This window comes from Corvus moneduloides, chromosome 1 (assembly GCF_009650955.1).
Source record: "Corvus moneduloides isolate bCorMon1 chromosome 1, bCorMon1.pri, whole genome shotgun sequence".
NCBI classification, from domain to species: domain Eukaryota; kingdom Metazoa; phylum Chordata; class Aves; order Passeriformes; family Corvidae; genus Corvus; species Corvus moneduloides.
In genome coordinates this window covers 147,845,563-147,906,510 of record NC_045476.1, presented here as the reverse complement: position 1 = coordinate 147,906,510, position 60,948 = coordinate 147,845,563, and the positions used below count along the sequence as shown (strand labels likewise).

Genomic DNA, 60,948 nt, shown 5'->3' with positions numbered 1-60,948 from the left:
ATAAAGTTAATATTCTTCATAGTAGCTATTATGGGGCTGTGTTTTTGATTTATGCTCAAAACAGTGTTAAGATATTTTATTATTGCTGAGTGGTGTTTACACAGCATCAAGGCCTCTTCTTCTTCTCACCCCACCCCACCAGTGAGGGAACTGGGGGTGCACAAGGAGTTGGGAGGAGACCTACCCAGGAACAGCTGACCCTGGTGACATACGGTGACATGCTCAGCTCATAAAGCTGAGGCAAGAAGGAAAGCGGGGAGATATTTGGAGTGGTTGCATTTGTCTTCCATAGTAACTTATGCAGAATGGAGCCCTGCTTTCCTGGAAGCATCTGAATACCTGCCTGCCAGTGGGAAGTGGTGAATGAATTCCTTGTTTTGCTTTGCTTGTGTGCATGGCTTTTGCCTCACCTATTAGACTGTGTTTATTTCAATGCATGAGTTTTCTAACTTTTACTCTTCCGATTCTCTCCCCCATTCCACTGGGTGGGTGTTGGGGGAGAGTGAGCGAGCAGCTGTGGGGGGCTGAGTTGCCAGCTGGGTTTGATCCATGGTACATACTGAATGCAAAAACACATCTTAAAAAACAAGATGGATCTTTAAGTGAAATAAAAGAATTTTCTTCTTTCCGACCTCCACCATTATTTTACAGCACAGAGGCAATGACATACAGCAAATATGCTCAAACTAACATGAAGATAGATTTAAAACAGCACAGGCAAGGCCCTCAGGAGGAGTATCTGCAGCAGATCCACGATCCTGGCTCCAGTTACAGTCTTAGCAGGGACTTGGTCTTTGTAGACAAAAGATTTCATGACCAGTTACATCTTGTCCCGTTGATGCTGGTATGGCCCTGTTTATACCAGCTCCTGTCTACTGCCAAACTTCACCTTTAGCTGTTGCCAGACTTCTCTCAGACCTGTTCCCCCGTCTGCCCAGCCCCCGGAGCCCTCTCAGGCCGGCGCTGTCGCTGCCGTTCTGCCCAGCCCCGCGCAGGGCTGAGCGCAGCCTGTCCCAGCGAGCAGGCAGCGAGGGGAGCGCTCACTGTGCTCTGCGCCACAGCACCGCAATTCCCTCCTCGAAGACCAAGGGACTGGGCAGCAGCAGAGGGGCTGCAGAGTGGAACGGGAGCCGCCACCACCGTCCCCATGCACGGAGCGTGGGTGCCCCCGGGCGGCTCCTCAGCTGAAAACTCGCAGCAACAGCACAACCCACTGGCACAGGAATGACTTTCTAAGTGAGAGTTTTTACAGTATTCTTCCAATTAGGCGTATGAATATTATGTTGACTCAGTAATTTTTCACAGTAGCCACCGAGTCACAACAGTATCCGACTGCTCGTTCAGTTTCTGCTTATGCTTCACCTCCACTTTACAGCCTATTCAACATCACAAAGAGAAGCTGGGAAAAATTAAACATTCTCACTTCAAAGCCCCTTTCCTGATCCTCTCTATTAATGGAATTTATTTTTGCAGCTATTTATAGACCTGGCTGATGTTACAGTTCCAGATACAAGAATTTAAAATGCATCATGTTATGAGACTTAGGGTGGCAAATTATTGAATTATACTTCAATTTCAAAAGGCCCCAAAGATCCACATTAAAAAAAATAACCAGTAATATGGGCAAAGCTAGAAAACAGTAGTTGTTCAGAATTAGAATAGCAACTCAAAGTAAATGTGAAAAGAATTGCTGAGGAAAGATACAACTCCCTTTTTCTTGAAGAATTGAACCTCTTATGAATTGCTGAGTAAATACTTCCAACCCACATCAGAGACTTCAAACAACTCATTTGCTAGAAAAGAAGTACCAAAGGAATGTCACCAACAGTTTCATGTAGTCTTAACTTTCTCCTGCTTACTCTGGGAAAATCAGAAAGGATATGCTCAGCAGTACATCATATCCCATTTTCCACATTTTTTTAAATTGTTTTCTGCATTTCTGGTCAACACACTTGTTAATTGTACTTCTTTTCTGAAAACCTTTGCAAGGTTTCACAGTTGTATAAAGTTATGGATTATTAAAAACTGGAACAGGTGACACCACATTACAGTCCACTGAGAGATAGAAGCACCTTAGAACCATGAGTCCACAAAATTTTTTATTAAAATAACACCAAGTTTAAGAAATCAATGCAGTGCAAAGAAAAAGTAATGATTTTCCATCCTTAAGTATGTAAACTGCATTCCAATCCTGACATGACTGATGTAATGCAGAAACACTGTACCCCAGATGAATGTCAAAGTTAAAGACTGGCATGCTGAGCAAGGAAGGTTCTTATTCTTTGCAAGAGTTCTTTCTTTACACTGTCTGGTACCAAAGCTGAAACACAAATAAGAAAGTAAGAAGTAAAAAAAGACAAAACAAGAAGTATGCTAATACCATACTTTTACAACAGCTACTTCTATTCTTTCATTGTTGCAATTCCGTTAATACCTAAAATAACTGAAAATACTTAATTTTCCTATAGCACATCTATACTTTTCCCATTTAAAATAGACTAAAATTGGGATCTATTGAGAACAATGTTGTTATTGGTAGGTTTTTTTGCCTATTCATCCAGAAAATTGGAAAGTTTGAGGAAAAGGATTATTCAACAGGAAACAGGATATAATCACCAGAAGAAGTGTGATTATCCTACCTTTTTTCTTCGCAAATTTAAGACAAAAAAAAAATCTCAACCCTGGCCTCTAAGTAAGGGTCTCCAGCAAGCTATTTTGAAGGCCTATTTTTATTTAGAACTTAATGAAGTTACTACCACTAACATCAAAGCCTGCTAGAGAGCCCAAGAGGAACAATATAAAGAGGACTGCAGTTTCCTTAAGTGATTCAATTTTTTTTGTATCTGTATGCTATGTCCTTTACTCTTCCCATTCCCATTACACTGTTAGTTCTGATTTTCCATCTTAAAAGATTTTGAATTTTAAAACATCTGTGTTGCACACACAACTTGGGACCATTAAGTCAATTATAAAAATGAATATAGACATGACTAAATAATGTAATCTGCAAAAATACTCTGAAGGCTGCTACGCAATACAAATTTGCATGTTTTATTTGTAGTTTATATCAAGCTATTAACATTTTATTTGTAGTTAATATCAAGCTATTAACATGTTTCCTTGAATCCAACATAGGCAAGTTCATGATGCTGCTTTCAAAATATTAATGAAATAGAGGTAGGTATGTTTATAGATGTAGTATTACATCCACACTTGTATTTTCTTACCTCTGCCTTTGGGAGTGATTTCTGCCACCAAATCATCAACAGTAACATGTTCTAATCCTTTTTCTTTAATGACATCTGGGGAAGACCAAGACCGATATTTTAAGTCTTTTAATCCATTCATAAGATGACGAAACCTGTGCTGGTGATTAAGAGACAAAACCTGCCTACATAGTCATGGGAGAACATGAAGAGCATGGGACCTAAATACAGGTTATTAGCTCAGTACCTACTGCATTGTACAGTGGATTTTAGTCTCTCACTCATGCCATAGGTTTAAGGATGGGAACTTGTCACTGCTGATGCATCTTGATCAGCTTATATTTTAAAAACAAACATGAAAATGTTTTATCTCATCTGAGCATTACCAGATGTGCCTATTACTGGAGTGTTGGAGCAGTTCACAATTGGCTCACTTCTCTCTTAAAATACATTATTTACACAGTCCTAAGAAAGGTGCAACTGGGAAAAAACTTTGGAACATACAACAAGGAAGAGCACAGTAAATCCTTACTCTTCTTCCAATTGGTTTAAACAAGATTTCTGTACATATTTCAGCCAAGTCAAAAAGTATGTCAGAAAGAAAGGAATACACATTAAAAAAAATAACCAGTAATATAGCAAAATAAAGGTTATTTTTAATACACATCAGTATTTAAACAATTGTTCACTTATTGTGCCTTGCACACTACTGAAAAGTGCAAAGTCAAAGCTGAGAAGTAATCTCAATACAGTAGAGCATGAACTTAAAATATTGTTTAAACATAAATGTTTTTAACTGTATGTCAGTACCTAGGATTGATTGTCTCCAAGACACTAAATATGTTTTCTGAACTGACATCACATGAACTATTTGTAGAAACAAACAAACAAAAAAAAACCCCAAACGCCCACCCCACTCCCCAGATCACAGAATGCATCAGGTTGGAAGGGAGCACAGTGGCTCATCTGGTCCAACTTCCCTGCTCAAGTAGGGTCATCCCAGAGCACATGGCACAGGATTGCATCCAGATAGTTCTTGACTATCTCCAGTGAAGGAGACTCCACAACCTCTGGGCAATCTGTTCTAGTTCATGGTCACTGCACAGTAAAGAAGTTCTTCCTCATGTTCAAGAGAAACTTCCTGAGTTTCTGCCCGTTGCCTCTTGTCCTATTGCTTGGCACCACCAAGAAGAGCCTGGATCCATCCTCTGACACCCTCCCTTCAGATACTGATAGACATTGACGAGGCCCCCCTCAGTCATCTCTTCTCAAGGCTGAACAGGCCCAGCTCCCTCTGTCTTTCCTCGTTAAGAGGAGATGCTCCAATCCCTTATGCATCTTTGTCACCCTCTGCTGGACCTGTTCTAGGAGCTGCATGTCTCTCTGTCCTTCCTTTTGGAGGTTATTATGCTCTTAACACAGACAAATAAACTTATTTTTCAGAGTATTTTTCAGTCTCAGCAACTGCAGTTACAGTCCAAAGTACTAATGTAAACCAAATAATTTTCCGTAACTTTACTATAGCAGAGTATGAAGTGTGTGGTTAAGAAGGCAGATAAACACCCCTCTTGTTTTCTGTAGTACTGAAACGGGTGATCTCTGGCAGTGCCATTAGGTGTACAATGGCAAACATTAATCTTTTCAGGCTTCTTTGCAAATCAAGCTATGAAAACAATTTAACACACTCAGCCCTACACTTGTAGTGGAATACACACTTGTAGTGTAGTTCCCTACACACTTGTAGTGGAATATTGAATTTCCAGGCACAACAGACAAAAGCAGAATTTAAGCAAAAGCTCAAGGGATTTGTTACTTGCTTTAAGGAAATTTCATCATGCAGCAATATTTCTGGATGCTTAAGTACTATTCATAACAGTTTCATACAATTTATAAGTCATTAAATTCCAGCAATGCCAAACACTTAACTCAACGCTAAAGATTTGGGTATTCAGATGTTCATCTGCTTGTTTTCTCTCCTCTAAGGAGATGACCTTAATTTCAAGAACTGTATTCAGAAAGAGTACAAAGGCACTTCTTTCTCTCCCATATGCAGATAACAAAGTTCTCCAAGTTTAAAGGTTTTAAGTTGCACACCACTGTATTTGTTCAATTCTCCTTTGTCTTTTTTCTTCTCCTGTAGCAACAGTCATCACTCTCAAAACAAAAAGCTGTTATCATCATAAATATTTAGGGAATCAATTCCTATACTTGTCTGAGAAGCTTAATAAGGTTCAGATCAGAGTTCTTTAAAGATTTTTTTTGCCAAGACAGCAAGATGCTTCCTTGCACGCAAACCCAGTTGCCAGGGATACTTTCCACTTGCCTGCGTCTTGTTTAAACTGGCAGTAAAGCCTTCATCTGGGACTTTTATTTGGCCAGAGTCTCAGCTGACTACAAAGGATATTAATTAATTGACCACTGTTACCTTTGCAATGTGCCTTCAACTGATCCTTCCAGCCACATTCAATTAACTTGGCTCTCAGCAACTCTTTAAGGCTGTTAAGACAATATACAACTTGTTAGAACAGCAAACATTCCTGACAGCTTAAATATGCTCCAGTGTGAAAGTTAAACCTATAATTACTACCCAAGAGCTCCCAGACCAGCAGCAGAAATGGCTGAACATCAGGTGAATCCAAACCCAAATGAGTTCCAATTTCAGTTCACCATATTGGACTATGAGGATTTGGTGCCTCTGGAGCTAACCCACAGAATTGCTCAGGCAGTGTTGATGCTGCAGCCACCGAAAAAAGGTAGAAGCCCTTGAATTACTCGACCTGACTGAGTCTATTCTGGTAGCAGATGTATGCAAACTTTCTAAGTTGGAGTATTTCACCTGATACCAGGTCTTCAAAATAAGTAAAACCTTCCCGCTCACCTTTCAGAAACATGAATTTTGCACTACTCAACTGCAGGTTTATCTTCCCAGTTACATGTTACCTTGTTTTGGGTGAAAATGAAGGGATCCTATATCTTATCTTCCTAAGCATGGTTAGCTATGTAAGCTTAAGCAACAAGGATTCAGGCATTAATGGAGAAGACAAAATCTGCCATAATGAAGCATCTACTCCATATATCAAAATAGAATATTGAAAGTTAGCTAAAAAAATGAAAATTAGTACTAAAAAACAGAAGAAGGGAAAATGAAAGTAAAAATATGATAAATAACTTTAATATTTTTACTGTTTTCTCCTGCCTATACTGTACTATCCTAAATAACTCTAGCAAAACCCTGTTTTTATGAATGAAATGACTGCAGCAAGAGGCTGAACTGTGCAGGTCTAATCCCTTTTACTCAGTGAATTGTGTAGAGGGCAGATGAACTGATGACAAAAAGCAGAGTAAGAATACAGGTGACATTGGCTGCTTCTAGATATTTCTCAATTCAAGAAATCCAAGTGCTCTGCCTCTGATCATAGTACAGCTCTGATAAAGCTTGTTTGTAAGAGAGCTTTTGACATCCTGATAAAACCCCTCCAACTCTTAAATTAGGATAAAATAGATCTCAATACCATTTCAAGAAATTGCTTGCTTTGCTGAAGCTCTGTGCAATCTCCAAGGGGATGGTCACAGCCAGGAAAGATGTAGAGCAGAGATACCACATCAGGCTACAAAAGGTTACACCAGGTACAAGGCTATGACCCAGGAAAAAAAATTGCCATACAGGCCTTTAAAAATGAAGCTTCTGGTGCATGGTGTTACAAGCACAGTGAAACAATGATGAGGGAAATGGCACAAGCACTCTAGTGATATGTGAATACAATGTCAATAAAACAGACTAAAGAGACACCAAAAGGCCAAAAATATTCTGCAATTTACTTGTTTGCCTGTATTGGGATCTCTACAATGACTTGTACAAGTGCTGTTTTATGTATTCTACTGTGTGTTGCTTTACCTAACAAGCGAAGAGCTAGAAACACAAGAAAAACTTAAAAGCAGAAAGGAAAGTTTTGTTTCATTCTCCTTATCAGGAAATAACAAGACTTAACTGCAACAAACTGCATGGAATGATGATTCTTACATGAACCTAGGGCATTTCAACACAAAATACCTGAATAAGAGAAAGTTTTAGAGTTCATAAGCCAATCACTCCCCACCATCTCTTTTCAGTTGTAAAACTAAAACAAAACTGTTCAAAAGGCATTTTTAAAAATAGTTTTGTATAACACTCAAGACTTTCATGTGCAAGCATTTAAAGAATTTAGAGTTGAGTTTACTTTACTTCTAGTGATGCCTTTTCTTGGTCTTAAAATCAAGAGTCAAACACGGTTAGAAGGGGAAAAGGGATTTTACCTTGGTATTTATTTTAAGGATCTTTAGGTGCACACGCCTAGGTCATATGCATCGAAATGCACCCTGCCAAAATGCTTACCCCAAAAGATCTGGTATAACATTATAGGTTTTACTAATTAGCACATCTATCAAAGATTCCCCAGTGAGAGGCTCAAGTGAGCCCCCCTCCCCAAGGAGCCTTCTCCTGGATGGTTCTATCTTGGTTTACAGAATATGTTCTGGAGAGGACCTTGGGGTCTGGGGCACACTGATCCCTAGCTACGAAGCTTCTAAAATGTTTAGCCTCTTAGCTTGACAAACAAGTCCAAGAATGTAGGCAAAAAGCACTAAGAATACAGAAGTTGTAAAAAGGTATAACAGGGGTATAAAAGAAAAGGCAAAAAATCTTCATGGCATCACTAGGTGTAGTGCAGTTTTGATGTATTTAAAGCCTCTCACCGGGATGGAGTAGGAAGTCAACTTACCGTTCTCGCTCTCCTGTTTCTATTAGCTTTTGGTTAATGGTTGCTCTCATCTGGGCATCTTTATTCATGTTGGAAATCTAGGTTTTCCACAAACCTACCCAGAGCAGAAGAGAGTTTCGACAAGTGCTGGTATCATTCGCACAACAAAAAAAAAGTCACCAAAACAGAATGACATGCAGTGTTCTGTTCGCTGACACATGCCCGTGGTTAATGACCGGAGCACCACTGTGTGACCGGTTCAGGGGACGAGCTCGGTACAGCACCCGCCCGGCTGCTCGAGTGCCGGAGCACCGGCAGTTCGCCGGGCCGCCTGCGCGGGCGCGGCCCACCCTCGCCGGGCGCGGCCTCTCCGCAGCCCGGCCCTCCCGCCCGGCGCCTCCGGCTCTCGGCCCGTCCAGCGGCGCCCCTGAAGCGAGGGAGCGGCGCGGGGAAAGGAAGGGAAAGTCCGACCTGGTTCGCTCCCGGCTCGCTCCCGGCTCACCGCCCGCCGCAGCGCCGCCGGTCCGTGCAGCAGGAGGCGGAGCCGCCGGCAAGACGCGCCACGCGCCGCCCGCCCCACCGCTCCTGCGCGCGGGCTCCGCCGGGAATCGTAGTCCGGGCTCGGCGACTACAGCTCCCGGCGCGCCCCGGTCCCACGGCTGCCTCCGGGCCCGGACTACAACTCCCACCACGTACTCCGGCGGCCGGGCGCCCGCGCACCCTCTTCCCTTGGTGCTCCGCGGCCGCTGCCGCGCGTTCCCCGAGGGCCCGTGGAGTTGCCGGCGGTTCCCGAAGTTTTCCCGGAGCTGTGGGATGGCGGGCGCCGCCCACTGCTCCCTGCAGGCCAAGCGCCTGCTCCTGGACCCCAAGTTCGAGGGATACAAGCTGTCTCTGGAGCCGCTGGCCTGCTACCAGCTGGGGCTGGACGCGGGTGAGGAGCGGGCGCGGCGCGGGGCTGATCCCGCCGGGCATCCCTTGGGCAGCGCGGGGGGGACGCATCCCCCAGCGTTTCCCTTCGTCCCTTCGCGGTGCTCCGCGGCCGGGCAGCGGCCCTCGGTGCAGGGTGCCCCGAGCTGGGGACAGCCCGGCCCGCAGCAGCGGAAGTCCCGCGCCTCTCGAGCGGCGGGCGTTTCAGAGACCGAGCGCTTCGTCTCGGCTTTTCTCATTATGATTGCTGCAGTTGGCCAGGGACGTCCGTCGTCCTCCCCCCCAGGTGGCTTCATGGTGGACAGAGGTCTCCGACTTGTCAGACCTCTGCCTTGTAGCTGTCTGCCCCTGGTGCGCTTAGTTCCCAAATGAGTAAGGAAACCTGTGTCCTAAATCTGTGTCCTAAATCGCCTGCTTGTGCAGGCGAGGTGAGGCCAGGTTACCAGCTGAGGTAGTCCAAAGCGGAGTGTGAAGGGAGCACATGCGATTTAGAGAAATACATATTAAATCAACATCTTATACAAACTTCAGCAAATCAGCTGTTTTTCTTTCTTACTCTGCCCACAGTTCAGAGGTGGATCTTCAGGCCATGCATTCCATGCCCTGCTTTCTCTGCCAAGCATCATTAGTGTTTGAGATGCTGCTCCATTAACAGGCTAATTAATGTACATGAGGAGTACATTAGCACAAAGTCCTGTTGGATATGTGCCTACAGTCTTAGCCATGCCCTGAAATCTCTCAGTACCCTACGTTTACCGATTTGTGAAATTCAGGTCTTTTTGTAAGGTGGATGAATTAGTTTGGGGTTTTTTTGTAAAGCTGAGACAGTAAATACAGTTTGTAATTACACAATTTGTGTAATCTCTGTCTCGGTATATGTACTGAACGATATACCTGTCTACAAAGTTACCCATTATATGTTACTTTAGTTTTGTGTACAATACATTGTATTTGTAGTGGATCAGAAAGGTATGTTTGCCATGCTGAATTGTCAGCAGTAAGAAGGAAGTTTTTCGATAAATTTTGTATTGAAGGTCAAATGAATTAGACTGTCAGTGTATCTATGGCAGGACTGGAAAATTTAACAAGAATAACATTTTTACTGTAAGACTGCTTTAGGTGTCACCTTTCAAAAGACAGTCCAAGTGCAGGTGAGTGGGTGCGTGTTACGAGAGTGCTACAGTTGTGTCAGAGATGTACAGAGATGTGTAGCATAGGTGCAGTGCCTTAATTACTGCCTTATTTCCTGTTCTGCCTATGGTCAAGCTACCTCTGTGGTTCCCGGATAGTCAGTTGTGCGCCTGTTCTAAGTAGGTGAGGAGTGCAGATTTTCATTAGAGTACATGAACAGTGGAGTTGCTAATGGAGAGATGGATCTTCTCAGTTCTTGTCCATTCACATATTTTACATAACAATTACAGGAACTTGTGTTCTCTTGGTTTGAAAGACAGGTGTCTGCTAAGGAAGGCAGAAGCCTCCCTTGGAATGGCAGATGCAACCCCTCTTCCCTCCGAGTTATTATAATTTTGAAATCAAGGGGCTTTTAGGCAAAGATGTGGGAAATAGGAATAACAGTTCTTTACTATTATATATATACCAGTCAAACAAACAGCAATAACTGTGGCAGTAACAGCAATCACAAACCCAGTGCCAGCCTTCTCGGCTGTCAGGCCCTTTCCCCTCGGGTGCAGTTCCGCTCGCAGCCGGCAGGGGCGCTGGCGGCTCCCGGTGAGCAGGGCAGGTGCGATGGTTCCCCCGCGGCTGCAGGGGGCGCTCCGGAGCGAGCTCGGGGAGCACGCGGCACCGGTGCGATGGGATCCCAGGAGGGATGGAACAAAGGCTTCACAAACCCCTGGGCAGCCGATCCTGGTGTCCGGCCGGACCCTTGGGAACAGCAGGCTGGAAGGGCAGGCTGGAGCGGCAGGCTGGAGCGGCAGGGACGAGCACAAATCCCAGATGGCAGAGGAGATGTATCCAAACGGGGAACCCCCCCCGGAGGTCTGGGCAGGCAGGGTTAGCAGGGCTACAACGCAGCGAAGGCTCAAAGCAGCGGCAGGGCAGGGCGGCCACGGCCGGGGTCCCGGTGGGGAAGGCAGGCTTGGGATCCTGGTGTTTTCTCCAGCAGAAAGAAAAGCGGCAGTAGGAAAAACAGCTTCCTCTCTCTCTGAACTCGGAGACCCAACTGCCCACACCCCCAGGTGAAACAAAAAGAGCAGCCAGGTCCTTTGTTTTCCTTATGTACTCAGCCATTTGTTCCCCTAGCAACATGTATAGGGGAAAATTCCTTTAACAGAAAAAAAAATAGGACGAAACTAAAACCCCAACACGTGTGATACAGGATTGGTATGTGTGACTGTGTTCTTTTCTTTCCCCACTTCTCACAATGCAAAGACCCTGACTCATTTCAGTCTAACCACTCAACTGTCCTACAGAGTCGCTACTGCTAACTCACTTGTTCTGTTCTGTGTGCGCATACAAATACTGGTCCTCTGGAGAGTGGAAAGCTTTTATTGTTGTTACTGTGTTTTGGAATTAATAACAGGAAACATATCAGGCCTTAGATCTGTCTTCCAGACATTTTATTTTCAGGCTGCTCTTAGGCTGTACAGCTGCCTCTTTCGCCTTGCTGGTTTTCTTTTGCTTCCTTCAAGGCAGTTTCCTCACAGTGCAGAGGTGTTCTGTACCTGACTTTTTGTATTTCTCAGTGTCAGTACTCTACATGTGTGTTAGATTTAGGGTATCCTTCCAAAACTTGATTTCTGTTTTGTACAGGAATAATGAGGTGAGTCGTAGAGACTGTGGATGGGTGTGAAGGCTGGGGCTTTTTCAAATTACTGCATGGGAGAAGAAACCAATATTTTGTGGGAAGGCCAAGAACTTCTGCTTTTCAGCACACTTGTGTGCACATTCAAAGCCTCTGCAACATAATGAAGAGCTTGGTAGTTTTTTGATTATTAAAATAATATTTGTCACTGTGTGAAGAATTTGATTTGATTTCGTCAAAGTGGGACTGAGTGCAATAGCTGAAAAAATGTCAAATGTTTAGGAACACTGTCAGCATAATTATTTCTGATTTTTTTCACAATTGCTTGCAAAAATATCATAGTAGAATCTGGAAGATTAATGTAAAAAGGCTGTTGAATTTGTTGAAAATGAGTGTTGAAAATGAGTGTTTGTTTCAAATGACCTGAGATTTATAGTTCTGCCTGTTTGGCATCCCAAATTTGGTGGCAGTTAAGATAAATATGTGAGTTTTAGAGTACTTGGAATACATGACAATAAAAATAAATAGGTGCTTATTCCTAAGTAGAACTGAGTTTTAGCTCAGCTGTAGTTGAAGTATTTATGCAGTGTTATTACAAACTTGCATAGTGAACTTTAGAGTATCAGTCTTGTCTCAATATTTTTATCTCTGTTTTTATATTTATCTATTTTTATGAATTTCACTGCTAACTATAAAATAAAATGACCAGAAAAATTGCCCTGTGGAATTGATGCAGTCTTCTGCCACTGAAGCAGGCGGATAGCAGCACATGGTGTTGTGTGACAATGTGTGGTGGTTGTCATGCTCCTGAGGACTACAGCGAGCTTCATTTTCTGACCATCGTGTAAAACTTAGTGTTCAGTTCTAATATGCTTCAACTGCTTGACTGTGGTTGCCAGGAATTTGCTGTGGTCAGATGTGCAACTGACAAAGAAATAATTTTTCAAAAAATATTTATTAGATCTGTGATAGAAGGTGATTTCCTTGTAAATTGCTTAAAATGTATGGTCACAGTGAAGAAGAATGGGGGAAATATGATACCTTCCCTTTTCTTTTAAATACTATGATTTGCATGTTCTTCTTTTATTTCTTTCTTATTCCAACGCATTCTGTCCTAGTTAATGCTAAACTCTCACAGTCATTTGTTTTCTCATCTCTCATCCTGGTAATATATTTCAACTAGTAATGAGTCCTACATTATTATGCCTTTAGTTCTTTAGTTCCTAGCTCTTCATCATAAATTTTGCCCTTCTCCTTACGTTTTTTAGTTTCTTTCCATAACTTATTTTCAAATGTTTCCCTTGCACTGAGTTTTGTTTTGTTTTTGTTTTTTTTTTTTTTTTTTTTTTTTTTTGTTTTTGTTTTTTTTTTTTTGATCACTGAACCTTTAGGAGGGGCAAAAGAGCATTTTGTTTATGGTTGTCTTTTCTGCCCATATCTGATCTCAGGAGAGTCCAAAACAGAGATTGTGGGGCAAATCCTTGTCTCCAACAATGAACATGTCCAAGTTGCACAACATTTTTAAAGGATTGAGACCTTTGCTGTTTACCGGTCAGATGTCTCTTAATTCCTTTTTCTTTCCAGAGGCTTAGAATTTATTCAGATACAGATGTCCCTGATCCCTTTCCTCTCTACCTTGTCTATATGGCAGGACCACTGTATCTATGATGTAGTAGTGGATGTTTTCAATATAGCTACAGCTGGAAGGCAGACTAGACATTTGCTCAGACATGAGCTGCTGTTGCAAGCCAGGGCAATATGCAGAGAATGCATTCCTTTGATCATGAGCATTTATGAGTTTTATCACTTTATTTGAAAAATGGTGGTAATGCATCCTGTTTAGAAGGTCTGTACTTCAGTGAAAAGTTGCCCATTAGTAGTGGTACATGGAAAAAAAACATGTTTGTGACTCTTTATGGAGCAAAAGGCACTAGTGTTTCAAACTTTTACAGAGATTTTCATTTACATTTTCCATTTGCATTTGAAAAATTAAATATAAAAAGAAATTTAAAGTAATGTATGGGAAATAGTAAGAAATTGTGAGCTTTTAGAGACATTTGCAGCTGTAGTTCATAAAAGTTTAGGTCTCAGGCATATGTTAACAACAACAAGATGATGCTGCCTTTAAAAATAAGAACATATTTTTTATAATTAGAAGAAAAAGCATTAATGCAGGGTTAGAAGGATCTTTGAATGCTGATACTAGAATATAAATTATCTCTTCCACTAGTAGATCAGTGTATCTGAAATACAAAATTGCTTCCACTGGGTGGCACTACAAAACAAGGCATGACATACAAGCATATAGTATTTGATGCCACAAAATATGCTGGTGTAATTACTTTGCATATTTTGCAGTTTTTTAAAGTTGCTTTGGAGTATTCAGGAAAACATCTAAAAATGGAGGGGCTTTTTGAGGGTTGTTCCTCACCCTTTTTTTCTCTTTCTTTTTTTTTTTCACCCCGGTTCTGCTTCGTAGTGTTTGATGGCAGATGTAAGACTTCTCTATTCATTTAAAGTATAAGTTCCTTGATAGTGTTCTTTATTCAGAGGAGATTTTTTTTTTTTTTTGCACTGGAGACTAATAATTGTAATAATAATCAGCTAGGGATCTTATTGTAACAGTTAACTATCTTCTGTTGATTATTATGGATTACTTTGTATTTAGTGCTTTTGCTTTCAAGTAAAGCATTGTGAGGAAAAATCTTTAACTATGTTTAAATTATTTTGAGTCAAATTACTCTTTGTAAGCATGGAACTAGTAGAGATAAATACAATTCTAGAAAAGTAGTACAGTTTTCTTTGTACTAGTCCAAAATATCCCACCTAACTAGGGTTGTTGGGAAATAATATTGAAAACTGAGATTTAATTTATGCATTCTGTATATTTGCTTTCTTTTCTGGTATGAATGACAGTGTATGAATCCATGTTTCTGAGTTTTCTTGATGCAGGTGTATTTATCAGAAATTTGATAAAGACCACATTGTTCTGTTGAATAGCTGCCATTAACTGCTGCTTCTTAATTGAACCCAAACAGACTAGTGAACCCATTGAGACTTGTGAATTAGTCTGACTCTCAAAAATCACATAAACAAAATAAAAAACCACCAAAACCCTCCAAATAAAAACCTTGAAACAAAACAAACCCAAACCAAACAACAACAAATCAGAAAAAAATCCTGACTGAACAACAAAATAAAAACGCATAAGAGTGTGTAACTGTGAGACTGAATAAGGTGATGATCTGATTGAAGTATTTCTTCTCCATTTATAGTAAGTTATCTTTCTCTGAATTTACTTTATTAAAAGTCTCCACTTCTTTTCTCTTTTGTCCTTTATTTTTTAGCACTCAGCTCTATTGGTTTTCTCTTTTTTTTTGAAGGACCATCAAGAAACCTTGAATCTTGAAGGCTGTAGAAGGGAAGGAATGAATTTCACCCTAGTATAGAATCTTCTATAAACTATCTAAGCACATGGTATGTCATAGCAGATGGCAACTGTGCACAGATTTCACTTGATCACAGTATGGGTTTCAATTAATGGAGAATAGAATGGGTTCTATAATTGCTTCATCTTGGCAGGGCTACACATATGTATGATACATTCTGAAAGCCATTGGTTCCCTCATTTGAAGTGTTTCATGACAAGACAGTACACATTTGTTAGATTTCCTGGTTTAAAATCACCTATGAATTGTATAGTTTCTGACTTCTGTTTATGTGGAATTAATTACATATTCCAATAACACAAGGGATTTGGATCTCCTATTCCTGACTCCCTGTATTATTCAGGGCTTATCAGAACTACAGTCTAGAAAAATCAAGGATAGAGAATTCATGTTCTTCCAGATTTTATAAAGCTTATCACCTTACAATCAGCTAATCAATAGTTTATTGTTCCAAGAATTTTCTTGAAAAGTTATATACCTTTACTTTAGGAATAATCTGGTTTGGAGTATTTTTCCTGTTTGTTTAGTTACAGTTCTGACAGGAGCAACATAACTAGGGGAATGGGGAGGAAGAAGTGGAGAAAGGAAGCCTTACCATTTTAGGGTTTTTGTGCTAAAAAATCTTTACATGTTTCTACATGTATATTCTAATTTCATAAGATCAGCTATACAGGAAGTAGATGGTAAGTGCTTGGTTTCACTGAAAATAATTATCTTGGATTATATTTGGTTTGGTCTTTAATTGTTTAGAAAATATTCATGTCATCTCTTGTTGTGTTGGGAAAAAATACCTCTGTGATAAAGCTTGGTTACACAAACAGCTTTAAAATGCATTTTCACAATATATTCTATTTTTTTTACAGTGTTATTTATGGTAAAATATTCTAATTAATTAAAGTAGGAATTGGAATGGGTAGCAGTCCTTGCCATTAAGACAGGTGTATATTCTTCTCACTCCTTTGTTGATATTCTAGCTTTTTTTGAAGGGCCATAGCTTGTGGAACAGTAATTTATTAATTGCAGAGGTATGGAAATCTCTCCTGTGTGGTGAATATGAATAATGATTTGATCTGGGTGGAATTAAAACTGCTGGTTTGCAAATATCAACAGTGATTAGGAGACTAATTGCTAATTATGCTGTCATTTTGCAAGTGTTTTGTATAGTATGACTGGATTTTTTATTAATCAGGCACTATAGTCTTGCATAGTTTCCTAAAGCCACTTTTATGATAATGGCCAGTGTCTCTAATGGGGTCTGCTCTGAGCCATATAGTGACTCTCTGGTTGTTGAGTCTGTGATAGCTGTGCAGAGGCACTGATGGCACTCCCAAGTGAACTGGTTTTTGCAGAATTGGTGTTCTGACAGAGTAAATGACTTCTGCTGCAGTAGGGTTTAAGTAGATGCTAAAGAAGAGTAAGAAATTTGAGTGCTGCTGCACAGAGTTTTGAATGGCCCCTGTTTGGGGAGGGATGGAAGTGAAATACTGGAAATAGATTTGCTCTGTTTCTGAGCAGAAAAGGGGAGAAAGTAGAAGTTGAAAGATTAGGGACTAAAATAACTGTGAACTGCTGCTATGAGAAGGATTAGCCTTGAGGTGCTTTTCCCATACTCTGGGCTTGAGTGCTAATCATCATGAACTGACAGAGTTTACTTGTAACTTTCTAAAGGATTTTTCTTGTGTGAAGTTCAAGGTAAGTTCCCTGTAGGAAAGCTAAGAATCCTGGGTTGCCTGTACTGGAGAATGAAATGGAATTCTGGTCTATCTGAGACTATGTACAGAAGGATGGATGAGACCTCTGCTAATGTATTTTGAGATGTTTGGTCTACAGCTGCTTCATCTCTGTATAAATACGGAATAGAAGAAAAAAGCTGTGCCTAATTTAAGTAAAAACCTGGTTAGTCTTTGACCGATAATCCAGTTCTGATTACTGGTAGCTGAGTAGATGTCTTCTATTTGGAAAAATCTTGCTCAAGTGGATGAGTGTAGGTAGTATGCTTCTTGCCTTGAAGAAGGTACTATTCAACTGAACAGCCATTCTTTGCAGCCTCTTTCAATTAGAAAAACTTAGTCTGAAATTTTGATGATATCTTGGACATTTCTGAAAATTTCAGCCTTAATGAGAGTGCTAAAATCATGGCGGGGGGTTGTTGTTTGTTTGCTTTTGATTTTTGTTGTTGTTTTGTTTTTTGCTTTTGTTTCTGGTTTGTTTTTTTTTTTTGTAATTATTGTGAACTAATTCTGCTTTGTAGTGTTTTAATCTTTTGCCTTTCAAGTGTTGATAGATTAGTTAAAAATTTAAGACTATGAAATCCATGTAGTTATATGGAGTATTTCTTTTGGCTGCTGTTTTCCTAGAGTTACTACAGAGCAGACTTTTTTCCCCTTACTGTAATGCAAAGTAGGTTTGATATTGCTGTTGCATGTGTGTAGATGCGTGTTTCATCTTGTGAGGGTTATTGGTAAGTTGGACCTCAGCTCATGCTGGTGAGAGACAGGGTGGAGGTGTATTGGGTTTGCATGGCAGGATTTTGGTGGCAGGGGGCTACAAGGGGTGGCTTCTGTGGGAAGCTGCTGGAAGCTTCCCCCATGTCTGACAGAGCCAATCCCAGCTGGCTCCGAGATGGACCAGACGCTGGCCGAGGCTGAGCCCATCAGCCATGGAGGTAGCATCTCTGGGGTAATATATTGGAGAACGGTAAAAAGTTGCTGTACCAGAACTGCAGCCAGAGAGAGGAGTGAGACTGTGTGAGAGAAACCACTCTGCAGACACCAAGGTCAGTGAGGAAGGAGCGGAAGGAGGTGCTCCTGGTGCCAGAGCAGAGAGTCCCCTGCAGCCTGTGGTGAAGAGCATGGTGAGACAGGTTGTTCCCCTGCAGCCCATGGAGGTCCATGGGGGAGCAGAGATCCACCTGCAGCCTGTGAAGGACCCCATGCCGGAGCAGGTGGATGCACCTGACTGAAGCTGTGATGGCATGGAAAGCCCAGGCTGGAGCAGGTTCCTGGTAGGACCTGTGAATTCCTGGGGAGAGGAGTCCACACCGGAACAGGTTTGCTGGCAAGACTTGTGACCGCGTTGGGCACCCCCCCCGTGCAGTCTTTCCTGAAGGACTGTGACCTGTGGGAGGGAGCCACTCTGGAGCAGTTTGTGAAGAACTGCAGCCTGTGGGAAGGACTTATCTTAGAGAAGCTCGTGAAGGATTGTCTCCTGTGGAAAGAACTCCATACTGGAGCAGGGGAAGAGAATGAGGAGGAAGGAGAAGCAGAGCAGTGTGATGAACTGATCTCAACTCCATTCCTGTCTCCTGTGCCACTGGAAGGGGGAGGAGGGAGAGACCAGTGGGAGTGAAGTTGAACCCAGGAAGAAGGGAGGGTTGGAGGGGAATGTGTTTTAAGATTTGGTTTTACTTCTCATTACCCTAGTCTGATTGGCAGTAAATTAAACTAATTTCCCCAGGTTGAGTCTGCTTTGCCTGTGACAGTAATCAGTGAGCGATGTCTCCCTGTGCTCATCTTCCCTCATGAGCCTTATGTTTTCTCTCCCCTGTCCAGCTGAGGAGGGAAGTGATAGAGTAGCTTTAGTGAGCATCTGGCATTCAGCCAAGGCAAACCACTGCAATAGGCCACTGTAAATGGTAATAGTGATGTCATAATCAAAGCAAATGGCTGCAGTGGCCTTTAGGGCAGATGACTTGCTTTCCAAGCTTATAGTGAAATTTTAAACTATGTATACATAATATATTTTTCTTCAAATAAAGCATACCTATGGAATGAAAATGGAAGAAATGTTTTTATATTATTAGTTTGAATTTTAAATTATTAAATTGTAAATACATAATTGTTAAAATAGTCTTTTTCTTCTCCCTCCAGCTGTAGCAGAAGTGCAGCTTCGTGATGATCAATATACCCTTGACCACATGCGTGCTTTTGGCATGTATAATTATCTTCACCTTGACTCCTGGTACCAGGATAATGTCTACTATGTTGATCAGTTTGGAAGGATTATGAATCTGTCAGTGACTCTGGTAAGAATAAATTTTTTTTTTTAAAACATTGAATTTGAAAAGATAGGGGCAGATGAGATAGAAAATATTGCAAGTAGGATCCAAATGCAAAAACTGAGGGAAGCTATTGCCAGGAAGACAGGTTGGTCAACAAAAATGCATTTCACCAGGAAGAATGAAGGGATTTCAAGTGAGGTTTCTGACTTCTTTGTGTTAATAATATTGATTAGTGTTGCAGTAGTGTGTGGCATCCACCCTTAAGGGGACAGGAGTACCCAGGATTTGAAGATGCTCGTGGTCAAAAGGAGCAACAAAAGCCAGAGGGTTCACAAAAGCTTTCAGAGTTTTTTAGTGAGTTACACACTTGGCATGGAAATTGGAATGTTAGTCCCTGACCTCCTAGTATAAACACACAGCAGTGGGCTGATGGGATGTCCAGGGTCCTGGAGATGCTGCCTGGGCTTGGTGGGAGTACCTGTTTATGGGTCGGTTTCTCCACTTGGAAAATAGGTGACTCCCTTTCTATACAGGTTAGTTATCATGTGCAGTTTGTTCTTCCAGACCTTTCTGGAAATGGGTTGGAGGGCTTAGAGGGGTCTCTGGTGGTCTTGATCTCCCTGCTGCAGTCCATGTCCACATGCACTTCTCCACATTATTTCTACATGTGTGCTGGACTGTGCTGTGCTTATCTCTAGGAGCCAGAACAAGGGTGTTTGTCCCAGAAAAGTGCTGTCCTACCTCTGTATGGCCGCCATCTCCAGCCACATCCTGTTCTTTCTCACAGTGTGTTATTACCAACAATCCTTGGTTGAGTCCACAACCTATGGCTATCACTGTTGGAGACATACTCATTAGCTCCTTTTCTTTTAGGCTTCTATATAGTGTTACATCTGCTTCTATTCTGGGGAAGATGGACATGATGACAAGCTGAGGAAAAGGGAAGATGCTTTTCTAGTTGCTGTCTCTTTCTCCCTGACATTCTTGATGTTTGTTTGCTACCTTGAGAACCCAATCATTGTATATATGTTAGAATTAGAAATGCTTAATCTAGACATCATTTGTTGGATGCAAAAAGATGCTGGTGGCCCTGAGGAAACTCAAAATAGTGTAAGCAAGCTAGGCCAAGTCAGAAATTTCTGCTTTTATACTGGTGGTCCTAAGTAGTCAAAATTTGTATTTCTTTTGAGCCATTTTAGTGCATGGATGCTTTAGTTTCCTTTACAAAACTATACTTCATTTCAGAGGGGAAAGGACACCCCTATGGACACCATGTTTCTAGCACATACAATTGTAGTGCTTGGGCATTAATGAAGAAAAGACTGTGTGGAAAGGAATGCCCATTGTCATGCTACCAGAGAATTTGACTTGTAACCCTGTGAAAACACAGGGCAATGTGTGAGTTTGTGAGAGCATGTGGCTTAGTCTGTGCAAGGGGACAGAAATTACTAGGTCAGGACAAAACTAAGAAAAATTCTGAAGTTGTGGTTTTAGATTTTCAGGAAATAATAGGTTTCCAGAGGATGATAGGCTGAGAAGTGAAGCTGCAAAATAGTTCATTTGCTATTCATAGTATATAGCAGTTAGAGCCTTTGGCAGACTCTTAATGTGACAAAATAATCTTCTAGGACTTTTTCCAAAACTTCTGAGATCATCTGGATTCCTAGTAGAAACATCTAAAAGAAAGCCTTCTGTTAATAGTGGCTTGTCACAATCTCATTTTTTGTTTTATCCTTGAGGTTGATTAACTTTGGCTTGCTGCTGGATGCCCACCCAGACACTCTCTCACTCCCCGTATTCAACAAGATGGGGAGAAGAGAAGAGAAAAGCTTGTGGATGAGGCTAAAACCAGGGAGATCACTTACCAATTACCATGATGGGCAAAGCAGACTTGACTTTGGGGAAAGTTATTTAATTTACTGCCAGTTAGAACTAGTGTAGGATGGTAAGACAGAAGGTCACACGAAGCTTGTACCAGGAACTTGCTCCATTGTGTGCTTTTGCATGGCCAAAGGTGTGGATATCTGTCCTCTGTGGGTTTCAGGGGGATAACCTGCTTTTCCATGGTCTTCTCCAAGGGCTGCAGGCAAGCTTCTGTTCCACACTGCTGTCTTAGCTGACAAGCTCAACTATCTCTGATGGCAAGCCAGTGGAGCTGGCTGGAAATGGCTGTATGTGCACAGGGCAGCCCTCACTGAGGCCAACCCTGCAGGTCCCTTCTGCCTGCACAACACAGACACTCAACAATAAAGGGATACCCTGCCTTTATTAGGAGGGCACTATGTGTGTAAATTTATTTCTTAGCAGATACAGGATTTTACAACAGGCCATAAATTGACCTAAGAAATATTCTTCCCTAGGACCTATTTCAAGATAATGGCACTTGATTAATATCTGGTCACAACTTTCGGTTCCACCTGAAGTGGGAAATAAAACTGATTGTACTGGGAAATAAATAGGCACCATCTTGTGTCCTAATACATGATACTGTGCTGTTATACAAAGGAAACGTGCTTGCATATGTATAAAAAGCGTGTTCAGAAACATCAACAAGGTGTCTCATTACAAATGTGCCTGGCCATATATTAGTCAAATGTATATTAAAAATAGGATTGTTTTTGGCTAAGTACAGCTTACAATTAAAATTAATGTCAGTCTTCTTTAAAACAGAAGATGGAACAGGTTAATGTGTTCATCCTAAATTCAGAGTGAAAGAACACAGGCTTTCTAACACATCATTATTTCTAGTTCTGTTTCTTATTTTGGTTGCAACTTTGATTCTAATATGACAGTGTGTTGGTTATCCAAATATCATGAATTATCCCTGCAACTTAGATGTTTAAAAAGATGCCATCTGTGGAGGAAAAGAAGTGCATATAACACCTTTCCACTTGCTCAAAATCACACATAATTGAAAAAAGAAAACTGATCAACACAAGCAGTTCTTCTGTATTGAGGGATGAGTATTGAGGTGGGCTTTTTATACCAGGTTGAGGAAATTGTTACTATATCTTGGCTAAAAATACTGTATAATAGCTTTAACATTCTCCTATTACAGCTGTTGGACATTTTCATTCAATATGTCAGCAGCAATCGATACTTTGCTTTGAACACCCAATGGGTAGAGTAGTGACGGGATTACCAAGTTGGGGTTTTTTAGGTCATTTTTTTGCATCTGACTCAACTTTGTTGATTGCTTGGTGTTTGTAGTATTCAAATATAGCTGGAAAACATTCAAAGTTTTCTCCTTTAGCAGTTGGACTTGGTTTCTTGACCTTAAGCTCTTCTTGCAAAGACAACTTTGTTTCTTTTTATGCTCAAATAATCAAATTGAAAAATTGTGCCAATAGGAACTCTTCTGACATGTAATTAAAATCCTTAATGGTGTATATATTTTCATATTTTTAATTTCCAGTAAGAATTATCTATGGAATACCGTTTCTGTAACTTGGTTAACTTCAATTCAGAATAACTGTTAGTGGCACCAGACACAAAGTGGGAATTGTATTTGAAACAAGTCAGAATAAGGAAGCAGATAGAGAACAACAAAATCTTTCAGTGTTCTGTTTCAGGGTTTAAAATACTTGTCTCTTTGTTATTCAGAATGCTGGGTAAGGACTTTTTTTGCAGTTAGAGAGATGTGTCAAATGCCTAGGTATTTTGATTTTTCATAAAAACAAAATCTTGTATTTGTTACTGCTACTTTGTGGGAATTGCCTGCCATATGACTTGCAACTTCATTTTTTCCTTTCTTTTTTTATTCCTTTATTCCTTTCTCATTCCCTGTTACTTCCTTGAAAAATTAATTTTTATTTTAAATTTTTTATAAAATATCTCATGTTTGTACAGTATTGTTGTTTAACCCCAGCTGACAACTTAAGTACAATGCAGCTGATTGCTTACTGCCCCTCCTCCATCCCCAGTAGGATGGGAAAGAGAACTAGAAAAAGGTAAAACCCATGGGTTGAGATACGAACAGTTTAACAATTTATATAAAGTAAAATTAATTAATAATAACAACAAAAATAATGATGATAATGAAAAGAGAGAGAAATAAAATAAGGAAAACCAAGTGATGGACAATGCAGTTGCTCACCAGCGCTGACCAATGCCCAGATCATTGCTGCCTGAGCAGTGCCGAGTTATTTTAGCCAGTTCTTGCTGGTATAATACATGACTACAGACTCTCACCATCCCCTCACACTTCTAAAGCAGGGAGTTACTATTACCTCAGTTAACCACCTGGTGAACAGAGAAACAGCAAGTCAAAAAGCTAATCTGACACAAGGGGTTTGAGGGCAGGTTTTGTTTCATCTTCAAGGAAGTCGATCCTTTTCATTGTCAGAGTGAGGTTAGAGACTGTTCTAATAAATGCCTAAAGTTAAATTAGTGAACAGAAAAGTTGTGAATGAGATTATTTCCTTTCTTGCCTATTGAAAGAAAGCCTTTGTAATAAAGATTATTTTTCATTTTTTCAGGAGATTGAGTTCTGAAATTCCTGCTCAATGCTGATAAATCTGATGTGAGCTTTAGAAGATTAAGTAGTTGATAATTTTTTATTTTAATTGCATCCAAAACTATTTGAAGCTTACTGTTAAGATTCACTTGAAGGCTGACAAAAGTGTGGTCTTCTGTAATGTTGTATAGTATACCCCTCTAAGTCCCTGTTAAGAGGAATGATGCTTCTTTTTTCCATGATAAGATACACAGGATTTTGACTTTTTTTTCCTAGGCTCAGTAGTCATTACTAGTTACAATGGAAAGCTTTTCTACTTTCTTTGTAGAAAAAAACCATGCCTTTCCGTAAAATCTAAGAATTAAACAAAATATGAGGAAGCCAAAATTCTATGTATCTAGTGTTTGAGTGATATTTGTTTGGGTTGTGGGTTTGGTTTATTTGGGTTTTTTCCTTTTAATTCTTTCATTCTCGCCTTGTGAATGTGTTACAAATTAGCAGAATAGTCTAAGGGGTGTAGTGATACAACTGAATCTATAAACTGACCCTGAATGCTTCTAATAATTAAAAATCAAATTTGCCATTTGCCAAAATATTTTCCATTGCAGGTTTCATAACCTTCCTGTAGCACACAGTAATCTCTAATACGAATTTAAGTAGGCCCAAAAGGCAAGCAGGCTATCTGTTTGTTATCTGGTCTTTTTTTGCTGTTGGTTATTAAAATGGTACTTACCCAAATCAAATTTCTCTTGCTTACCTTTGAACATATGTTAAATGCATATCTGATTTTACTAACATCTGGAAAATATGAAAGATTTGAAATCCCCTCGAAGGCGGGATTCTCAATAAATGAGGCCACTGCACGCTTTGCACACACGGCGTGCTCTTTCTGTCTTGTATACACGTGCCCAGGTGCAAAGGACTCTCTTGGAGATGGTCCTTTTTATGTATATTTTTGACTGCCTTATTTCACAGAGCAGAATGAGTAAGTTTCTTTTGCTAAAAGCGGATTATTCCCCCCAGGCTACTGATTGTTTGGGTGAAAATAGAGGGACAGAGGATGTTCAAATGATTTGTGGCTGAATATTCAGGGACTGTAATGAGACACAGTTTTAATCTGGTATGTTTTCACTGATATTTCTTAGTCTCATGCCTTATTACATTAAGAATGGGCCTGAGACTAAGAAACATTTTGGGTGTCACAGAATCAATAATTACTTGTGTCCCACCCAGGTTTTCAATACAAATGTATGCTTCTGTTTGTGCTTCCTTTTACATACTTGTCGATATCTTTAAAAGTGTCCCTGTAATATTTTTCAAATTTTGTTTTTCTATTTTTACAAATATATTTCTTCTTAAATATATTTTCATTTTAGTGACAGTAATGCTGACTTTTAGTAATGAGGGAAGAATTTCTCTCTTGTTAAACAGAGGTTTCTGATATGTGGACCTTCAAAAATAATTGTAGATCAACTGACTGGAAATGAGCCTAGTAAAATAAAACAAAAAATAGTTATTTGTCTCTGTAACCATTTTTTATGTTCTCAACGTGGTCTATTTGTTGTTGGATTAAGAAGATAGATTGGGTTTGAAAAGGGATGATCTCTAAAGGTCAGTCAGGCACCTTTTTTTTCAGAGATGATTTTATTTGTTCAAATATGTGTAGGTACACTAGCTTGTAAAATACCTATGATACCATTGTATCTAATTTTGTTTCATATATGATACACATATATATAAAACTCTGTGAGATTAGGGGAAAGGACCATAACTTCCTGAGAAATATTCCTCTAAGATACAGAAAAGAAACAACAGGAATTACTTTTCTTTATCATTACTGGAAGACCTCTTTGAAGACCACAAATCAGATCCTGAAGTCTATGAATTATAATATTTTAAATTATATTTTTTGTGTCCTGTGTTTATTTTAGAATCACAGAACAGCCCAGATGAAGGGATCTCAAAAGATCATACAGTCCAAGCTTTCATGGCAAAAGGAGCCTAGATGAGGTTGTCTAGCACTCTGTCCAGTTGTGTCTTGAAAACCTCCAGTGATGGAGATTCTGCCATGTCCCTGGGAGGTTGTTCCAGTCATTGATTGTTCTCATTGAAAAATTTCTCTTATGTCTAGATGAAACCTCTCCTAATGCAACTTTTAGCTGTTGTCCCTTGTCTTCTCTATGCAACTTCTTGTGAAGAGAGAGCCTCTGGTCTCTTTGTAGCTGCCCTGAAGTACTGTGATGAGGTCTTCCCTGACTCTTCTCCAGGGAGCTGAGGCCTAACTCCTTCAATCTTCTCACATAGGGCAAATTCTCCAGCCATTTGATGGTGTTCATAGCTGTCCTTTGCACCTTTTCCAATTTGTCCATGTCTTCTTTCAGTTGTGGACACATTACTCCAGGTGGGGCCTGACAAGCACTGGGTGGAGTGGGATGATCACACCTCTTTTCTAGTGAAACTTCTGCAGATGCAGCGCAGGATCCAATTTGCCTTTGGTGCTGCAGCATTGCACTTCTGACTCATGGTCATCTTGTTGTCCCTGTTGCCCTTAGGTCCTTTTCAGCAAGGCTGCTCCCTGCCACACAGATCCTGGCCTATTCTGAGCTCTCAGGTTATGCCATTCCAGGTGCAGGACCATGCTTGTCCTTGCTTATTTTCCCAGCATTCTTGCTGCCCTACTCTTCCAGGCTCTCTGTTGCAGATGGCTTTTCCTTGTAGGTACACGTCTACCTCATCACTTAGTTTAGTGCCATCAACAAATGTGGTGAGGGTGCTTTCAATCCCATCACCCAGATAACTTACGAAGATGTTCAGTGTGTGGGGCCTGGTATCAATCCCTGAGGGACCCCACTTGTGACAAACTTCCAGCCCATTTTATTTAACAGCTTCTTACTTCAGTTGAAAAGCTTCAAACTATTAAGTTCCATTTTGGTTATTTAAAAGATCACAGAGATGTGACTCTGATGTCGCTGAATCTGCGGTTTGCATCTTATATTTTTCTGTAAGAATAATTTGTTTGTGCACTTAATACTACAGCCTGATCTACTTCATAAGTAGCTGATCAAACTGTATTGCTGAGAAAGCATGTCCTGACTGCTTTTTAAACTGTGATGCCAAATTCTTTTCAAAGCATAAAGATTTTGTTAGGGCTTTTTTTTTTTTTTACCTAACAAGCCTCTTGGGTATTCAGAGATTACTTCAACACAAAAAATGGAGGTAAATCTTAGTCCTAAGCAGGCAGCAGCATTGCTGACATTCCATGAGCCAAATAATGAACAGAAAGTCACAAAGCCTTATTCAGCAAAGAGCTGTATGTGAGAGTGAAGGCAGAAGATAAAGAATAATCCATAAAAGATATGCTGGAAGACATGTCGCTGTACTTAATGAAAACAGTCGGAAATCCAGTTTTCAGCATGAAAGCAGTTTTCTTCTGTTAGAATTAGCAGGAAATTAAGAACACAAAACAGAACTAAAGCAGACTTATGAGAACAATTACTAGAAATACAGATGGAATTGGTAATCTAACATCCATTTTGCACTGTTATTGAATCAAGCTGATTTGTGTAAAGTTAACAGAGCAGGAAATAATGGATTTTTTTTTTTTTTGTAAAATGTAGTGGTATGCATAATTTTTTAAAAATCCGTATGTCTTGATTGTTCACTGAAGAATTACATAATCTGTGCAATTTGTTCACCACAGTGTCTCTGTTTATTCTGGTCAAAAGCTATCTGTAGTTCAGATAAATCTTAAAAAAGATTGCAGTGTGGCACTGCAACAGGATGCTAAATAAACTTGTCTTGACATGTAGTAGAATCATAGAATTGTTAAGGTTGAAAAAGCCTCTTAGGATCATTGAGTCAAATCAGTCACCCAGCACTGCTAAGTCCATCACTGAACTGTGTCCCTAAATGTCATATCCACACATCTTTGAAATTTATTCAGGGATGCCCCCAACTACCCTGGGCAGCTTGTTCCAGGGCTGTTTCCTTTTGGTGAGGAAATTTTTCCTAATATCATCTAAACCTCCCCTGGAGCAACTTGAGGTAATTTCCTCTTGTCCTGTCACTTGAGAAGAGACCAACCTTCACCTGGCTACAACCTCTTTTCAGGTAGTTGTAGAGAACCATAAGGTCCCCCCGAGACTCCTTTTCTCCAGGCAAAACAACCCCAGCTCCCGCAGCTGCTCTGCTCCTTCATAGGACTTGTGCTCCAGACCCTTCCCCAGCTCCATTGCCCTTCTCTGGACACACTTCAGCCCCTCAGTGTGTTTCTTGTAGTGAGGGGCCCAAACCTGAACCCAGGATTTGAGGTGCAGCCTCACCAGTGCCCAGTACGGGGGGACAGTCACTTCTCTAATCTTGCTGACCACACTATTTCTGATACGGGCCAGGATGCCATTGGCCTTCTTGGCCACCTGGACACACGCTGGCTCATGTTCAGCTACTGTTGACCAGCACTCGTAGTCCTTTCCCACCGGGCAGCTTTCCAGCCACTCTGCCCTCAGCCTGGAGTGCTGCATGGGGTGGTTGTGACCCAAGGGCAGGGCCCAGCACTTTTTCTTATTGAACCTCATACAATTGACCTTGGCCCATTGATCCAGCCTGCCCAGATCCCTCTGCAGAGCCTTCCTGCCCTCCAGCAGATCGACAATCCTGCCCAATTTGGTGTCATCTGCAAACTGACTGAGGGTACCCTCACATCCCTCATCCAGATGATGGATAAGAATATTAGACAGGACTGGCCCCAATACTAAGACCTGGGGAACACCATTAGTGACTGGCTGCCAACTGGATTTAACTCCATAGTATAATAATAATGTGATGGAAAAGTTATTTTTAATTATGGTATGAATTAGCACAGCTTTTCTTTGCTGGCTAATCACAGGTCTTACTTCTCTTAACTTACTGAATAAAGTGACCACTCTAGGAAGGCTGAGAAATTGTATTTGCCAGTTGTGCAACAGAATAAGCTAAAATTCTTTTAAATTTACAGGTGAGTTTTATGTGCTAGTTCGAATACAATTCTGTGGCTTTCACTTCTTTTTAAGTCTCCACATTTTTACTGGGACTAGAATTATTTGAGGTAAGTGATTATTATATAGGAGTGCTAGGGGAAAATAAAAGCCTTTTCTAATACACAATATAATTACTGCTGTAAAGTTGAAGAATAAAAGTGCTGAAATATCAGTTAGAAAACACTCATAGAAACCAGTTCAATGAATTCGCACCACCTTTTCCACATATGTGGGAATTACGCTTGCTACCCACTTTTTCCCAAATATGCTCAATGACACTCAAAACTGGTAAATTGCTACTAAGATTTATTATTCTTAATTTGCCTGTAATATTTACTGAAATTAATAAATACTTCATGAAGTCTTAGTTCATGACTTTTTGTTTATAGGACACTGCTCTACAAAAACCAAGAGAAGTTTTCAGGCTACCTACAGACTTGACTGCATGTGATAACCGCCTTTGTGCCTCAATGCATTTCTCATCCTCCACATGGGTTACCCTTTCTGATGGTACAGGAAGACTGTATTTAATTAAATCAGGCAAGCGTGGAAGCAGTGCATCTGAAAAGTGGGAGGTACGTCTTGTAATACCGTATTTAGGAGTTGTACATACATCCCTATCAGAGTGATGTTAACTGCATTAATAATGGTATTCGTTATCCTGCTTGGACACAACAAATATAATTAAGTTACGTTTCTGCCTGAAATTGTGAGTCTCATGTTCTGTGGTTAGTTCCTCTTTGTTTATGAAAGATGAATCTGGTAAAAAGTGCCCACATATTGCACTGTTTTCTTTATTAGAGGGTAGTTTCCCAAGAAACCACAGATGTTTTAGTACTGGCGGAAACGTAGGTGTACATATTGAAGTGGAAGATTTCCACATGATGGATTAGCTCATTTTTCTACATCTTTTGAGAGTTCAGTAAAGTAAATTGATCATCCTGTTTTTAGATGCTTCATAATAAATACCAACTGGTTTTTATTCTGTTGTGCGTGAGAATGCTGACACATAAATAAGTTATGTTGAAGTTGTCAGTGTAACAAAAATATGAGATTTATATGTGAGGATCTGCTGCCATATAAATTGACTTGTTGAGTATGTGGGGCACCCAGTGGTTTAAAGTTGTGTTAATATCACAACCCCATAAATCCTCAAACTTTGTCAGGTTTCAGTAACAACAGCTGGATTGAGTCTATACTCATTCAGCCACTGCATCTTGAATTCTTTGTAATTTATTCTTTCATTTGTTCTTTCATTTTCACATGTTAACCTTCTAGCAAATAATATTTCTTTTCTTCTTCTTCCCTGTTGTTTGGATTCATTTTGTTTTTATCTTCATGGGTTTTTGCTGAATGAGTACTTTTTGAAAAAAGCTGGAATACCTGTTTTTTAGAATTAAAACTTCCAGCTATAGGTACCAAATGTCTCATGCTATAAGATGTGGAGTCCTTTGTATGAAATTAATGAAATAATTTTCATAGAATATAAATAATTTTCATGAATTAATGAAATTTATAATTTTAAGTTCATAAGTAATGACATTTTATATTCACAGTGGTGCTTATTAGCCTTTCAATAGGACAGTAATATTTATGTGTTCTGCCTACCTAGTAACATCCAAGTATTGGATGGACTTTTCCAATCCATGTACATAAATAAAAATTCAAGAACTTCTGACCCTAGCTTCTCCTAAACATGAATATTATTTTCCTTCATTTCATTATAGCTTTTTGTTTCTTACTTCTTAGAAGAGGAAAATGGGATCTCTTTGCAAAGCTAAATAATGGCACGTTTGATAATTAAACGCTGGCAGTGATGGCTTGGACCTTTTTGTCTTCTTGTTTGTACATGTCAAGGTCTACAAAGATTTTCAGAATGTTGAAGTATCTAGAGAACTAATGAGGGCCTTGGGGAAATGCCTACATTTTCATCTTGAGTGTGAGACTCTTTGCCCAGTTGATAGGCAGTGTTTATGGACCCTGTTATGCTCATCAGTTGCTGTACCTCTATTTATTGCAGTACTAAACAGCCACAATGCAGACAGGTTTGGGGATCTTTGTGCTTTGTTTAATGGGCTCTTATAGTGATTGTTCAATATAAACAATAATGTTTTAAAACATTTCAGTACAGTAGCTTGATAGCCACAGAAGGAGGAACCAGAAATGTATGACATTTGTGAGTTCATATTGGCACAGAGATTTGTGGGACACAAACTGTTACTGATTTGACATTCACTGAAACCCTTCCCTGCTTTCTGTAAAAGAGCAAGGCTTCCAGCTTTAACTGAGTTTTTATTACATTTTTGTCTTCTAGATTGTGTTTAATGAAGAACTAGGAAGTCCATTTATTGTGGCACACAGTGTTTCATTTGTAAAATCGGATGCACATTCACTAGCTGTGCTGCTGCTTAGGGTAGAAAAAGATGAACTGGACACAAAAGGAAGTGGATTTCATGTTACCTTGGAATGGGTTACAATTGCAGAAAAGAAAGAGGGTAAGTGTTTTACATTTATATTACTGGTGAGTAATGTTTAAAAAAATAAAAATCATGCTTTTATTCTTTGTCTTAGAAGTTACTTTTCCACAGGTTCTGATAGTTCTTTTCCACAAAACTTCAGCTTAGATTTTACATAGGTAACTTTTTCTTACATTTTGAGATCAAGTTATTGGTTGTAAGTCTAAATTCTGACAGACATTTGAAAAACAGGAAGAAGTAAAGTTTTAGACTTGTGTGGTTAAGATAATTAGAAAACAAGGTAGAACTTTACTTGAATGTTATGAAACGCAATTTCTGTTTAGCTTGGTCTTGCAAAATCGAGATTATACGGAACTATTCAGGAAGGACATTGAGATGCTTGAACGTGTTCAAAGGAGGGCAGCAAGGCTGGTGAGGGGCTTGGAACACAAGCCCCGTGAGGAACAACTGAGTGAGCTGGGGTTGTGTAGCCTGGAGAAAAGAAGACTCAGAGGTGACCTTATGACTCTCTGCAACTACCTGAGAGGTGGTTATAGTCAGGTGAGGCTTGGTCTCTCTCCGGGCAGCAGCTGACAGAACAAGAGGTCACAGTCTTAAGCTGCACCAAGGGAAATTTAGGTTGGATGTTAGGAAAAAGCTTTTACTGAAAGAGTGATAAAGTACTGGAACTGTCTGCTTGGGGAGGTGGTGGAGTCACCATCCCTGGATGTGTTTAAAAAAGATCAGTTGAGGTGGTGTTAGAGCATGGGTTGGACTCAGTGATCTTGAAGGTCTCTTCCAATCTGGTGATTCTGTGTGTGATTCTATTCCTAACTTGCATCTTGTTGTATTTTTTAAAATGTTGTACAGCTAGATGTGAGTCTTTGGTTATGTTTTTTTGTTGATTTTTTTTTTAGCTTCCAATTAATGATGTAGTGGGATTGGAATTAGTATGAGATAAATATAAGACCTGTAGACCTGTAAGACCTTTATGAAAAGTAAATACTGCATATTCTACGTTTTCCTGCCGTAAGAGTATGAAGTTATTCCGTTAATTTTAGAGCAACACATTGAAAACTTATTAGTATGTTAATACCTACTAATTAATATTTTATCCTAATAAAGTTTGACAAATGATACTTTATATATTCAATATGACCATATATATATGTACATTAAATATCATGATTTACATAAAGGATGGAAGACCCCATGTTTCACTGTCTGATTTAAAGATGTGTGGATTAAATTAATAGACCTTCTTGGAATGACTGTGATATAGTCTTGCTCATTATGTTCCAGGAAACAGAATTTCGATACTGATAGAAACAAGATCTTTAACTAGTTGAACTAAAGCAGGTGGTTGCATACTTTGATGTTACTAGCCAAATGTTCTTCCATCTCCTACATATATAGGATAGGATAGGATAGGATAGGATAGAATAGAATAGAATCGAATCGGATAGGATAGTTCATTTGGAAGTGACCTACAACAGTCATCTAGTCCAGCTGCCTGACCGGTTAAAGCCTGTTGTTAAGAGCATTGTCCAAATGCCTCCTAAACACCGACAGATGGGGCTTTGACCGTCTCTCTAGGAAGCCTGTTCCAGTGTTTAACCACCCTCTCAGGAAAACAGTGCTTCCTGATGTCCAGTCTGAACCTCATCTGGTGCAGCTTTGAACCATTCCCACATGTCCTGTCACTGGATACTGAGAAGAAGAGCTCAGCATCTTCCTCTCCCCTCCCTAGGAAGACTGTCGACAGCAATGAGGTTGCCCCTCAGCCTCATTTGCTCCAAACTAGACAAGCCTGAAGTCCTCATCTAGTCTTGGTAGGACATTCTTTCCAGCCCTTCACCAGCTGTGTTGCCCTCAGTAGCTTTAGTTATATTTTCTGCTGTTGAAACCTTGGATGATGGAAATATTTCTGAGAAAGCCACATGAGACCAACTGCCTTAGGCTTTTGTGGCCAGCTCAGCAAGAGAAAGAAACCTCTGAACATTACTGGTTATAACTTAGAAGAAAAACTAAATCAGTAACACTGCCAGTCGAGAACTGAAGACTGCTACTTAATAAGAGCACCAACACAGAATTTTTTTATGTTTTTTAATACTGTACACTCTCATAATTTTTTTTACATTGTGTGTTTTATGACTTATGACAAATATTCTTGGAATCCATAAAAGTGGATTTAAAAATCTTTCAAAAAGTCTTTCCAGTTCTCCAGCATTTCCAGGGAACAGAAAATTTTTGAAATTACTGTCAGTAGAGATGTAAATAACAAAATTGAAAGCAATCCTTAATTATGAAGAGAGAAATAAATTTTGATTTCATTTAAACAAGCATCTCACAAATCAAACTGATGTATGAACCAGTCTCAAAGATAAAAGTTGTTTTGAGGAATTACAATACCTTACATTCTCTTTCATCAGTAGTCAATTGCTGTTGCTTGACTTTTCTTGAAACTGTGCCTGTGGGTGCAGTTTATTAAATCAGACTGTAGTAGAAGTAAGTAGTTAATGAACAAGCCATTTCTTAAATTACCAAAATCGGGGCTTCATCAAAGCAAAGCCTTAAAACATGGTTATATCTCTTGACACCAACAACTGGGACATCTCTGCCCTGTTTGGTAGACTGGACAAAGGGATCACACCCACCACTATTCTGTTACCAAAGAACAAAAAAATGGAAGCATAGAAATGAATCAGAATGGTGGCAGTAGTTAGGTCTTTTCATATCTTCTGTGGTACTTCAGAGGACTGTAACAAAGGTCTGTACCCTTTCAAAGTTGGTTTTCTTTCATTAACCAAACTTTTAGGAGTACTTGCTGTAAAAGCTTGAAATGAGGAACCACCATGCTGCCTTATGAGATTCAGAAAATGTGATATGCTTAGCTTTCTTCTGACCTTCTCTACAAGAAAAAAAGTGTATGTACAGAGGCTGTGCTGGGCTAGCTGTGATCAACAAAGACATCATAAGAATAAAAGGCAATCTTAGATTAATCCAGTATAACACATTGGAAAACCATGGTACTGTGATTTAACAGGTAGGATTGCTTAGTATTTTTAAATGTGATGTGTTCCTTAGATAATAATTTGTCTTTTAGAAATATATCATGACTTTTTAAAAATTTTATTTTATAGGTGATCAAAGATATGAAATTGTTAAAAGGAGAGTTTTGCAAGGAAAATCAGTCCCCCATTATGCAGCAATAGAGCCAAGTGGGGATGGTCTAATGATTGTTTCCCACAAACCATTCACATTTATGCAAAATGAAAGTGACAAATTAGAAGAAAATGATGATGCAAAAGTATCAAATGAAAAGAAAGGTAAGACTTAGTCTGACAGGTTATGATAGGCTGCTCTCTTCTTTGGTTTAGAACATGCCTTGTTAGTTTAGCATTTGTTTGGGAACTCTAGGAATAAATGTTTTAGTATTTATGTTCTGGACAGATTGACTTTCGTTTGTTTGTTTCCCTTTACTGTTGGAAGTTGTATTGTGCATAAACCTATATTAGGACCTCTTTTTTGGATAGGAGACACTTAAACGATGTTTTGCAAAAAGACCTATAAGTTTTTTGGTATTGGATTGCTAACACCTAAATTTAGGTGTCTGTCTGAAGTAGTCAAATTAAGAAGCCAGTCTTCCTAGATGGTAGTGGGGGCATTGACCTCCCCAAATTGTTGTTCATCAGATAGCTTTCTGTTATGTAATTTATTCCTGCCTTTCTAAAATCTAAATAATTATTTTAAAAAATATTTTTCTTTTGAAGAATGAGATTCCTGTAAAAGATTCTCTTTTGTCCAGTGGGAAAGGAGTTTAGAAAAAGTAGTAACTTCCACAGAAGGCATTCATACTTGTTTTTCTTTGCACTCAAAACAATACTAAGTATGTAAAAATGTGTTAATAGAGTTGTTTATTCTTAAGTATCACTGAGCTCCATAATATGTATGTTTATGTAATTATGTTGGATCATTTCATATTTTATTTTTGCTTCTGCCTATCAGGTATTGGTTAATGAACAAATCCTGACTGAAGGATACTAGCACAATCTTTGTCAATAGTATGAAAACCTATTTGAAAAACAATATGAAAGGATCAAATTTCTGGAATTTAACAGTGTTAAACACTGTGACAACTGTGATGCTGTACTTGTAATTTTAAGAACAGTCTGTACACATAAACCTTGAGGCAAAGGAGTTCAGTGCACTGAGCACCATAATGCAGTGTCTATGCAGTTGCCTTTTACATTAGGTTTGCTAAACCTAATGTAGGCTCTAATTTTAGTTGCACTGTTATATAAAATTGCAGGCATAATGGGCTTTTAATATCAGATACAGTTTGTGTCAGTGTTTAGAATTTTGAAGGCTGCCAAGTCTCAGATGGTAGTAGTTTCTGGGGAAGTATAATTGTAGCACCTGTTGACTGCATTGCAACCAGGGCAGTTGGGGCAAAGGGCAATAGTACAAGAGTCCTTCCCGAGTCACAGTTGCTGGTATGAAGCTTTGATCAGTGGAATCTTGGGTTGGGTTGTGATGACTTGAGAGCTTTCACGGGGAACCCATACTTCACTTTTTCTCAAAACAGGGAGGTAACTTGTACAAGATGTTTTTTAGAAAATGTATTCATCTGTATTTGTATTTTCTGTGACCAACGGTGCATTACCCACTCATGCTGTCATAATATTCCTTTTGTATTAAAATTTATCTTAAAAGGCCTTTTCTTCTAGCAGTTTAATAATCAGACAGATTCTAGACACAGTAGAAAAAGCCAATCACTACCTCTGGGCAAGCAGTTTTATTTCATCTCTATTAGCTGAGGCAGATGAAGACTACTTCTTCTTATAAAATCATTTCTATTGAGTAGTCAATGTCGCTTTTGGGACAATATATAAGAAAAAAGTGTTCATATCTCTGAATGGCATATAGTTCTAGCATCAGTCAGTATACTTCACCTGATGTCTCTTCAACCAAATTATTAATCATTAATGTTTCATTGTATTTAAGTACATTTTGGGTTCCAGTTTCATAATGCTACACTAAACTTAAGAGTAACAGTTAATGCCCACTGTATAACTATCAGCATATTTGAGTACAGACATGAATATAAATTACTTTCCAAATGAGGGACACAAATGATTGTTAAGGTGTTTCTCCATTTTATGATCAGAATGTATTTTGTGTAAATTGATCACAGTAAAAGTTAATTTCTACTCTTTCAAAAACGCAGTGTCTTTCACAAAATTCCATATGTCCCAGCATTGCATGCTGTGGAATCCAGAAATACTTGTAATCTAGTCTGTATTTTCCTGCATGTTTCCAATTGTAGACCCTCTCTACTACTGGCAGCAGACTGAAGATGATGTGACAGTAACAGTTCACCTGCCTCAAGACATCACTAAAGATGACATAAAAATACATTTTTCCCCTGATAATATATGTGTTATGCTGAAAGACCAGCCTCCTTTAATGGAAGGAAAACTCTATTCATCTGTGGACCATGAAAGCTGCACATGGATAATTAGAGAGGACAAAAGGTATTGTATATATTTTTTAGTTTTCCTATTGATAGGAAATGATTTAAAAGCATACACCATATCTGACTTCTGGCCCTTCTGGGATGATCTCATTTAATGCTACACCACATTTCCCTTCTTGCAAGAATGTCTCCTCTCCTGAAAACAGTTCACTGGCTTTTGCTGTCTCCGTACTGCTTCTTTATCTACTTGTGAAAGTAATCCCTTCCTTTTGCAGTTATTTGCCAGGAAAAAAACCCACGCAGGTATCAAAATGTTAAACATAGATTTGTAAGAAGAGTAAACTTAATTGGTTCAACAATTATTTTTTTCACTATATTTCAGGATTGATTTGTCTGAATGTACCTTGTTGTTTGTATTGATAATTTCTCTTCAACTTTCCACAAACAAGCATTTTGGTAATAATACAACAGCAATTCTTTAGGTTTGATTTATAAATTCTTATTATATTTTCCTAATCCGTTATATATGATGTGCCTTATAGAAAATTAATCTGGGTGCACTTAAAATGCTGTAGATCTCAAATAGAAATGTTTGTGCTTTTATTTGAGAGGTAAACTTTAGGGGTTTTTTTCATTCTGAAATAAAAGTATGAAGGAATGAAGAGGGTGCAAAAAAATAATTCAGCGTTCCCGAAGACAGTCAGGTTTTTCTTTTGTGAGGGCTGAGCTGTATATCCACTTAGCCATGCTGGCCTGGTTATCTCAGAGATACTTATACTCTTTAATGAACTCTAGAAGAAACATGTACACCACCAGGTGGTCCACTCAACAGCTGATAGCTGTTTATCTAAAACAAAGGCTACCCCTTGAGTTGTGATAAAGTTGGCTTTTTGCAGTTTCCAAAAGGTTAACTGTAAAGGATAGTAATTCTCAAAAAAAATTAGAGGGACTAATGTTTTTATATAGATTATACTATTACTGTATATTAAAATTCGACTGTGATTAAAATGTGTGGGGTTGTTGGTTATTAGGTATCATGCTGAAAAATAACTTATCTGAATAACTTGATTTTTTAATTACTCATTCAAGCGAGTGTTACTGCATGAATCTCAGGTTTCTATTTTAATGAGAAAGAGTAATTCCATGTTTCAGTGTGATAAGTTGCACTCAGTTCTTAATGTTCCTGCTGCAGCTCTGCTATAAATTGATTGATTAGAAGTCTAAAACTTTCTCCAAACATCTTCTGTAAAAGTATGCTATTCCTAATACCAGTGTAATTGCTTTGGAAACTGATTCAGAGTTTACTGAATAGTTGCTGCTATGGTGCAGCAACTTAGAGGGTGTTCTGTCAGGTATACTACAGCTGTCATTGCTGGAGACCCTAGAAGTGTATCTAAAAAGCGAGTATAATGAAACTGACTTCAGTTTTATCATTATCTATGTGTTTGTCCAACACAGTATTTAAATGGAATTACTATGTTGGTGCATCAGGCTGTGTCTTATTTTTTGTTTACTTGATTAGTTATTCCTAACAGTTTAGTGATTATACTGGGTTCTCATTTTTGTAGTTGTTGGGTTTTTTTTTTTTACATGTTACAGAAATCTTATCTCTTGTGAGATAAGATTTTAGATAGACAGTATAGATAATTAACTGTTGTAGTATTTCTGAGGTCTATAAAATACCAATATTTTTGTCCCAGATGTCATATAGAGGTAAAAAAGCACACTTAAGTACTTATGTTCCAAATAAACCTCTATAGTAAACTTCTGTCAGTCTTTGAATAGATTACTTTACAAGTGATTTTGCTGCCATATTTGAAATATTTTAATGAGACTGCTTCAGGGTAAACTGCACTTGCATTCAAAACCCTGAGGTTTGTGGTTAGGCTAATAGAAATCCCATACTTGGCCTGTTTTTCTTTAGGATATATTTTGTTAGAATAGTTTATTTTATAATTTGAATGCTAATGGTTTCTGTTATGTGATTTTCATTATTAGTTCAGTGTGAAGAGAAGTGCTCTTATCTACATTTAGAGCTTTTTGACTAATCTGACAAATGGATGTTGTGTTTTCATGTGCTATTCTTTGTCCTGTCTTTGCATTTTAGTCTGGAAATTTCTCTGATTAAGAAAAATGAGGGATCCCGGTGGCCAGAGCTAATCATCGGTGACACAAGAGGGGAATTTGTTATGGACTCTTCCCAGTGCTCCGAAATATCTGAAAGCCTGATGCATCTTACCTCTGAAGTAATGGTAAAGAGTTGAGAACCAAACATTTAAAATTCTTGTACTTTTGCACGTTGTCTTTTCTTGATAATTCAATTTGCACTGCATTGACCCAGCTCATCAATTCATTCACTACTTAGAGTCCTAACTACATTCATTTTTAATCGAAACTGTTAACAAACTAATGGCACTAGAGCTGTGAATGTGCTTTGAACAGTAAAATCATCTTCAAGGGGGACAGAATTTAACTTATATGATGGTGTCTGTGCACCAAACAGAAGCCTGATTTAACATTGAAAATAAACTTTGTTCCTCCTGTTTAGGATGTGGCAGTTTGTTTTAAAGCAATTAATTTAAATGATTTTGAAAGATGTCTGATTCTTGTTTATCAATAGGTTAGCAAAACTTTTATACTGTCTTCCTAGGGGTGCTGTACTTGACCTACAGACTGTGAGTGTAAATGACATGTTTAAAAGGAAAATTTAGGAAGCTATAAACATGACTCATGAACTTCCTGGAATTATTGTTGTACAGGAAGTCTGCTTGAAGTAAAATGTAATTTTTAGCTGCTATTTGCTTGATACTTGGTTTAATTAGAAAATGGCATCTCATCTGAAACTTGTGAAGTGTGACTCGTTGTGGATTTTGATATATTAGGTTTCGATTGTTACTTGCTTTTAATAAGGCTGAAAAGTGTTATTAAAAGAAATTCTATTTAGTACTCCAGATTGATTTCCCTTGTCTCTCCCCCAGCATTTGTGAGCAATATATTGTAGTATATCTTTTGACCATAGATTTATTTGGAACTTCAAATTACTTTTCTTCTGTACCTCACACTGAGCTTAAAGTGAGGATTTTTTAATCATTAGTTTTCATTAATTTTAAATAGATTTTAATAAATTAAAATTATTATTAGCAAAACTAAAATATGTCATGTATTTAGAGCTGCTTACAAAATGAATTAATACATTTTTTTAATAGCATTTCTGATGGCAGGCTGAAACAAGCTTTCGCTGATGTACATTTACTAAATGTGCATATGTTTTCAGGGTTGTATACTTTTGCTACTTAAAGAAGGAAATTTATTGTCCGTGGTTTAGTAGGCTTATATACCTTTCCTCAAACTGAAATTGATTTTATTGTACCTACCACTCATGCTGTCCTCCACAGCAGAAATCATTCTATTAATTTTGAGTAAGTACATAATAGCTTAATCTTTCAGTATGTATGGATATACAAATGATTCTTCATGTTCAATTTTTTTTTTGTTATAAAAAAGATTCATATATATTTTTTTCAGTAGTTTAAATTTTCAGTGTAGTTCATTCTTTTTTTCAGAATCCAAACCCTGAAAAGGAAAACCCACCTTGTAATGCTCAAGAATTAGAAGAATGTGATGCTTTTCTTGAAGATGGTGCAAGCTTGTGCAGATTTGATGGCGATACCTTGAAAGTCACTCATATAGTAAGTACTGCAAATTACTACAGAAGTACTTCAAAACATTGTTTAATTTGGAATTTGACTTCTATTATTGGTACAAAAACCTGTAGACTATTGAAATCACATAAATTTCTCACATAATATCAAATCACAGTAGCAACAGTAATTGTCAACCCATATGCGTCCTTCAATGTCATTTTAATATAAAAGCAAAGTTCCTTTTGTTCTGATTAAAAAAATACATATACAAGTGAGCCATTTGAAAAGCCAAAGTTATATCACAATAATTGTAAGAAAAGGATCTTTTTCAGTGGCATAAAATTCTTTAGATGACTTAGTTTGCATTTTCCTCAGTAATTTTTCAGACAGCCTGGTAGAAACCTGACCTTTTTTACTAAGAAGCTGGAGCATAGATGACTTTATAATACTTCTTATCAATCGCACTGAAAATAACAGACTGGGGGAAACTGCTTCAATATTGGGCTTGATCTGGGCTGTAAGGAACCCTGACTAACATTAAGTCAGGATTTCATCTGGTCTGTTGCTAGAGTTGGAAACAACAAAATCCTGTGAAAACCTTACAGATTAATTGAAGATGTTTCTAGCAATAGAAACAAGAGATTAAAACTGGATGAAAGCAATAACTACGTCATGGTTGTAGCACAGTTTGGGTTGCCTAGTAAGTTGTGCAACCTCTGTCCTTGAGATTTTCAAGACCAGACCGGATAAAGTTCTAAATAACTCAGCTTAAACTGCTGCTTCTCGCACTGAAGGGTAAGAAGTTTGTGCCCCAGAGACATTACACACATTCAAGACCAGACATGTTGAAAATGGTTTCTTTGGCCTTGAATGAGTTAGACAGATGGTATCTAAGCCTGATGCACTGGCCAAAGTCTCCCAGACATTTTCTTTTGGTTGTTAACTGGGAAAGCTGCATTGCTTAAAGCAATCAGTGAGATGATAAGGCAAAAGTGTAATACCTGATTGAGCTTCACCCCCAGCAGCTTTATCCCACATAGGAATCTCTGAGCTGTAACACAACTTCTACTGCACTCTTACATACAAAATTTACACCATTAACTTTCCCACTTTTTGCATAAGACTCAGTCCACAGTTCTCACACAGAAACAAAACTGATGTCTGTGGCATCGACAGTAGTGTTGACAATCAGGAGGAACATAAGATCAAGAAAGGCTGCTTTCTAGCAGGCAGCAAGACATTGTGGAGCAAGTTTGAACTCCAGGGTTCTTGTAAAGAGTTCTTAAAGTGGGTGGCATAAAAGTAATTCAGAGGCTAATGTGTTGAAAGCGTTATGGTCAAAGGACAGTAACTGTGGGTAGGAAATACTAATTTCAGCCTCTTCTGTGGGAGCTTGTGGGTTTGGTCCTTGTTGAAGTATGTAGTAATATGAGTATTTCAGTTTATTTTTCAGCGTACAGGAATGTATTTTCACTTTGATTTAGTTCTTCTTTCATGTTGTTTGGGGTTTCTTGTTAGCAATTACAAGGCCTTTTCCTTCAGAACTGTGGCTGGTCCAGCTTTTTACCCAAAACTCCTACAAACATTTTTATTGACAAGTGTGCTCATCTGAAATTTAGTAATTACTTGATTGTGAGTAAATTAAAAAATGTTGACATTTCATAATTTCAGTATTCTAATTAATGCTTGTTTCAGTGCTTGGCAGCTTTTACCTGAGAGGGACAGTATTTCCTTCTCTGTTAGCCCTGCAGAAAAGCAGATGTGATTACTTAGAAAGCATCTTTTCTTAACATCAAAAGTTGTAGGTTAGATCTGTCCTAGAAAACCATTTTTGCACAAAACTCATTCCCATTTGCTGGTGCAGCGGACATAATGTTTCTCTAAATATTACTCTAACAAACTTAATTGCATCTCCTTGAAATGCGTAAGGCACCTGTGGTGTATTGAGCTGTTGATTGGTGGGATGCAGCATAATGTATTCAAACATTTTGTCAACTAACAAACACAAAACTGTTGATCATCTAACTTTGGCAGTATGTATAACAGAATCTGCTATTTATGCTTTGAATCAATGTTTTGTATTTGTTTTGTTTTCAGATTAATCTTGGAAGCAACCAGTATCTTTTCTCAGTTGTTGTGAATCCCAGAGAAATGCCATGCTTCTGCCTGAGGCATGATGTTGATGCTCTTCTCTGGCAGCCTCACTCTGACCAACCAGAGAATATGTGGGAACACATTGCAACTTTTAATGCTTTAGGTAAGAAATTAACTTCTGTGTCACACACCTCTGAGACTTTTCTATCTGAATACTTCTGCTATGGCATATGTTGATATTTCACTTACTTAAGTCTGAATTGAAAGTTATTATAATTCTGTTGATAGCGGCATGGTAGCTTAATTTTAGAAATAAGAGAACATAGAAATAAAATGTTTATGCCCTGGGATGAAAACAAGCCTTTTCAGACCATGTATAGGATGTAAGCACAGTACTGCACAGTAAAAAGGAGAGTTCCTTGGCTGAGTGACCTTGAGTTAGACTGAAAAGCATAATCACCACCTTAACACTCTCACAGACATTGTCGGGGCAATAGCTGCAGTTAATTGATTATATGTCTAGGTCTATGTAATCTTATGGTAAGGTGTTTCAATAAGTCACCTTTAGATTTTTCCTGTCTTCTTGTCCCATGTGATAACCATTGGCATGCATTGTTCAATGGAAGTGAAGCAAATAACCTTTCAGAAAGATGGTAGATCACTTTGAAAAGATTGTATCTCAATTCTCTTTTCAGAAGTGTGAAAGGAAATCAGTCTGAAATTAATCTGTTTGCTACTGGAGTCCTGTAATGACAGTGGAAAACGGAGGCTTTTTTTCCTTCTGAGTGAATAGTAACAGAAATTAAAATGTGTTAAAAAAAACCTCTTTTTTTTTAGTCATTTCTAAACAGAAGACAAGTTTTAAGTGTCTGCTCAAGATTAGGTAGACTCAGAAATCTTCATTTTTAAATGTAATTAATTGCCCACTGGGAAATGAGGAGAGAGAAGAGATCTATTCTGCTTAGACTGCTAATATTGGGCCAAGATTGCCCATATGGACCATGTCTGTGCCTTATGATCCTGCTGAGAAAATGAAAGACCTGGTGAGGCAGAGAGGAGCCAGATGTGGGAAGAGTATCTTGCTATACATATGTATCCAAAACACCAGTTAAGATGAGGTACACGAGAATTGTATATTGGTATTAAACTGATTAAACTGGTTAATGCATTCCTTCAGAAAGTACTGGCTTATGTAATAAGAATGGTTTGGTGGTTTGTTTGTGGGAGTTTTTTTGGTTTTGTTGGGTTTTTTTGTTTTGTTTTGTTGTTGTTTGTTTTTACAAATTGAGTATTATTTTTTAAGTTAAGCTTGGGTTTTTATCAGCCAGTTAAAGTTCTGTTGAAACACATATATATTACTTATCCCATCTACTCGGTTTTGGACTGTATAGGTTATGTCCAAGCATCGAAACAAGACAAGAAGTTCATGGCTTGTGCTCCAGATTACTCCTACGCTGCTCTTTGCGAGTGCTTGCGACGAGTTTTCATCTATCGCCAGCCGACTCCTCTGGCCACAGTTCTCTACAACAGGAAGGAAGGAAGACAAGTAGGGCAGGTTGCTAAGCAGCTGGTAGCAACCCTGGAAGCCAATGATCCTATCTTAGGCTTTCAAGCTACGAGTGAGAGATTATTTGTTCTCACAACAAAAACCTTGTTTTTAATAAAGGTGAACTCTGGAAATTAATTATTCAGTGTGCTCTGCTGTAGTTTGTGTTAACAATTTGTTATAGAACTGGTTAGGTAGACAATCTGATGAGTTCAGTACAATTTGCTGAAAATCAAAAAGGGGATGTTTTACAGGGGAATCAAATTTCTTCATTAGAATTTTTCTGTAAGAAATTGAGAGTTTTTTGACTTTGCTGCCATGGAAGTAAGCTTTTTCAGAGCTATGGAAAAATGTCTTCTGCATTAACATCTTTGTCAAAGTAATTGTCAGAGGCTGCTATTGCATAGGTGAATAGATTAATGCATTGCTTTTTCCAAATGACTTTATTCTCCGTACTTCTGAGTTTTGAGAATTCACTTCTGTTTTTAAATGCCACTGTTTACCTCTGAAAAAAATAGTCAGATAAAGAGTTACAAGCATATGATATGCAAAGTAGAATGTATCATAAAGAAAAAAATCTCCAGTTCAAATACTGTTAACCAAAAAACTGATTTGATATTTTGACATTCAGTAGTTTTGAGTGAAATGTGAGTGAAATGAATGGGTTATTATGTTTCTTCTACAGGTAATTAAATGGAGCAGTTTTATTGTTTATGCACATATTAGATTATTGGTTTGGATATTTATTTATCCTTGCTGTAAAATCTGTTCACAATTCTAGAATACACTTTAGTACCTTTTCCAGAAGCAAAGTAAGGGTCAATGTATAGCTGGCAATGATACATCGAGTGCTATTAGTTAAGGTCTTGTTATACTCTCAGTTGTGCCATTTTCATTTGACTTTATACTTCATTTCAAGTGACTCATTTACAATGAGAAAATGGCTGACAGAAAAAGCACCAGTGTTCTAACGTGGGATGGGAAACTCAGAGGTGCTGCTTCTTCCTCAGATGCCACTGTAAATGCTGCATTGTCACTTAACTGTTCTGTCTATGATGCACAAGTCAAAACATGGTGTATTTGCAATGTGAGAGTACTCAGGGCAATGAGGATGCTTTGGTGTAACAAACTGGTATGGTTAATTGAGTTGAGTAGTTGTATCTGAAGATTTTTGTTTCTTACTATAAATTGGCATTGTGAATACATTTAAACCAAAGAGTCAGTTGTGACAGCTTCACCCTGGGTTAGGCTTTTTTCGTAGTTGGCTTACAGATCCGTAGCAAAGAATGCCTAATATGTTGTGTACTGGCAGGAAACCTGCTGTCATCTGTGGTACCAAAGTACTGAGACACAAATACAAGCAGCCTTTTAGTTTGCATCTCCCTACCAATATTATTTCAGAACTCTAAGAATCTGTTGAGAGAAGAATAAGTGTTTCTTTAGTTGTGATTGTTTTGACTGTCCTGGAAATTCTCCGGATTTGTATCAGTGAACTGATTAAATAACAAGAGGGAGGCAAGCAATTGTGGCGTGCAAAAACCCTCCAAATGCAGAAGCCTTTCAAGGAACCTGATTTTCCTTCTCCTTACAGCAGGATTGTATTGTATATCCAATATTGAAAAGCTTTTCTTTTCTTTTACCTGGGCGAGTTAAAACATACTGGATTTGTAAACCTCTTTTCATTCTGTCCTTTCAAAACTGTCTTGAAAATGCTTTTTGAGAAGACTCAGTGAATGTATTACTGTTGCATGACAGTTTTGCATCTAAATTTTATTGTTGGCCAATAGCGTCAAGCAAGATGGTAGAATTCCTTCAGAGGCCCTATAGAAAAGATTTTATATAGTTTATTGCTTTGGAGCATAAATTAAGTGCTTTTCAATGTACATGAATATTACTTAGTAACCTGAGGTTTAATCTTTGGCAACACAGAGTTAAGAACATGTAATATTTGGGAAATGGAGGAATGAAAGAGCAAAAGAATCATAGTCAACATGCTTTTTTCACCTCTGGTCTACTGCAGGTAGCTTCAATATAGATGAGAATTTCAGCTGTTCTTTGTCAAATTCTTCTTGCTGTGAGTTACGTGTCTGGAAACATGCTCTGCTATCTCCTGGCACGGAGGGAACAAAGTCAAGTAAAATGGTTACCTCTTCAAAGGTATTACAATATGCAAAGACTAGAACTCACATTCCAAATGTGTGTCTGTTTCAAGAGAGTTCTTGTTTGCATCTGGAAATAACTGAACACGGGGAAAAGGTTCATCCTTTTTTCCATGTTACTCATCTGTAATCATGGTTACCAGGAACAACGTATCAAGTAGTCTCTCTCTTATTTTGCTTCTATGAGAATCAAGGATATTTTATTATTTAAATTATTACCTTGAGGAATCTGCACAGCAAGCTACTATGCACCCGAGGAAGGGCAATCCCAAGCACAAAAGGAGGCTGGGCAGAGAATGGACTGAGCTGCCCTGGAGAAAAGGACTTGGGAGTGCTGGTGGATGAGAGGCTGGACATGGCCCAGCAATGTGCACTGGCAGCCCACAAAGCCAAAGATGTCCTGGGCTGCATCATGTGAAGCACAGCCTGCAGGTCCAGAGAGATTCTGCCCCTCTGCTCTGCTCTGGTGAGACCCCACCTGCAGAAATGCATCCAGATCTGAGGACCGCAACATAAGAGAGACATGGACCAGTTGGAGCAAGTCCAGAGGAGGGGCACAAAGATTATCAGTGGGTTGGAGCACCTTGTCTGTGACAACAGGCTGAGAGAGTTGGAGTTATTCAGCCTGGGAAAGAGAAGGCTCTGGGGAGATTGTAGAGCAGCCTCTTAGTACCTAAAAGGGGCCTGCAATAGTGGTGGAGAGGGGTTTTGGACAAGGGCATGTAGTGATAGGACTAGAGATAATGGCTTTAAACTGAAAGAGAGTAGATTAGATTAGATTAGATTAGATTAGATACTGGAGGAAATTCTTTACTGTGTGAGTGGTGAGGGACTGGACCAAGTTGCCCAGAGAAGTTGTGGATGCCCTGCCCCTCGAAGTGTTCAGCACCAGGCTGGATGGGGCTTTGAGCAACTTGGTCTAGTGCAAGGTGTCCTTGCCCATGGCAGTGGGGTTGGAACTAGATGATCTTTAAGGTCCCTTTCAACCCAAACCATTCTATAATAATTAAATGGCTGCAAGCCACCAGGAGACACTCCCTATGAGCATTTCCATTTCTGTGTTCAATTACTCTTAAGGCTCATTTGTTCAGATTATCTTAAATAGGCTTATACAAAGTATAAAATGTGGATATTTTAAAGAGATGGTTTTCTAACAACCATGCTTCAATTTTTCTAGGATTTTGTTTCTTGAAATCTTATTTTTTCAGACAGTTCTTCCTGAGACATCCCAATCACAATCTGTTTACAGAATTTCTGAGAAAATATTTGGCCATTACAGGCTTATTTGGCTGTTACTGCATTACTAGATTTTATTATTCTTTTTCAGTGTTTTCCTTGGCTGCATGTTTGGAATGCATCATGTATTCTTCTGCAAGTTTAAATAAACAGAAAAAAAAGTTAAAATTTAAAAATTATTTTAAAGGATTTATGTTAATTTCAAATGTGTGTCCTTCCTATGCTACTGAAATAAAATAGAAAAATAGAAATAAGAAATTACTTAAAATAAGACTTGTGTTAAGGAGCTGTCTGCTAGGACAGAGTTCTAACAGGTGTCTGTGCTGCAGAGCCAGGGCTGTTGCACTATTGCACTCCTGGTTTATCTCTGTGAAATCCCCTGTACAGCCTTACTAATGTTCCATGTCTGCCAACACACAAATGTACAGAGGTAGTTACTGGAGGGAGTTGATAAGTATTCAGCTGTGTTCTTGTGTTAAAGTGCACACACTGTGCCTCTTATCCTGTGTCTTCTTTATGTACAAAACCCGAATGGTCTGGGCAAGCCCTTCTAGATGGAAGAGAGAGAGTCTGTCCTTCCTTCCTCTCCCGCTACCTCAACGTGGGTGCTTTTTCGCAGGAAAGTGAAGGAAAAGAGGAAGGATTTGGTCTGTATATATGCCCTTTGTCATAAAGTGGCTCTTCATTAATGAAACAACAGATCCTGTGTGAGTAACTAGTTTAAAGCTTTTATTTCAGTTTTTTGTGCTTTGTTTCAATAATGGGCCACTAGAACTTTTTAATTTCCTTGCCTTCTGTCAGGTTATGTTTTCTGTTCTCATTATGCACATTAGATGAACTTGAAGCCTGCAGTCAATCACATATTAGCATGTAATAAAAATTCTGGTTTAAAATTTTGTGCCATCAGTCCTATGAGCCATTTGTAACACATTTCTGGAAATCTGGTGGGATTTGTTTCCCCTCTTCCCCATGCAATACATTGTCATTTGTGTTATGGATAAAAATCAGCAAGGTCTAAAGATAACTTGACATCTTTGAGGTGGAAGAGCCAAGCATCAAGCAAGCCTTTTGGTCAAGACTGTTGCAATCATTTCAAACTCAGGGTATAGTCCCTTTGGCTTGGAGAAGTGTTTGCTGGAGTAATATTTTTTCATTTATAAAAGGTTTAAGCTACTTCTGAAAAACTTTCTTTACACAAAGATGTTTATCATGAAGTGGTAGCTGGGTATCAATTAAAATAGATATAATTAACAGTTTAAGATGCAGACCTGGAAAATACTTACCAATCTAATACTCTATGCAAAGTATCCTTTACAAACCATTCCAGTGCATTTTTGCATTCTAATGGCAGTTGCAAGGAATTGTCAAGAAAAAACACAGAAAAGCAAATCCTAAAAAATGAATCATTTTAGAACGTGACTTTCATTACGCTGTGATGAATATACACTTTCTAGTGGTGTATTCCACTAATACATGTATTAATGCGTTAGCTATATTCTGAATATGCAGGACTTGTGTGTGTACATTTATATTTTCATCTATATATGCACACACCTGTATGTATTCATACTGCCTTGAGGTACTGGGGAGGGTGGGGTGGCTTTTGGAGAGGAGAATCTTTTAACTTTATTGACAGCAAAGCTTGGATTCTTTATTAACATGTTCATGAGTCTGCCATATGCATGCTGTAATGTCATGATAACTGCTTTATGTGAAAACATCAGTCATGACTCCTGTGGTGTTTTCCTCTGCTGAGGATTAAATAGGAGATAGCTCAGTATTTCATTTTACCCAAACTTAAACAGGTCAGAGGCCAAGTATTGAATAGATGCCGCAAGTTGACAGAATTGATGCAGAAGCAATAAGCATTTATTTTTATCAGAACAAGTGAGGTTTAGAGGGAAAAGAAATAAGACCTACTGAATACTAATTCAGGCACTTTCAGCATTGAAATTGCAACTGATTGGCTTTTAATGATTTTTCTCTTTAAAGTTATTCATTCTCCCCTTTGCATGTGTCCTCTTTAATAAATACAGAATACATTATGGTAATACGAGGTTGAGCAATTTATGGGAATTTGCTGAATAACTGAATTATGCTTGTGTATGGGGTATCTAAAATATGGGCATGAGGTACAAGATGGATACATCCAGTCATAAAGAGACCAGGAACTCAAGCTCTTGATTTGATCAAGGGCTGGTGACCATCTGAGCAGAAATAAAAACAGATGCTTTGAAGACATTTTTGTGAGTTGCAATGTCAGATTCTAAAAAGAGTAAAAACATGGGAATCTGTGCAGAAAGAATCATGAATCATAGAATGGTTTGAATTAGAAAGGACCTTAAGGATCATCTAGTCACAACACTCCTGCCACGAGCAGGGGCACCTTTCACTGGACCAAGTTGCTCAGAGCTTTATCCAACCTGCCTTGAACACTTCTAGGGACGGAAGATCCACAGCTTCTCTGTGCAACTTGTTCCGGTGCCTCACCATCCTCACAGTAAAGAATTTCTAATCTAAACCTGCCTCTTTCAGTTTAATTACCTTACCGCCTGTTCTATCACTGCACGCCCTTGTCAAAAGTGCCTCTCTGACTCTCTCATAGGCTTCCTTTAGGTATTGGAAGGTGCTCTAAGGTCCCCCTGGAGCCATCTCTTCTCTGGGCTGAACACTCTCTGCCTGTCTTCACAGGTGAATAAGCTTGCTTAAGCAAGATAAACATACACAGGCTCCCTTTTAAAATCTACGGATATATGCAATACTCCATTCAAAGCAGCTGGATCAATCAGAAAGAGAACTTTTTTGTTACCAAGACCTCCTCTGTTGCCATTTTCTTTGTATGTGGCAAGGGTAACTCATGAGTAAAACTGCATAGGTATTGGTGTGATTGGCTGGAGTCACTCCTTTTGTCCTGTTTCTTACCTGGTGGTTGCTGCAGTCTGAAAAATTCAGTTAATAGTTATATAATTAATAGTTCTATAATTAATAGTTATAAGCTATAAGAATTGACTACTGTTAGCAACACAGTTGAGTCTCTTTGCATCCAATGTGACATCTGATAAAATCTGCCTTTTCACATAAAACAAATGAAGAAAAAAATCCCACAAAAAAAACCCAAACCCAAACAAACAAAGAAACACAAAAAAACCCCAAAACACCTAAAACTCAGGCTGCTTTATTGTTTCACTTTTTTTTTTCTGAGAAGTACACCAATATTGTTTTTCTTTCTGCTCTTAGAAAACTTTTCCTGTGCTATAAAGAACAGATGCAATATCCTCAAAGTTTAAACCTCATGTCTCTTAATGCCGTGGGGACAGCAGGATATCTGTCACTGATACAGTTGTGTTTCAGGGACAAATTAGCATGCAACTTGGTTAGACTGCCAGCTGTTCCATTAGGAAGTGAGGAAAAGTGAAGTCAGGTTATTTTAATAGGTTCACTGTGTCTATTTGCATGGCTGCATTCTCTGAGGTCCAGGCAATTCAACATACTGGAAGGTTCAGGTGCACAAACAGGGAGCTGTGAGCACAACATTTCACTGTATGAACCCATCTGACGTATCGACACAGTTTGGTGCTCTTTCTCACTTACCTGCAATCACAAATTATTTTCTATTGTCTGTTTCCTATGATAGCAGAAATAAATTAATTTGCTGCAGTATGTACTGTGGAAGGAAAGAGCATACAGTAGATGCTTGAAGATATATTTCTATTTCAGATGTGATTTATACCATGACAAATCAGTTACATGGTTTTGACTTCAAGTTAATTAATGTTTACAATTAATGAATTCCCACAACTCACATTTTCTGGTGGAATTATTCACAGATTTGTAGGCACACATATGAGAACATTAATTCAGAACTGGGGATAATTAGCACTTCTCATTAGTATTTAATTTTCAGTTGGTTATTCTGCCTTTATTATGTGAACTAAATTTCTTGAAACCTGTAAGAACTAGTTCACTTTGCAATCTTAAGTGATACTGACTAAGAAAGTGGAGCTTTGCTTCCTAAGTACTGGCAGTGAGTGGTCAAAGTCAACAAGGCCAGAGAGGACTAGGGAGAACTTCATGGTGCTTTAAAAGCTACCTACCAATGCAGAGGGAGTGCAGATGCTTAAATTCTACCACTTCTGGATACTTCCTGAGTTTAGCAGCCCTCATTGCTCCAAAGCAAGATTATAGCCTAGGAAGAAGTGTCCTGCAGACCCCAACCCCTCCTGCCCTACAGCTCTGCAGAGATTCTGACTGTGTGAATTAAAACAATAATGTGTTTGTACCAGTGATGTCCAGCTGTGTCCATACTCACAGCACATTCCTCTGAAATGTGTGTAGTTGGATGTGAGATATAAAACGTGTAATAAAGTGGTCAGGCCAAAGGTCAATCTGTCTGTCTGTAATTTCCCTTAAGCAACTGCTTTTGGGTACGCCATTCCTCGTGCTTTGTCATTGGCAAACAGGCAGCCAGTGCTCTGCTGTCTGCAGCTCTGAGCCCTTCAGCTTTAGGCTGCTGGCTTTGTAGCCAGCTGTGGTGCTAGTACCAAATGGCACAGCTCTGGTTTTCCTTCTAACCTGCCAGGTTGTGCCCAGCTCCTGGTGTCTCTGCCATTCAGTTAGTGGAAACTATCCTGTGCTGGGAGTTACAGCCACACACCACAGCCAGGGTTTGCCTTGTGTGGTTGTGGCTGTCGTGGTCAACAGAGCAGAGAGCTGAACACCACACTGCCACTCCCTCACTCCCCACTGCCAGTGGGATGGGGGAGAGAATTAGAGGAAGAGAATTAAAATTTGTCAGTTGAGATTAAAACGGGTTAATAATAAAGAAACTGAAGAGAAAATAATATTAATAGTAATAATAATAATAACAACAACAATAATACATTGTTGCTGTACAGAACAAGCGGTGCAAAACACAATTGCTCACCACTCACTGACCAATGCCCAACCAGTTCCTGAGCAGTGATCCTCTGCCAGATTTCCCCATGATTTATATGCTGACCATTTGGGGTCAGCTGCCCTAGTTGTGTCCCCTCACAGCTTTTTGTTCACCCCCAGCCTCCTTAATGTGAGGGTGGAGTGAGAAGCTGAAAATTCTTGCCTTAGTGTCAGCACTGCTCATCGGCAACTAAAACATCAGTGTGTTATTAGAATTATTCTCATCCTAAATCCAAACCACAGCAAAAACAACTAGGAAGAAAATTAACTCTATCCCAGGCAAAACCAGGACAATGGCAAAACTGAGCCCTCCTGGGCTTCAGGCAATGGGTATGTGCATCCCAGGCACACCCAGGCAATGGGTGTGTGTTTGAAGAGCCCAGAGGGAACTGCTGAATTGCCCACTGGGGGATTGCTGGAGGATTTCCCCATCTGCTGCACAGGTAAACTCTAAACACATTTCCAGGGGCAGGGGAGTGAAGGCTAAAAGATGTCAGGAATGGGTTTGAAGAGTTGTAATAAGATGAGTTTAAAGGTAGCATGATACATATGTGCAGGTCTGGTCCAAAGGGTTTCTGTGAGAGACAGTGTGGTTATCTGAGCCATGGCTAAGCCATGTTGCTTTAAGGTCCTTTTTGGGCCAGCTTTCACTTCCTTCTCTGTTTTAATGGATGAAACTTTTGTGCTTTTAGCTGTGGTGTGGGTTAGAGTTCCTGTGATGACAGCACAGAGCCCAGATTCAGGGAAACTCTTCAAAAGCCAGGCCAAGGAAGGTACATTGTCTTTTAAGCTGTTTTAAATTTTTCCCATTAAAATTGAGTGGAAACAGGATATATGATTACTGCCAATTGAGAAAATTATTCAGAGAAAGACAAGGGTATATTCTAAATAAATTGAATATCATAAGTGTTTATATGCATGAAAATGTGCACAGAAGATGAGGAGAGAAGAGAGCCATATGGCAGTGGGTTACAAATGGCTCTACTGCTTAGGAAAATTAATAACCCTAAGCTTTGATATATATGAGCCTGCTGGGGTTCAGATGTTCTCATGCTGGTGCTTTAAGAAACTAGCTGAATCAATAAACAAACATATGAAAGACAAAACACTCAGCCAGCATCCAACTTAGAAATTCAGAGAAGACACCCTTAAAAAGGACTTAGAAAAAGGTTGGAGCTTCTTCTAAGACTGAAATACAAATAAGATTAAAATAAGCTTGTTTATTTTTATATATTGTGCTGTTCTGTGACTAATTTTAAGTATGTTTCCTGTTTACAGGTTTTTTGTTTTAGCCTCTGAAAATATTGTATTAGCATCAATATTAACTTCTTTAATTACTGAATCAGAGTAATTAAAAGACTCCATTAGAGATACCAATCACTTGTAGTGAAAATACAGGCTTACCACCTTCACAAGAAAAGATAAAACTTTGTGTACAAGGTTCCTTCCTTTCCTCTGTGTCTTTGTCAGAAGACCAAACATTTATCAGGAAAGACATGCGCTGGAAACTGCTCAATGGTAAGTTCTCCACTCACTAGTGGTTTCTTTGCATTTCAGCTGAGACTTTGCAAGGTCTATGTGCCCTAACCCACATGAGTGGGACTTCTTAATGTTGTGCTTTCCTAGGAAAGAAAAGGGACAGGCATGGTAAACAGTAATAGTGCATCTCACTGTTTGTGTAGATTTACTCTGAAGGAATATCAAAAATCACATCATATTCATGTGAGACTGGAGAGTGGTTCCTTCTAAGGAAATGTAATCAGATATTAATTAACTGACAATCAGCAGCATTCAATGTCTCCAGTAACCTGAAGAAGTCTAAGCCACGAGCAGCCAGCTTTTCCAGGGGAATGCTATTGGAAGTGGCATCAAAGGCTTTTCTAAAGTCCAGGCAGACAACATCCACAGCCTTTCCCTCATCCACCAAGCAGGTCACCTTGTCACAGGAGAGCAGATCAGCCAAGCAGGACCTGCTTCTCACAAACCCACACTGGCTGAATGCGATCTCCTGGTTGTTGTGTTGTGCCGTGTGATGACACTCAAGATGATCTGCTCCATGACTTTCTCTGGCACTGAGCTCAGGCTGACAAGGCTGTACTTCCCTGGATCCTCTTTCCCACCCTTTTTGTCCTTGGGTGTCACATTTTATGACCTATAGTCAACTGGGACCTCCCAGATTAGTCAGGATTGCTGGTAAATGACAGAAAGTGGGTTGCTGAGCATTTCTGCCAGCTCCAATTTGGCCCCAATAGACTTGTGTGTGTCTAAGTGGTGAATGTGAAGAATGTGCTCCAGTCTCAACCCATTGCTCAAACCCATTGCTGATGTGACTGTCATTAACTTGTCTTCACAAGCATTTTTTTTATATGTACATCATCTGTCATTTTAATATTTTTGTTTCTCTTGGGGAGAGGATAGGGGATGCATTTATCTTTAGATGAAGTAACAATGCATATCCATCATGACTTCCCTCTCTACCTGTATTCCTTTATATCAAGTCCTTACTTGTCCTGCTTGCAAAACATACTCTGTGGTCATTCTGTTCAGATGCCATCTCCTGAGTTTTTTTGTTTTGTTGTTATTTTATTTTATTTTATTTCTTTTTTACCATTCCAGCTGCTTGGTAACATGTGTGGCAGGCTGAGGAGTTCCTAGTCAGGCTAAGTATCACAGCATGGATTTATACCACCTTCTGAACTTCACTGTAAGCAAGAGAGAAGAATGAGTCTGGCGTCACCTGAAAGGCAGCCACTTACTGTAAATCATCAAACAGGGACTGCAGTAAGTTGTGGAAAAAAACCCACAGGATGTGATGCCCTCAAAATTCAAGGTCCTTTTGTCAGTCAATAAAAATTTGAATGGGAGTAGAGATACTGAAACAGCTTCTTTGTTGCTTCAAATCTGATTTTTCTGCCCAGGACATTACTAGACAGATTAATTTTTTGAGCTGCTTTGTTCACACTGAATCCCAGGTACTTATGAATCCTGAGATTTCCTCAACAAACTAAAGACACAATCTGTTAGAAACCTTCAGGTTAAGAGTGCGAAAACTCTTATGGAAATATGGGTAGAAAGCTCTTGCTTGTAAAAATAAATCATCAATTACTTGATTCAATTCATATTCCCCATAAGGATCTCACTTCTTTTTGCTGCTAGGGATTTTGTCTGGCTTTCATTTGCATGCCAGAAAGTAAATATTGGCAAGTTCAGACTTTCACATCATCAGCTGTTTGGGATCCATGTATTTGTAAAGTACTCTGTACACTTAACTCTATATACAAATAGAGATGATTTAGCTATGACTTGTTGAGGATTAATACCTAGGATGAATTATGTCTTCACACTGCTCTCCAGTTGGCTGTTTAAACTAGAGGATTTAGTGATTCCTATTTAGGTAGAGCCACTTATTTATGATGCTTGCTAATAAATTTGAAATTGGCGTCTTACTTGGCAGAGCTTGTTTGTTTCTTCTCATTTTTAGGTTTTAAGCACAGGTTTGTGAAACCATGACAGGTTTTCTCTGCTGGCAGGGGTGGCTCACGTGGCACCTGTTCAGCCACAGCTCTCATACTAAATTGTATTGGGCTGGATTTTCCCTTGGGCTCAAATGCTATTGATGAACGATTAAAAAATAATCCCAAGGGAAAATGCTAAGTCTTGATTTTTTCAGTCTGCTCTGGTGTTGACTGAGATGAACAATGTGTAAGTGCTTGTGAGTCAGCTGGAGAAACAGATGCATGGGTTGCCTTTTCCCTGGCCAATGCTGGCTCAGACACACCTAACATAGGGTCATACCCCAGATTAGGGCACTTTGCAGCTGCTAGAGTTTCTCCTTCCTGGAGAGGATTCAGAGTTACTCACAGACACACTTATGATGAGGCCAAAGGAGAGCTAAGGAACTGGCTGTAGGTCGGCACCATTAACAGATGAGTTCTGGAGTTCATCTCTGCAGCCATATATGAAAGAAAGAGGAAGCCATGAGAGATAAAGCTTTCTGCTTTCGCAATAAAGTACATTTAAAATGGTCTTTGATTACAGTATTAAACATTTCTTAGTGAAGCAGTTGCTCTTGTGGAGAATGTCCAAGTCCACCGTAAATGAAGATGTGCTAAAATTTATGCTGTGAATGGAGGCTGAAGAACTTTCATTGCACCTGGTTCTCCTCTTGGGGTTTAAGTGTTTCTTTATTACTGCAGGCCTGGGCCCTAGGGTATATCACCGTGTCCCGCAGCCATAAGGAGGAGGAGGAGGAGAAATCCAGCAGGCAGGAATTGTGCAGCAAGATTTATTTATTTAATTTTTTTACAAACTCTTTTATAGACTTTTTTCTTCATAGTCTAATTGGACAAGGATCAGCCACCCCTTGGGGTGATTGGCTAAAATCCTAAAACATCCATTGTCAAAATATTTTTCTACTATACCATAAACAAGACTTTTCAAGGTTGCAGGTGGCTTGGTTGTTTACATTCCCTGCTACCTCTTCTGTGAGAGAGAAAAGTCTCTCACGGACTTAGAAAATAGCAAGAAAATCCTTGCTAGCAGCATTTTTGTATCCACATTTCTTTATGATCGCTCCTCAGTTAAGTAGCTGAAAAGAAATGGTGGTATTCTCTTAGAAAGCCCTGGAAACTCACAACAAAGGGTTTTTTGTGAGAGGAGTTAAACAGCACATTTAGAACCTTTGGGTTTTTTAATGTTTTATTTGAAATCCGAAAATGCAGTTATTCTGGAAAGCTCTCCTTTTCAGCGTGTTGTTCTCCCTGAATGGATTCTGACCTGTTCCTGCTGCCGTTTGCTGTGGAGCCAGGGAAGTTCCTCCCAGCTCTGTCCTGCCCTCTGAGACCCTCGCTCAGAGACCACCAGGTGTGGATTCATTGCAAAGAATAATTCTCTGGTAGGAGAGAATTTTCCTTTGCTGCTGCCAGAGCAGAACAAAATACTGAAGACAGTCAAAACTGAGACATAATTTTTGTGGTTTTCATGTGCCTTTATGGGCAGCAAACCAGCCCATGAGAGGCTGCTTTTTGTCTGCCTGAGGAAGTTTGTACCTGCAGAGGGCTACTAGAAAGACTTGAGGGGAGAAGGGAAAAAAGATCAGTCAGAACCTGCGGAGAAGCACAAAAGAGAAGAGGTCTTTTATGTCCTAAAAGTACCACCTCTGAAGGAATAAAATCTATTACCTTTCTTTCTGTTACTCTTGGAGACACTCTTGTTGACAGGGTTTGGAGTTTTTTGGGGATTTTTTGCTACATCAAAAGAGATGGATCTTGGCAGCCTGGTTTATCGTCTCTCTTTTTTTTCATCTTTTTATCCTAAAAAGAAAATTTATGTGTTTTCTGTGGTATGCTCAGTGACACCACAAAAGACTATGTGTAGTGTGTTGCACACCAGCCACTCATTCTCTATGACAGAAATCTTTGATCCTTTGATAAGCCATGGCATTCAAGCGCCATTTATAATTGTTAGTCACTGAATTTTTGGAAGATATATATTTTTTTCAGAAAGTGTAAAGAATGCTCTCAGCTTGATTATGTTCTCAACTAAATTAAAACATACATTCTTACTAAACGAAAAATTAGTTTAGTTTTTTGCTTGGTTTTCTCTGTTGATTGATTCCTATCCAGTTCAACAGTGACATGAAGAACTCTACAAAGTATGTTTTCTGTAAGTTTTACTAAAATAAGATACTAGGAAGGGGAAAGAAGCCCTGGTAATGCCACAGGTGAGGCAAAGCTCTGACATCTTTAGTCAGAGCTACTTTTTTTTTTTTTACAGCAGTGTCCAGAAGTTCCTCAGAAATTTCTGTGCAACAGGAGTGACTTCTCTATTCTTAATAAGTGTGGAACAATTTGTTCCAAAGAGTGTGCATATCATTAACTAAATACATGCATACACATAGGTGCAATCTGTGCCCAGCCTGGAGTCTGGCTGAATTGCAGAGACAGCATGAAAGTGCATGAGAATGGAAAGGACACCGGACTGCTGGACAGTATGGACCTGAAGGAGAGTTTCCAACAGGATGATGGTGAAGATTATCCATAACTGGCCTTGACAATCAGGCTGTCTGTGGAAATTTTAGAAACTTAACATGTGATATGATATCCTGAGGCCCAGTCTAGCCCAGGAGTGGGACCTCCCTGCATGAAACGCACCATTCGTTGTTGGTGCAGGCTTGGGAGCGAATGTGGCCGGACAGGGACCTGCAGGTGCTCGGTAACACTGAGCAGAGAGGGGGATCATTTACATGGGCAAAAGCACCATCATACAGATGGAATTCTGTGCCCCCTTCGTCTGTGCTGGCACATCTGAAACGCAAGAAGATTTTCAGATGAGATTAGGACTGGAAAACAAGAGTACTTCTGCTTTAGTTAGTACTTGGCTAAACGTAGTGAAGAGGACCTGCAGCACCAAAGCACTCTATGCTCATTTAGACAGCTTGCCTCTATTTTCTTAGGGAGAGAGTGGGTTTGTTCAAGCTCACTTTCAGCAATGATGACAGGAGGAGATCACAAATTACACTCCAAATAATCACAGCTAAAAATCTAGCTAATTATTTGGGTCTGAAATTAATTAAACTTCTGCCTTTTCAGGTCCTGACCCAGATGCCTGCTGATGGTTTGTTGGGTTTTTTTCCATCCCTGCTGCTCGTATCTGTTCTCTGCCACTTCATTTCTGGATGTTGTCTGCTGTCTCCTGCAGGTCTGGGATGATGCACTGAACTGCTCTGAATGTCCCCTTCCCCACGCACATCCACCCTGCCTGGTGACCCTGCTTTGTGTCTGAAGTACTAGGAAGTGAAAAGTACCCCCACAAGTTCCAGGCATTGGTGACAAAAATTACCAAATCCTCCATTACTCTAATATTTACTGTGACTGAAGCAGGTGAACCTAATTGTGCAGATTTATTTTTAAGCTTTCCTAGCTGAAACAGATGGAATCTCTGAGACAGCTGCTGTTTAAGAGACATCTTCCCCAACTTTGATTATTTTGAAAAGCTAAATTTCCACTGGCAAAAAACAAATCCTAATTCAAAGCCTAGATACTTCAGAGGGCTCTTTAGTTCTTCCTCTCTAGCTTGACAGAGGATTTAAGCTGCTAATATTAAAATACTTTGCAAATTAGGCCTTGAGTATCTCATTTTGCACAGGAAAACATCCCACTTTAATTATTTGGCTGAACATGGAAGCGTATCTAGCTTTAAGCGATGAGGCAGTTTGCAGCTCTGATTAGCCACCCAAACATAAGCATTTTGCAGCTTTGATCACTTATCCAGTTAGGAATAGTTTCATTTTCAAACAAAAAGATTATATTTACAGGAGTCTTAGCAAGTATTTTCTTTGGAAACAACTAGCCTATATATAACCAAGGATATTCCTTGAATAATCCTCATGCTGATTTATTCAGGAAGCAGTGGCTGCTAAAGGGAGGGAAAAGGAGCTGGAAAGGGTACATGTTGTGATGGACTCTGGTATCTTTAAGGCCTTGGGGAGTGATGTCCAGAGACTCATCTCCTCAATTTGCAAGTTCTGAACCATGTTCTTCATATAAAATTTCAGATTAAAAAATATTTCTTACCAAGCTTTATCCTCCAATTTCATTGTGGCATTATTAAAGGAGATACTGTATAGTGCAATCTTGTTGTCTCCCTTGGTCCAACACTGCAATTCTGAAACTACTCATCCTGAAAGGCAAATTCTGTGCTACACAAGCTTTACACTGCTTTCTTTCATTTCTACTACCAGCTGGATCAACAGTAGGAGTAATTACTCTATGCATAAGTAATTAATACTCTATATTTCAACCAACTTGGAAAAAAGCTCAAACCAATTTTTGATCTATTTCTATTTATTGATGGGATTGATGGTAACAGATGAAGAAGCAGAAGGTGTTTTTGTCTTGTCCTTCCATTCCTGATCAGTAAAATATGACTGTAATTTTCAATTAATTCTAATTAATTATACTTTAATTTCCTCAAATGAGTGACTACGAAAAATGACATTCTGAAGCTTGGAGCAATGATGGATTAGCTTGGTACAGCTCCTAGTCATGCTGACAGGGAATGATTCATGTGATATTCTCTCTTCATGTCCCAAAAATTAGGTTTTGAACCCTTTAGTCATTCTGCAAGAGACATCACAGTAACACACCACTTCAACCTTTACAGTGGTTTATAATTTAATTAAAGGGAAAATTTCCCCTTTCCCCCTCAGAACTTGTTTTTCTTTTACAGAGCTTCCTGGGGAAAATAAGCAGGTGGATCTGAACATTACTTCTATTAATCCTTTCCCAAAGGAACTTTGCAAACTTTAAGTACTCACACCTCATAAAGACACAGTCCCTGGTAATGCAAAGCAGCTTCTACTTAGCCACACATTTTGCAATTCATACATTAGCCTATTCCAGACACATTACTGGGGAAACAACAATGAAGCAACTGAAAAAAAATAAGTTAAATAGAACCCAGGACATAAAGAAATGCTCTACACAGTTGCTCTAAGTAGTGGAAACTTTCCGAAGAATGAATAAGCAAACTGGGAGAAATGATCTGTTGGAAACAATCCAAAGACATTAAGAAGATTGGAAATTTTAACTGCAAGAAGAATTCGTGTTCCAATACAACTGCCTCATATGGCATCAGGAAAATTCTCTAAGAAGTTGTTTTCTTCAGTATCTTTGCACAACAGGGCTCCCGTCACTAACCCCACTGTGGGGACCCGTGTCAGTGCCTCAGCAGCAGACTCTGCCCTGCCCCTCAGCACAGGTCTGAGGGACGTGGGCAGCCTGGCCCCTGCAGCCCTCCTGTGGCTGATCCAGTCTGGGCTGAGGATGGATGCAGGAAGCTGCCTG

General features: G+C 39.1%; 2 protein-coding genes across 3 annotated transcripts; one reads left to right on the top strand and one right to left on the bottom strand.

Annotated features, from left to right (window-relative positions):
* Nucleotides 1-2,079: 2,079 nt before the first annotated feature.
* ENY2 (ENY2 transcription and export complex 2 subunit) lies at nt 2,080-8,523 on the bottom strand. Its single transcript, XM_032131636.1, has 5 exons — nt 8,414-8,523; nt 7,964-8,057; nt 5,632-5,702; nt 3,228-3,302; nt 2,080-2,320 (listed from the first exon to the last, which is right to left on the bottom strand). The coding sequence occupies exons 2-5, from the start codon at nt 8,029-8,031 to the stop codon at nt 2,244-2,246; spliced, it is 291 nt and encodes a 96-aa protein (XP_031987527.1). The 5' UTR covers nt 8,032-8,057; nt 8,414-8,523; the 3' UTR covers nt 2,080-2,243.
* A 103-nt stretch (nt 8,524-8,626) lies between these two features.
* On the top strand, nt 8,627-47,346 carry NUDCD1 (NudC domain containing 1). 2 transcript variants are annotated; one of them, XM_032131621.1, is made up of 10 exons: nt 8,627-8,873; nt 18,952-19,106; nt 28,943-29,128; nt 30,868-31,048; nt 34,153-34,338; nt 36,339-36,546; nt 38,596-38,740; nt 40,052-40,177; nt 42,230-42,389; nt 43,618-47,346. In XM_032131621.1, exons 1-10 carry the CDS (start codon nt 8,756-8,758, stop codon nt 43,908-43,910), a joined length of 1,758 nt encoding a protein of 585 aa, XP_031987512.1. In that variant the 5' UTR covers nt 8,627-8,755; the 3' UTR covers nt 43,911-47,346. The 2 variants fall into 2 exon arrangements, with proteins under 2 accessions (XP_031987512.1, XP_031987515.1); XM_032131624.1 differs by lacking the exon at nt 8,627-8,873 and adding an exon at nt 15,024-15,110.
* Nucleotides 47,347-60,948: the final 13,602 nt, after the last annotated feature.

What these genes read in the sequence shown, in the direction of transcription:
- NUDCD1 (XM_032131621.1), top strand. Translation starts at nt 8,756, where the DNA reads ATGGCGGGCGCCGCCCACTGCTCCCTGCAGGCCAAGCGCCTGCTCCTG. An exon ending in AGTATCAAATGAAAAGAAAG is followed by an intron (nt 34,339 to 36,338) that starts GTAAGACTTAGT and finishes TTCCAATTGTAG; the next exon opens with ACCCTCTCTACTACTGGCAG. An exon ending in TGCAACTTTTAATGCTTTAG is followed by an intron (nt 42,390 to 43,617) that starts GTAAGAAATTAA and finishes TGGACTGTATAG; the next exon opens with GTTATGTCCAAGCATCGAAA.
- ENY2 (XM_032131636.1), bottom strand. Translation starts at nt 8,031, where the DNA reads ATGAATAAAGATGCCCAGATGAGAGCAACCATTAACCAAAAGCTAATA. An exon ending in GAAACAGGAGAGCGAGAACG is followed by an intron (nt 5,703 to 7,963) that starts GTAAGTTGACTT and finishes TTGTCTTAACAG; the next exon opens with CCTTAAAGAGTTGCTGAGAG. An exon ending in GTTGAAGGCACATTGCAAAG is followed by an intron (nt 3,303 to 5,631) that starts GTAACAGTGGTC and finishes GGTCTTCCCCAG; the next exon opens with ATGTCATTAAAGAAAAAGGA.